Consider the following 72,089-nt stretch of genomic DNA (forward strand, 5'->3'; position numbering starts at 1 on the left):
TTGTCACGGTGGTGGCACAGGGCTACTCATTTCTCCTAAGTGGAAACTCCAAGTGGCCTGTCATGTGCCTTTTACTGAGGAGTGGCTTCTGTCTGGCCATTACCATAAATGCCTGATTGGTTGGGTGCTGCAGAGAAGGTTGTCCTTCTGGAAGGTTCTCCCATCTCCACAGAGGAGCTCTGTCAGAGTGACCATCAGGTTCTTGGTCACCTCCCTGACCAAGGCCGTTCTCCCCCGATTGCTCAGTTTGGCCCTGGCACCCAGCTCTAGGAAGAGTCTTGGTGGTTCCAAAATTCTTCCATTTAAAAATGGAGGCCACTGTGTTCTTTGAAAACTTCAATGCTGCAGAAATGTGTTGGTACCCTTCCCAAGATCTATGCCTCGACACAATCCTGTCTCGGAGCTCTACAGACAATTCCTTCGACCTCATGGCTTGGTTTTTGCTCTGACATGCACTGTCAACTGTGGGACCTTATATAGACAGGTGTGTGCCTTTCCAAATCATGTCCAATCAATTGAATTTACCACAGATGAACTCCAATCAAGTTGTAGAAACATCAAGGATTATCAATGGAAACAGGATGCACCTGAGCTCAATTTCAAGTCTCATAGCAAAGGGTCTGAATACTTGTGCAACCATTTCTAAAACTGTTTTTACTTAGTCATTATGGGGTATTGTGTGTATATTGATGAGGGATTTTGATGATTGATGAGGCTGTAACGTAACAAAATGTAGAAAAAGTCAAGGGGTCTGAATACTTTCTGAATGCACTGTAACCATGTAAATGTAATAAAACGATATACAATACAATCTATAGCAGGGGCTCACAAACGTTTTCACTCAGGCCCTGCCTTCCAGTATTGGGGAACATTCTGCGTGCACCACGTCCATTTCTATGGAGGGGGGGTCCAATGATCTATGGAATGGCTGCCAGTCCACCCATTATGTCATCATTGACTTGAATGGGGAGGCCACTTCTATGTATTTGCTCTGACTGCTGTGTTCTAAGGTTCTAGTTCTTTGCTCTGACTGCTGTGTTCTAAGGTTCTAGTTCTTTGCTCTGACTGCTGTGTTCTAAGGTTCTAGTTCTTTGCTCTGACTGCTGTGTTCTCTAAGGTTCTAAAGACAAATAAGGAAAACAGTCAGGTAGCATCATGGATTACTTTATTATATTTGCAGCTGGTGGTGGTGGCAAAATGCACTTTGATCAATTGGGTTTATTTGGACACCTGTGCTATGTTCAGAAAAATCAATGGATGGATAATATACGACTTATTTCATCCCTCGTGCCTCAGACTGCATTCACTGTGACCTTGTTGGCTTTAAGTGAGAGGTTAAGGAAGTTCTAAGATGGTAGAGGGGAAGAGAAGAGGGTAGAGAGGGGAAGAAAAGGGTAGAGAGGAAGAGAAGAGGGTAGAGAGGGGAAGAGAAGAGGGTAGAGAGGAGAAGAGAAGAGGGTAGAGAGGGGAATGAAGGGGGTAGAGAGGGAAAGGAAGAGTGCAGTAGTCCATAGCTTATTCCCATCACAGTAACAGTACTACTGGCATCTAGCATTCATCCTCAGAACAGAAGAAAGGCATCTAGCATTCACCCCTCAGGACAGAAGAAAGGTCTCCACTGTCTTTAAGCTCCTGTAAAAACACAGAAAACATGTCAATACAGGTCTGATCTTCATACCAGCTGATACATGAAGAAATAACAGCCTACTGGACCTGTCATGCAAGTCTTGTTCCAACAGGACCCAGAAACAAATATTCTATTGATGCACAATAACTATGAATAGATACACAGAGAGAACTGTCTCATGAAACTAACTATGAATAGATACCTAGAGAACTCCTGTCTAATGAAACTAACTATGAATAGATACACAGAGAACTGTCTCATGAAACTAACTATGAATAGATAAACAGAGAACTCCTGTCTAATGAAACTCAGTGACAACACAATGCAGTCCTTAAAAGAACAGTGATTGACAGGTGATCTATTAAAACTGAGCTCCAGCTGATATCAATCACTAGCCACTGCTGGGCAATACGCTGCTTTAAACCCACGCGGACTACAGGCCTAGTTTATGCAAAGCAAGGCTCTTGGTGAAATAAGTAGGTATATCTAACAGAGGATTACTGTTAGACACACCCTGGGGACTTTAACCTCCCTAGCATGGTTTAATGTAGTTCACTAAGAAACCTTGGTATTTACATCACACCAATCTTTTCCTCTGTGCTTTTTACTACCGACGATGACCCCCTCCATGCCGCCTGTCTGACTGTACATGGATGAGGACATTTAGCAGGCTAAGCTAACAGAACACGGTGCTTTAGTGACACCTGGTGTAGAGTCTGTGGTACTGCTGTTGGCTCTGTCCGTCTATGACACTGTGACATGCCAAGCTGATCCTATAAAGGGTCAGTTTCCACAGACACAGATTCAGCCTAGTTTAGGACTAAAAAGCTATTTTAAACAGAGAATCTCCATTGTGAATGGTTTATAGACATATTAAGACTAGTCCAGGACTAAGTGGAGGTAATAAGTGCAATTATGGTCTGAGGTGTAAAACAAAAATCACTTCTCACTTTCACAATGTCCAGCCCGCCAATGAGTTCCCCCTTGACGTATAGCTGAGGGTACGTTGGCCAGTTTGAGTATGTCTTCAGCCCCTGTCTAACCTGGAAATTGGAAGATAAATGAAGAAAACATTTGTTGACATGTAGAAAAACATCTTTAGGTTTCACCAACATAGTTTTTTTTTGGGGGGGGGGGAACAAAGCTTCAAGGGACTTTTGTCACAAGGATCAGACATCTAAAATTACAATATACAATCTGCTTTTCTGAAAATCACTGCTGATAAAAAATAAAAAATACTTCACTTAAAATAATCTAAAGCAAATGTCAGACAGATACAGCCTCTTTTACCTCCTCATCTTCCAGGATATCAAAGGTGCTATATTCCACTCTGCAAACAGAAAACACAGGCAGGATGTTAACCAACACATCATATTATAAACACAGTTAACCAACACATCATATTATAAACACAGTTAACCAACACATCATATTATAAACACAGTTAACCAACACATCATATTATAAACACAGGCAGGATATTAATCAACACATCATATTATAAACACAGTTAACCAACACATCATATTATAAACACAGGCAGGATATTAACCAACACATCATATTATAAACACAGGCAGGATATTAATCAACACATCATATTATAAACACAGGCAGGATATTAATCAACACATCATATTATAAACACAGTTAACCAACACATATTATAAACACAGGCAGGATATTAATCAACACATCATATTATAAACACAGTTAACCAACACATCATATTATAAACACAGGCAGGATATTAACCAACACATCATATTATAAACACAGGCAGGATGTTAACCAACACATATTATAAACACAGTTAACCAACACATCATATTATAAACACAGGCAGGATATTAACCAACACATCATATTATAAACACAGGCAGGATGTTAACCAACACATCATATTATAAACACAGGCAGGATGTTAACCAACACATCATATTATAAACACAGGCAGGATATTAACCAACACATCATATTATAAACACAGGCAGGATGTTAACCAACACATCATATTATAAACACAGTTAACCAACACATCATATTATAAACACAGGCAGGATATTAACCAACACATCATATTATAAACACAGGCAGGATATTAACCAACACATCATATTATAAACACAGGCAGGATATTAACCAACACATCATATTATAAACACAGGCAGGATGTTAACCAACACATCATATTATAAACACAGGCAGGATATTAACCAACACATCATATTATAAACACAGGCAGGATATTAACCAACACATCATATTATAAACACAGGCAGGATATTAACCAACACATCATATTATAAACACAGGCAGGATGTTAACCAACACATCATATTATAAACACAGTTAACCAACACATCATATTATAAACACAGGCAGGATATTAACCAACACATCATATTATAAACACAGGCAGGATATTAACCAACACATCATATTATAAACACAGGCAGGATATTAACCAACACATCATATTATAAACACAGGCAGGATGTTAACCAACACATCATATTATAAACACAGGCAGGATATTAACCAACACATCATATTATAAACACAGGCAGGATATTAACCAACACATCATATTATAAACACAGGCAGGATATTAACCAACACATCATATTATAAACACAGGCAGGATATTAACCAACACATCATATTATAAACACAGTTAACCAACACATCATATTATAAACAACCTTTTCTCTGTCTCCATGCATTCCCTTTAGATCTCTACTCCCCTGCATGCAGTGAACACTAAGGAATATCCCACTGGAGTTAACATGTGATTGAAATGTATCTGAATCGATATGAATAATTAACACTAAATATAACATGAAGTCATCTTTTCTAAATAACACCACTTTCATGTTGTTGTTGATTTATCTCACCCTGCGCTATTCATTATCATGATATAGTGGTGTTCTCTCACCCTGCGCTGTTCATTATCATGATATAGTGGTGTTCTCTCACCCTGCGCTGTTCATTATCATGATATAGTGGTGTTCTCTCACCCTGCGCTATTCATTATCATGATATAGTGGTGTTCTCTCACCCTGCGCTGTTCATTATCATGATATAGTGGTGTTCTCTCACCCTGCGCTGTTCATTATCATGATATAGTGGTGTTCTCTCACCCTGCGCTGTTCATTATCATGATATAGTGGTGTTCTCTCACCCTGCGCTGTTCATTATCATGATATAGTGGTGTTCTCTCACCCTGCGCTGTTCATTATCATGATATAGTGGTGTTCTCTCACCCTGCGCTGTTCATTTACATGATATAGTGGTGTTCTCTCACCCTGCGCTGTTCATTATCATGATATAGTGGTGTTCTCTCACCCTGCGCTGTTCATTATCATGATATAGTGGTGTTCTCTCACCCTGCGCTGTTCATTATCATGATATAGTGGTGTTCTCTCACCCTGCGCTGTTCATTATCATGATATAGTGGTGTTCTCTCACCCTGCGCTGTTCATTATCATGATATAGTGGTGTTCTCTCACCCTGCGCTGTTCATTATCATGATATAGTGGTGTTACCTTACCCTGCGCTGTTCATTATCATGATACAGTGGTGTTACCTTACCCTGAACTGTTCATTATCATGATATAGTGGTGTTACCTTACCCTGCGCTGTTCATTATCATGATATAGTGGTGTTACCTTACCCTGCGCTGTTCATTATCATGATACAGTGGTGTTACCTTACCCTGAGCTGTTCATTATCATGATACAGTGGTGTTACCTTACCCTGAGCTGTTCAGTATCATGATACAGTGGTGTTACCTTACCCTGAGCTGTTCAGTATCATGATACAGTGGTGTTCTCACCATGCGCTGTTCATTAGCTCCAGTATCATGATATAGTGGTGTTATCTTACCCCGCACTGTTCATTATCTCCAGTATCTGACGACTGAATCCACATTTGGCTTGCTACAGACACAGGAAGAAAAGCAGGCTTTAGATATAAAACAGATTACTTGAGATCCTGACATGGGTCTGATTAACAAAGAACATACACTTTATAATAAACAAATTAACTCATTTCAGATCCTTCAACAGGTAAGTCCACACAAACCATTTTATTGCAGGACAAAATCACAGGAAGCAATGATTCTGGTCTTCAATTTTTTATTTTTTTAAGACAAAGACCATTTCAAATAGCTAATATAAAAAACCCCGAGCTGACAAGGTAAAAATCTGTCGTTCTGCCCCTGAACAAGGCAGTTAACCCACTGTTCCTAGGCCGTCATAGTAAATAAGAACTTGTTCTTAACTGACTTGCCCTAGTTAAATAAAGAATACAAATTAAAATAAATAAAAAGTACTACTCTGAAGCAGGATGAGTTGGGACTTCTTCACTCCAGAATGAATAGCACCAAACTAAAGCTTTCATTGAGCAAGTTTCAACTCCTATTGGTTTCACAGGACCCACTTCTAAATTGTCTTTTAAGAAATGGAGGGAAAACTAATAAAGATCCATATCTAAAATAAAAAACCCAGTGAGTGAAAAGGGAGAGATGGGATTCACAGGGGACTAGGTTTAAACTACTCTGAAGATATCTGTTCATCTGTGAGCAGCAGCAATCAATAGGTGTATGAAGAAGTAGGAGGGTAGAAGAACCGTGTGTGTGTGTGTGTGTGTGTGTGTGTGTGTGTGTGTGTGTGTGTGTGTGTGTGTGTGTGTGTGTGTGTGTGCTGGGGGAGGGGGGGGGAAAATCGCACTGCTCTGTGAGAAGAACATTATTGATTTTAGATTAGCCTCAATTCTGTTGAAATGTATGCAATACCCATTGTCCTTATCTACTAGATTGGCAGAGTATATAGGCCAACTGTTACCTCTTGAAGTTATATAGGCCAAAAACAAGCCTCAGTTTATTGTCCATGTATGTTATGCATAGTATTTATTTACGATTAGCTGCAATTATATTCAAGTCCTTTTCTATTACATTTTTTTTTTTTTTGTAATCTTTATTTAACATGGCAAGTCAGTTAAGAACAAATTCTTATTTACAATGATGGCCTACCAGGGAACTGCCTCATTCAGGGGCAGAATGACAGATTTTTACCTTGTCAGCTCGGGGATTCGATCTTGCAACCTTTCGGTTACAAGTCCAACGCTCTAACCACTAGGCTACCTGCCGCCCCCATTCTATTCCATTAATTAAGTACACAGACCAAACAAACACACAGGTTTATTGCCCTGTTATGATCGAGTGACACCTACGTACCTCTTTATTGCCCTGTTATGATATAGTGACACCTACGTACGTCTTTATTGCCCTGTTATGATATAGTGACACCTACGTACCTCTTTATTGCCCTGTTATGATATAGTGACACCTACGTACCTCTTTATTGCCCTGTTATGATATAGTGACACCTACGTACCTCTTTATTGCCCTGTTATGATATAGTGACACCTACGTACCTCTTTATTGCCCTGTTATGATATAGTGACACCTACGTACCTCTTTATTGCCCTGTTATGATATAGTGACACCTACGTAACCTCTTTATTGCCCTGTTATGATATAGTGACATCTACGTACCTCTTTATTGCCCTGTTATGATTGAGTGACACCTACGTACCTCTTTATTGCCCTGTTATGATTGAGTGACACCTACGTACCTCTTTATTGCCCTGTTATGATTGAGTGACACCTACGTACCTCTTTATTGCCCTTCATGAATAGCATGACTGGACTCCTGTTGATGGTCGACTTCAACCTGGAGGTTATAAGGACAGTCCATAAGTCACACAATACAACCTGCCATCTTCCACGTGTGTGTGTGTGTGTGTGTGTGTGTGTGTGTGTGTGTGTGTGTGTGTGTGTGTGTGTGTGTGTGTATAAAGGTGAGTTTTACCTGTGCTCCAGTGTGACAGCCTTGGGACAGGTATTCTCCAGCTCTCCAGATTCAGCTAGTTCCTACAACAGGTATCAACACTGAGATGGGTCACTGGATCACTGCAGAGGCCCTTTGTTCTACTGTACCTACACACTAACACACACACCTACAGTCTGAATCACACTAACACACACACCTACAGTCTGAATCACACTAACACACACACCTACAGTCTCAATCACACTAACACACACCTACAGTCTCAATCACACTAACACACACACCGACAATCTCAATCACACTAACACACACACACACACACCTACAGTCTGAATCACACTAACACACATACACCTACAGTCTGAATCACACTAACACACATACACCTACAGTCTGAATCACACTAACACACACCTACAGTCTCAATCACACTAACACACACCTACAGTCTCAATCACACTAACACACACACCTACAGTCTCAATCACACTAACACACACACCTACAGTCTCAATCACACTAACACACACACCTACAGTCTCAATCACACTAACACACATACACCTACAGTCTCAATCACACAAAAACACACACACACCTACAGTCAATCACACAAAAACACACACACACCTACAGTCAATCACACAAAAACACACACACACCTACAGTCAATCACACAAAAACACACACACACCTACAGTCAGAATCACACAAAAACACACACCTACAGTCTCAATCACACTAAAACACATACCAACAGTCTGAATCACACTAACACACACACCTACAGTCTGAATCACACTAACACACATACCAACAGTCTCAATCACACTAACACACACACCTACAGTCTGAATCACACTAACACACACCTACAGTCTCAATCACACTAACACACACACCGACAATCTCAATCACACTAACACACACACACACACACCTACAGTCTGAATCACACTAACACACATACACCTACAGTCTCAATCACACTAACACACACACCTACAGTCTCAATCACACTAACACACATGCCAACAGTCTCAATCACACTAACACACATACCAACAGTCTCAATCACACTAACACACACACCTACAGTCTCAATCACACTAACACACATACTAACAGTCTCAATCACACTAACACACATACCAACAGTCTGAATCACACTAACACACATACCTACAGTCTCAATCACACTAACACACATACCTACAGTCTGAATCACACTAACACACATACACCTACAGTCTCAATCACACTAACACACATACCAACAGTCTCAATCACACTAACACACATACCTACAGTCTGAATCACACTAACACACATACACCTACAGTCTCAATCACACTAACACACATACCAACAGTCTCAATCACACTAACACACATACACTACCGTTCAAAAGTTTGTGGTCACTTAATAATGTCCTTGTTTTTTAAAGAAAAGCTCATTTTTTGTCCATTAAAATAACATCAAATTGATCAGAAATACAGTGTAGACATTGTTAATGTTGTAAATGACTATTGTAGCAGGAAACGGCAGATTTTTTTATGGAATATCTACATAGGCGTACAGAGGCCCATTATCAGCAACCATCACTCCTGTGTTCCAATGGCACATTGTGTTAGTTAATCCAAGTTTATCATCTTAAAAGGATAATTGATCATTAACCTGTTGGGGCTAGGGGGCAGTATTTTCACGGCTGGATAAAAAAACGTACCCGATTTAATCTGGTTACTAATCCTACCCAGTAACTAGAATATGCATATACTTATTATATATGGATAGAAAACACCCTAAAGTGTCTAAAACTGTTTGAATGGTGTCTGTGAGTATAACAGAACTCATTTGGCAGGCAAAACCCTGAGACATTTTCTGACAGGAAGTGGATACCTGATGTGTTGAATTACCTTTAAGCCTATGCCATTGAAACACACAGGGGTTGATTAATGTTTTGGCACTTCCTATTGCTTCCACTAGATGTCACCAGCCTTTACAAAGTGTTTTGAGTCTTTTACTGTGAGATCTGACCGAACAAGAGCCATGGAACGGTGATGGCCGATTAGACTCTGGCGCGAGTTCATGTTGGGTACCCTCGTTCCAATACGTTATAAAAGAGAATGCATTCGTCCACCTTGAATATTATTCATGTTCTGGTTAAAAAAGGCACTAATGATTTATGCTATACAACGTTTGACATGTTTGAACGAACGTAAATATATTTTTTCCCCTCGTTCATGACGAGAAGTCCGGCTGGCTTAGATCATGTGCTAACAACACGGATCTTTTTGGATATAAATGATGAGCTTTTTTGAACAAAACTACATTCGTTATGGACCTGGGATTCCGGGAAGTGACATCTGATGAAGAGAATCAAAGGTAATGGATTATTTACATAGTATTTTCGATTTTAGATCTCTCCAACATGGCCGTTTGTCTGTATAGCAAAGCATATTTTTCTGGGCGCAGTGCTCAGATTATTGCAAAGTGTGATTTCCCAGTAAGGTTCTTTTTAAATCTGGCAAGTTGATTGCGTTCAAGAGATGTAAATCTATAATTCTTTAAATGACAATATAATATTTTACCAATGTTTTCTAATTTTAATTATTTAATTTGTGGTGCTGACTTGACTGCCGGTTATTGGAGGGAAACGATTTCCTCAACATCAATGCCATAGTAAAACGCTGTTTTTGGATATAAATATGAACTTGATAGAACTAAAAATGCATGCATTGTCTAACATAATGTCCTAGGAGTGTCATCTGATGGAGATTGTAAAGGGTTAGTGCATCATTTTAGCTGGTTTTATGGTTTTGGTGACCCTGTCTTTGAATTGACAAAACATTCCACACAGCTATTGTCAATGTACTCTCCTAACATAATCTAACTTTATGCTTTCGCCGTAAAACCTTTTTGAAATCGGACAACGTGGTTAGATTAAGGAGATGTTTATCTTTCAAAGGGTGTAAGATAGTTGTATGTTTGAAAAATTTGAATTTTGACATTTATTTGGTTTCAAATTTGCCGCTCTTGAAATGCACCTGCTGTTGATAGGGTGCACCACGGGTGGCACGCTAGCGTCCCACATAGCCCCAAGAAGTTAAAAAACCCTTTTGCAATTATGTTAGCACAGCTGAAAACTTGTTCTGATTAAAGAAGCAATAAAACTGGCCTTCTTTAGACTAGTTGAGTATCTGGAGCATCAGCATTTGTGGGTTCGATTACAGGCTCATACATTTCTTCTGAAACTCGTCAGTCTATTCTTGTTCTGAGAAATGAAGGCTATTCAATGCGAGAAATTGCCAAGAAACTGAAGATCTCGTACAACGCTGTGTACTACTCCCTTCACAGAACAGCACAAACTGGCTCTAACCAGAATAGAAAGAGGAGTGGGAGGCCCCGGTGCACAACTGAGCAAGAGGACAAGTACATCAGAGTGTCTAGTTTGAGAAACAGACGCCTCACAAGTCCTCAAGCTTCATTAAATAGTACCCGCAAAACGCCAGTCTCAACGTCAACAGTGAAGAGGCGACTCCGGGATGCTGGCCTTCTAGGCAGAACGCCAGTCTCAACGTCAACAGTGAAGAGGCGACTCCGGGATGCTGGCCTAATGTCTATAGACTCGTTACAACTTCAACTCGCTACAAGTGGTTTTGTCCGTCTGTGACCACGAGAAAGTGGTCTTGTCAATTCTACGAAATAGTTTTGTAATTTTCCCTGTGGAGCACGTTAAATCCACCTGAGACCATCACAGTGAGATGAAAGTGTTATTGTTGCGTCCGCTGGAGTCTCCCCTTTCATATGCGCCATTACAAAGCACAGCTATGAGGTTCACAGACACAGGAAATCCTTCCTTTGTCTGGATAGGCCAGAAAATGTCACTTGTCGCTCCCCATGCAAATGGACGATTTCCTGTGTCTGTGAACCTCACAGCTGCGCTTGTAATAGTGCATATGAAAATCGGGACAACCAGCGCCTTTAGGGAGTGTAAAGCAATTGATGTTGCAGCGTTCACAGAGCCCACTGTACACAGAAATATCGGTCGGAACCAGTCCAGAACTGCTCAGTCCCGCCAATTTATTTTAATTTTTTTTACAAATCGAATGATTCCCTTCGCCATTGTAGTAGTTGGGATTCGGTTTGATTGTGGTGAATCAAATCCTGGGAATTAAAATAATATTTTGTGAGTAGCGAACAGTAATAGGAAAACATTTTAGTAGCTTCCCTTTTTGGATTATGTTGCTGTAAAACTTGTTTGGTAGATACTTCAGGTTGATCTGGGCACGTATTTAAATGGGACACTGCAATTTAATAGCTGCTAGTCAGCCTGCAGTGAACACATCTAAAAGGTAAGAAAAAATATGACTCAAGTACATTTCCTGAAGACAATGTGATTTGATTTGATTTGTACTTGCGTCAGCTGTCTAAATATATTTGCATGCTAGATTGTGTTAAATGTAGAATTCAAGCTGAATAGAAGCTGAAGCAGATCAACACAGTAAAGACAGTGCCTGATTACTTTAATAGAATGCTATACATAGAACATCCCATTATGAAGAGTGACAGATCAATGCCCTCTAACTTGGCTGGGACATGCTTTCAATAGTGCTATCTATCCAACTGCTGAAACCAATGTAGTTCATTAGGAGGGTATCCTGACCAGGACTCAAACCCTGGTCTCTGTCATTCCAAAACCATTACACCAAAAGGCTCAAATCTCTAGGTGAGGTCTCTAGGTGTTATACCAAGGTTATTTAGTATTTTTACAAGGGTTCCATTTTTCATTTTGTTGTTGTCCATGTTTGTTTTGTTTTCGCTCGCCTCAGTTCTCTGGAAAAGAGAAATGTGTAGGGCTAAATGTGTGTTTAACATTACTCACCTTGACAATGTCCAGTCCCCCAACGAGTTCTCCGTTAACGTAAACCTGAGGGTAGGTGGGCCAGTTGGAGAAGGTCTTCAGCCCCCCTCTCACTTCCTCGTCTGACAGGATGTCAAAACTGCTGAACTGGATAGCGTGGTCCTTGAAAAGCGCCACTATCTGACGGCTGAAACCTGGGTGATGGGGAGAACAGTGTGTTTGTAACCTGGTATAAGACAGGTACATGGCTGTTATACTGGATAGCATGGTACTTCAATAGAACTACAATCTGACGGCTGAAACCCTGAAGAGAAATCGACGGGTTGTTAGTTAAATGTTATTGTATGTTAACAGGAACAACAGTCAGGATATTAAATCAGGTTGTTAGTTAAATGTTATTGTATGTTAACAGGAACAACAGTCAGGATATTAAATCAGGTTGTTAGTTAAATGTTATTGTATGTTAACAGGAACAACAGTCAGGATATTAAATCAGGTTGTTAGTTAAATGTTATTGTATGTTAACAGGAACAACAGTCAGGATATTAAATCAGGTTGTTAGTTAAATGTTATTGTATGTTAACAGGAACAACAGTCAGGATATTAAATCAGGTTGTTAGTTAAATGTTATTGTATGTTAACAGGAACAACAGTCAGGATATTAAATCAGGTTGTTAGTTAAATGTTATTGTATGTTAACAGGAACAACAGTCAGGATATTAAATCAGGTTGTTAGTTAAATGTTATTGTATGTTAACAGGAACAACAGTCAGGATATTAAATCAGGTTGTTAGTTAAATGTTATTGTATGTTAACAGGAACAACAGTCAGGATATTAAATCAGGTTGTTAGTTAAATGTTATTGTATGTTAACAGGAACAACAGTCAGGATATTAAATCAGGTTGTTAGTTAAATGTTATTGTATGTTAACAGGAACAACAGTCAGGATATTAAATCAGGACATAATTGCAGATGAGTTTGGTCAGCAGCATGTTTGTTACCCTCATATTATAGGGGACATTTGGAAACAAATGAACAAGACATGAAGTTAAAAGGTAAAATAAAGATGGTCCCAAACCCTAGCCTGGTATCATCACATTCATTAAGTAATATGTGTAACACTGATAAGTGTATGTGTGTGTATAATATATATATATTCATTTTTATTTTATCAGTGTTACACATATTACTTCAAATGAATGTCATATATATACAGACACACTCACAGAGCATTGGGAAAGTATTCAGACCCCTTGTCTTTTTCCACGTTGTTATGTTACAGCCTTATTCTAAAATGGATGTGTTATACACAATACCCCATAATTACAAAGCGAAAACAAGTATTTGATTTTGAAAATGTATTAAAAAAAAGGTCAACTGACATTATTTACCTAAGTTTTCAGACCCTTTGCTATGAGACTCAAAATTGCGCTCAAATGCATCCTGTTTCTATTGATCATCCTTGAGATGTTTCTACAACTTGACTGGAATCCACCTGTGGTAAATTCATTTGATTGGACATGATTTGGAAAGGCACACACCTGTCTATATAAGGTCTCACAGTTGACAGTGCATGTCAGAGCAAAAACCAAGCCATGAGGTCGAAGGAATTGTCAGTAGAGCTCCAAGACACGATCGTGTCGAGGCAAAGATCTGGAGAAGGGTATCAACACATTTCTGCAGCATTGAAGATCCCAAAGAACACAGTGGCCTCCATCATTCTTAAATGGAAGAAGTTTGGAACCACCAAGACTCTTCCTAGAGCTGGGTGCCCGGGCCAAACTGAGCAATCAGGGGAGAAGGGCCTTGGTCAGGGAGGTGACCAAGAACCTGATGGTTACTCTGACAGCGCTCCAGAGTTCTTCTTTGGAGATGGGAGAACCTTCCAGAAGGACAACCATCTCTGCAGCACTCCACCAATCAGGCCTTTATAGGAGAGTGGCCAGACGGAAGCCACTCCTCAGTAAAAGGCACATGACAGCCTGCTTGGAGTTTGCAAAAAGGCACCTAAAGGACTCTCAGACCATGAGAAACCAGATTCTCTGGTCTGATGAAACCAAGATTTAACTATTTGGCCTGAAAGCCAAGCATCACGTCTGGAGGAAACCTGGCACCATCCCTACGGTGAAGCATGGTGGTGGCAGCATCATGCTGTGGGGATGTTTTTCAGCTGCAGGGAATGGGAGGCTAGTCAGGATCAAGGGAAAGATGAACATAGCAAAGTACAGGAAGATCCTTCATAAAAAAACTTTTCCAGAGCGCTCAGGACCTCAGACTGGGGCGAAGGTTCACTTTCCAACAGGACAATGACCCTAGGCACACAGCCAAGACAACACAGAAATAGCTTCGGGACAAGTCTCTAAATGTTCTTGAGTGACCCAGCCAGAGCACGGACTTGAACCCGATCGAACATCTCTGGAAAGACCTGAATGTAGCAGTGCAGCAACGCTCCCCATCCAACCTGAGAGAGCTTGAGGGGATCTGCAGAGAAGAATGGGAGTAACTCCCCAAATACAGGTGTGCCAAGCTTGTAGCATCATACCCAAGAAGACTTGAGGCTGTAATTGCTGCCAAAAGTTATTCAACAAAGTACTGAGAAAAGGGTCTGAATACTTATGTAAATGTGATATTTCAGTTTATTAAAAAATAATTGTAAACTGTTTTTGCTTTGTCATTATGGGGTATTGTGTGTAGATTGATGAGGAAATGAGAAGACATTTTTTTTGTCAATTTTAGAATAAGGCTGTACAAAATGTGGAAAAAGTCAAGGGGTCTGAATACTTTCCAAATGCAGTGTATCTATTGTAACAGCTCTTTTTCTATCTTACTACTGACATGGGTCCACATTGGCATGGACAGGATCACTGTTAAATATGAGGCAGGTTATGCATTATGTCCTTGATACTTGGGTGTGAGTCAGTGTTTGAGAAGAGACTGTGATAGAGGGGAATAGAGAGATGGAAACGAGAGAGGGGGAGGGAGAGAGCGAGCGAGAGAGAGAGAAAGAGAGGGGAGAGCGAGTGAACGACAGCAAGAGAGGAGAAAGAGGGAGAGAGGAAAACGAGGAAGAGAAGAGAAAGAGGGAGAGGGAGAGGAGCGCGAGAGATTAAGAAAGAAAGAGAGAGCGAGTGAAAGACAGCAAGAGAGAGGAGAAAGCGAGGGAGAGAGGGAGAGGAGAGCGAGCAAGAAAGCGAGAGGCAGAGAAAAAGAGAAGGAAACAGAAAGAGGGAACAGGAGTGGGAGGAGGGGAGCCGTGATATGTTGCCTGCATGTAGAGCCTGCAGTGAAACTCTCATTCTGATACTTCATTCATTCATGTGGGAATTCATTATAAAACAGCTAGAGGCCACTAACTAATGGTTATTCAGCTACATGCCACTATATTAACTTGTTTCTACTACACCAGGCCCAGCTGCTTTCTCTGGCTAGAGGCTCTCTATCCTAGACCCAGACACGCACGATTGATTGGCGAGGGGTTGTTCCCCCTCTCTCCTTTTCCTAAAGGGTCAGGGGGATCGCGCACCGCAGACAGACGATACAGCTCCAGGAAAAAGGAACATAAAAAGCTGATTTCTTATTTCAAGGAAAGTTAGGTTATTATGCACACACACACACACACAAACACACAGAAAGAGCGTGTAATGTGTTAGGAACATGTGTTTTACATGGTGTATGAGTGTGTAACCTTTAAATTCAGGTCTAGAGGGCTTCTTTAAACAACTAGCGAGGTCGTAGTCACAGCCTCACGCGGTTTGGTGGAGATTAGATTCAACTAGAGTTCACAAACACTACAACTTGGCTTCTTTAAAGATGAAAAATATTTAGAGATACATTTCAGGATGAGGTGAAAAGTAACACTTACAGGTTTAGATTTGAAAAACTAAAATGTAACGTTTGACGTTCGGCAAACTGCCTTGAACCTAATACTGATGCTTCTAATCAGCGGCGTGGTTGGGAGTGGAACCTCAACCCTGTACAGTGTAATGTCCTCCTCCACCAGCAGGCCTGCCTCTCCTCCTCCTCCACCACCACCACCACCACCACCAGACCTGCCCCTCCTTCTTCACCACCACCAGGCCTCCTCCTCCACCACCACCAGGCCTCCTCCTCCACCACCAGGCCTCCTCCTCCACCAGGCCTGCCTCTCCTCCTCCTCCACCACCACCACCCAGCCTGCCTCTCCTCCTCCTCCACCACCACCCAGCCTGCCTCTCCTCCTCCTCCACCAGGCCTGCCTCTCCTCCTCCACCACCACCAGGCCTGCCTCTCCTCCTCCACCACCACCACCACCAGGCCTGCCTCTCCTCCTCCACCACCACCACCACCAGGCCTGCCTCTCCTCCTCCACCACCACCACCAGGCCTGCCTCTCCTCCTCCACCACCACCACCAGGCCTGCCTCTCCTCCTCCTCCACCACCACCAGGCCTGCCTCTCCTCCTCCTCCACCCCCACAGGCCTGCCTCTCCTCCTCCACCACCACCACCACCACCAGGCCTGCCTCTCCTCCTCCACCACCACCACCACCACCAGGCCTGCCTCTCCTCCTCCACCACCACCACCACCAGGCCTGCCTCTCCTCCTCCACCACCACCACCACCAGGCCTGCCTCTCCTCCTCCACCACCACCACCACCAGGCCTGCCTCTCCTCCTCCACCACCACCACCACCAGGCCTGCCTCTCCTCCTCCACCACCACCACCACCAGGCCTGCCTCTCCTCCTCCACCACCACCACCAGGCCTGCCTCTCCTCCTCCACCACCACCACCAGGCCTGCCTCTCCTCCTCCACCACCACCACCAGGCCTGCCTCTCCTCCTCCACCACCACCACCAGGCCTGCCTCTCCTCCTCCACCACCACCACCAGGCCTGCCTCTCCTCCTCCACCACCACCACCAGGCCTGCCTCTCCTCCTCCACCACCACCACCAGGCCTGCCTCTCCTCCTCCACCACCACCACCAGGCCTGCCTCTCCTCCTCCACCACCACCACCACCAGGCCTGCCTCTCCTCCTCCACCACCACCACCACCAGGCCTGCCTCTCCTCCTCCACCACCACCACCACCAGGCCTGCCTCTCCTCCTCCACCACCACCACCACCAGGCCTGCCTCTCCTCCTCCACCACCACCACCACCAGGCCTGCCTCTCCTCCTCCACCACCACCACCACCACCAGGCCTGCCTCTCCTCCTCCACCACCACCACCACCACCAGGCCTGCCTCTCCTCCTCCACCACCACCACCACCAGGCCTGCCTCTCCTCCTCCACCACCACCAGGCCTGCCTCTCCTCCTCCACCACCACCAGGCCTGCCTCTCCTCCTCCACCACCACCACCACCAGGCCTGCCTCTCCTCCTCCACCACCACCACCACCAGGCCTGCCTCTCCTCCTCCACCACCAGGCCTGCCTCTCCTCCTCCTCCACCACCAGGCCTGCCTCTCCTCCTCCTCCTCCACCACCAGGCCTGCCTCTCCTCCTCCTCCTCCACCACCAGGCCTGCCTCTCCTCCTCCTCCCCACCACCACCACCAGGCCTGCCTCTCCTCCTCCACCACCACCACCACCAGGCCTGCCTCTCCTCCTCCACCACCACCACCACCACCAGGCCTGCCTCTCCTCCTCCACCACCACCACCACCAGGCCTGCCTCTCCTCCTCCACCACCACCACCACCACCACCACCAGGCCTGCCTCTCCTCCTCCACCACCACCACCACCAGGCCTGCCTCTCCTCCTCCACCACCACCACCACCAGGCCTGCCTCTCCTCCTCCACCACCACCACCACCAGGCCTGCCTCTCCTCCTCCACCACCACCACCACCAGGCCTGCCTCTCCTCCTCCACCACCACCACCACCACCACCACCAGGCCTGCCTCTCCTCCTCCACCACCACCACCACCAGGCCTGCCTCTCCTCCTCCACCACCACCACCACCAGGCCTGCCTCTCCTCCTCCACCACCACCACCACCAGGCCTGCCTCTCCTCCTCCACCACCACCACCACCAGGCCTGCCTCTCCTCCTCCACCACCACCACCAGGCCTGCCTCTCCTCCTCCACCACCACCACCAGGCCTGCCTCTCCTCCTCCACCACCACCAGGCCTGCCTCTCCTCCTCCACCACCACCACCACCAGGCCTGCCTCTCCTCCTCCACCACCACCAAGGCCTGCCTCTCCTCCTCCACCACCACCACCACCAGGCCTGCCTCTCCTCCTCCACCACCACCACCACCAGGCCTGCCTCTCCTCCTCCACCACCACCACCAGGCCTGCCTCTCCTCCTCCACCACCACCACCAGGCCTGCCTCTCCTCCTCCACCACCACCACCAGGCCTGCCTCTCCTCCTCCACCACCACCAGGCCTGCCTCTCCTCCTCCACCACCACCAGGCCTGCCTCTCCTCCTCCACCACCACCAGGCCTGCCTCTCCTCCTCCACCACCACCAGGCCTGCCTCTCCTCCTCCACCACCACCAGGCCTGCCTCTCCTCCTCCACCACCACCAGGCCTGCCTCTCCTCCTCCACCACCACCAGGCCTGCCTCTCCTCCACCAAGTCTCCTCTCTCACACCAACACACACAGGCAGACCCACAACCCCCCTCTGTCTCTCTCTAATTATCAGGCCTGGCCCCTGTGTGTTTTCCACAGCGGGAGCCTGTTCATGAAGACCACACACACACACACACACACACACACACACTTTACCACAGCGGGGTTCCTGGGGGGATCCCTTCATGAAGAGCATGCAGGGTGCTGCGTTGATCAGTCTCTTCAGACGCTCATTAAGGTCCTCTTTAGGGGGCTCCGCCCCTGGCCCGCCCAGCCCCCCCGAGCTGACCGACAGCCTCTGGACCTTATTGGTCAGCTCTGGGGCATGAGCGCCGTCCAGCCTGTCAATCTTCTGGCCACCCTGAGACCCACCAGAGGGTGGGGGAGAAAGAAAAATAACATTAATATTTTAACGCAATGGTTTTTCTTTTTGTTTGCATGTTTGTATTATTCTAGAGGAGGGTTGAGAGAGAGGCAGAGATCAAGAAAGAAAGCGTGAGAGGCCGAGAAAAAGAGAGAGGCAGAGAGAGAAAGAGAGAGAGAGGCAGAGAGAGAAAGACAGAGAAAGAGACAGAGGCAAAGAAAAAGAGAGAGAGAGAGAGAGAAAGAGAGAGAAAAAGAGAGAGAGAGAGAGAGAGAGAGAGAGGTTCAAGGACAGGAGTCCTCTCCCAGTTAAATGTTTGGCATGTTAAATCATCAGTGAAGGCCTGACAGAAGGCCTGATGATACTAACTGTGGAGAAGCTGTAAACTAGGTTATAGTTCCAAAGTTCCACAGACATGCGACTAACAGAAATTGAATAATGTGTCCCTGAACAAAGGGGGGGTCAAAATCAAAAGTAACAGTCAGTATCTGGTGTGGCCACCAGCTGCATTAAGTACTGCAGTGGATCTCCTCCTCATGGACTGCACCAGATTTTCCAGTTCTTGCTGTGAGATGTTACCCCACTCTTCCACCAAGGCACCTGCAAGCTCCCTGACATTTCTGGGGGGAATGGCCCTGGTCCTCACCCTCCGATCCAACAGGTCCCAGACGTGCTCAATGGGATTGAGATCCGGGCTCTTCGCTGGCCATGGCAGAACACTGACATTCCTGTCCTGCAGGAAATCATGCACAGAACGAGCAGTATGGCTGGTGGCATTGTCATGCTGGAGAGTCATGTCAGGATGAGCCTGCAGGAAGGGTACCACATGAGGGAGAAGGATGTCTTCCATGTAACGCACAGCATTGAGATTGCCTGCAATGACAACAAGCTCAGTCCGATGATGCTGTGACACACAGCCCCAGACCATGACGGACCTTCCATCTCCAAATCGATCCCACTCCAGAGTACAGGCCTCGGTGTAACTCTCATTCCTTCGATGATAAAGGCGAATCCGACCATCACCCCTGGTGAGACAAAACCGCAACTCATCAGTGAAGAGCACCTTTTGCCAGTCCTGTCTGGTCCAGCGACGGTGGGTTTGTGCACATAGACGACGTTGTTGCTGGTGACGTCTGGTGAGGACCTGCCTTACAACAGGCCTACAAGCCCTCAGTCCAGCCTCTCTCAGCCTATTGTGGACAGTCTGAGCACTGATGGAGGGATTGTGCGTTCCAGGTGTAACTCGAGCAGTTGTTGCCATTCTGTACCTCTCCCGCAGGTGTGATGTTCGGATGTACCGATCCTGTGCAGGTGTTGTTACACGTGGTCTGCCGATCAGCTGTCCATCCTGTCTCCCTGTAGCGCTGTCTTAGGCGTCTCACAGTACGGAAATTGCAATTTATTGCCCTGGCCACATCTACAGTCCTCATGCCTCCTTGCAGCATGCCTAAGGCACATTCACACAGATGAGCAGGGACCATGGGCATCTTTCTTTAGGTGTTTTTCAGAGTCAGTAGAAACTGCCTCTTTAGTGTCCTAAGTTTTCATAACTGTGACCTTAATTGTCTACTGTCTGTAAGCTATTAATGTCTTAACGACCGTTCCACAGGTGCATGTTCATTAATTGTTTATGGTTCATTGAACAAGCATGGGAAACAGTGTTTAAACCTTTTACAATTAAGATCTGGGAAGTTATTTGGATTTTTACGAATTATCTTTTAAAGACAGGGTCCTGAAAAAGGGAAGTTTCATTTTTAGTTGAGTTTATATATAAATACATACACAGTTGAAGTCGGAAGTTTACATACACCTAAGCCAAATACATTTAAACTCAGTTTTTCACATTTTCCTGACATTTAATCCAAGTAAAAATTCCCTGTTTTAGGTCAGTTAAGATCACCACTTTATTTTAAGAATGTGAAATGTCAGAATAATAGGAGAGAATTATTTATTTCAGCTTTTATTTCGTTCATCACATTCCCAGTGGGTCAGAAGTTTACATACACATCAATTAGTATTTGTTAGTATTTGGTAGCATTGCCTTTAATCTTCCCACAGTAAGTTGGGTGAATTCTGGCCCATTCCTCCTGACAGAGCTGGTGTAACCGAGTCAGGTTTGTAGGCCTCCTTGCTCCCACACACTTTTTCAGTTCTGCCCAAAAATGTTCTATAGGATAGAGGTCAGGGCTTTGTGGTGGTCACTCCAATACCTTGACTTTGTTGTCCTTAAGCCATTTTGCCACAACTTTGGAAGCATGCTTGGGGTCATTGTCCATTTGGAAGACCCATTTTGTGACCAAGCTTTAACTTCCTGACTGATGTCTTGAGATATTGCTTCAATATATCCACATAATTTTCCTGCCTCATGATGCCATCTATTTTGTGAAGTGCACCAGTCCCTCTTGCAGCAAAGCACCCCCACAACATGATGCTGCCACCCCCGTGTTTCACGGTTGGGATAGTGTTCTTCGGCTTGCAAGCGTCCCCCTTTTTCCTCCAAACATAACGATGGTCATTTTGGTCAAACAGTTCTATTTTTGTTTCATCAGACCAGAGGACATTTCTCCAAAAAGTACAATCTTTGTCCCCATGTGCAGTTGCACACCGTAGTCTGGCTTTTTTATGGCGGTTTTGGAGGAGTGGCTTCTTCCTTGCTGAGCAGCCTTTCAGGTTATATCGATATAGGACTCGTTTTACTGTGGATATAGATACTTTTGTACCAGTTTCCTCCAGCATCTTCACAAGGTCCTTTGCTGTTTTTCTGGGATTGATTTGCACTTTTAGCACCAAAGTACGTTCATCTCTAGGAGACAGAACGCGTCTCCTTCCTGAGCGGTATGACGGCTGCATGGTCCCATGGTGTTTATACTTGCGTACTATTGTTTGTACAGATGAACGTGGTACCTTCAGGTGTTTGGAAATTGCTCCCAAGGATGAACCAGACTGGTGGAGGTCTACAATTTGTTTTCTGAGGTCTTGGCTGATTTCTTTTGATTTTCCCATGATGTCAAGCAAAGAGGCACTGTGTTTGAAGGTATGCCTTGAAATACATCCACAGGTACACCTCCAATTGACTCAAATGATGTCAATTAGAATATCAGAAGCTTCTAAAGCCATGACATCATTTTCTGGAATTGTCCAAGCTGTTTAAAGGCACAGTCAACTTAGTGCATGTAAACTTCTGACCCACTGGAATTGTGATACAGTGAATTATAAGTGAAATAATGTCTGTAAACAATTGTTGGAAAAATGACTTGTGTCGTGCACAAAGTAGATGTCCTAACCGACTTGCCAAAACTATAATTTGTTAACAAGAAATTTCTGGAGTGGTTGAAAAACGAGTTTTAATGACTAACCTAAACTTCCGACTTCAACTGTATGCACACACACACAAAATACATGACCAAAGGTATGTTGACACCTGCTCGTCGAACATCTCATTCCTAAATCATGGCCATGATATAGAGTTGGTCCCCCCTTTGCTGCTATAACAGCCTCCACTCTTCTGGGAAGGCTTACCACTAGATGTTGGAACATTGCTGCCGGGACTTGCTTCTATTCAGCCACAAGAGCATTAGTGAGGTCGGGCACTGATGTTGGGGCGATTAGGCCTGGCTCGCAGTCGGTGTTCCAATTCATCCCAAAGGTGTTTGATGGGGTTGAGGTCAGGGCTCTGTGCAGGCCAGTCAAGTTCTTCCACACCGACCTCGACAAACCATTTCTGTATGGACCTCTCTTTGTGCACGGAGGCATTGTCATGCTGAAACAGGAAAGGGCCTTCCCCAAACTGTTGCCACAAAGTTGGAAGCACAGAATCGTCTAGAATGTCATTGTATGCTGTAGCGTTAAGATTTCCCTTCACTTGGACTAGCCCAAACTATGAAAAACAGCCCCAGACCATTATTCCTCCTCCACCAGACTTTACAGTTGGCACTATGCATTGGGACAGGTAGCATCCTCCTGGCATTCGCCAAACCTAGGTTTGTTCATTGGACTGCCAGATGGTGAAGCGCGATTCATCACTTCAGAGAACGCGTTTCCACTGCTCCAGAGTCCAATGGTGGCGAGCTTTACACCACTCCAGCCGACCATTGGCATTGCGCATGGTGATCTTAGGCTTGTGTGCGGCTGCTCGGCCACAGAAACCCATTTCATTAAGCTCCTGATGAACAGTTCTTGTGGTGACGTTGCTTCCAGAGGCAGTTTGGAACTAGGTCGTGAGTGTTGCTAATGAGGACAGACGATTTTTACGTGCTACAGCACTCGACAGTCCCGTTCTGTGAGATTGTGTGGCCTACCACTTCGCAGCTGAGCCGCTGTTGCTCCTAGACGTTTCCATTTCTCAATAACAGCACTTACAGTTAAACGGGGAATTTGACCAACTGACTTGTTGGAAAGGTGGCATCCTATGTCAGTGCCACGTTGAAAGTCACAGCTCTTCAGTACAGGCCATTCTACTGCCAATGTTTGTCTATGGAGATTGCATGGCTGTGTGCTCGATTTTATATACCGGTCAGCAACGGGTGTGGCTGAAATAGCCAAATCCAATAATAGATTTGGCCAAGTAGTGTAAATTAGTTTTTTACAATACTTGACTCACCTTAAAGAAGAGGAAGGTCGGGACTGAGGCAATAAGACTCACCTTAAAGAAGAGGAAGGTCGGGACTGAGGCAATACGATTCACCTTAAAGAAGAGGAAGGTAGGGACTGAGGCAATACGATTCACCTTAAAGAAGAGGAAGGTCGGGACTGAGGCAATAAGACTCACCTTAAAGAAGGGGAAGGTAGGGACTGAGGCAATCAGACTCACCTTAAAGAAGGGGAAGGTAGGGACTGAGGCAATCAGACTCACCTTAAAGAAGAGGAAGGTCGGGACTGAGGCAATACGATTCACCTTAAAGAAGAGGAAGGTCGGGACTGAGGCAATAAGACTCACCTTAAAGAAGGGGAAGGTCGGGACTGAGGCAATAAGACTCACCTTAAAAAAGGGGAAGGTAGGGACTGAGGCAATCAGACTCACCTTAAAGAAGAGGAAGGTCGGGACTGAGGCAATAAGACTCACTTTAAAGAAGAGGAAGGTCGGGACTGAGGCAATAAGACTCACCTTAAAGAAGAGGAAGGTCGGGACTGAGGCAATAAGACTCACCTTAAAGAAGATGAAAGTCGGGACTGAGGCAATAAGACTCACCTTAAAGAAGAGGAAGGTCGGGACTGAGGCAATAAGACTCACCTTAAAGAAGAGGAAGGTCGGGACTGAGGCGATCTCATATTTCTCTGATACCTCTGGCACTGCTTCTGCCTCCAGCTGTAAGACAGAGAGGAGGGAAGGAGGGAGGGAGGGAGGAAGGGATGGAGGGAGGGAGGGAGAGAGAGAAGGGAAGGGGGAGGAAGGGATGGAGGGAGAGAGAGAGAGAAGGGAAGGAGGGATGGAGGAAGAGAGAGAGAAGGGAAGGAGGGATGGATGGAGAGAGAAGGGAAGGAGGGAGGAAGGGATGGAGGGAGAGAGAGAAGGGAAGGAGGGAGGAAGGGATGAGGGAGAGAGAGAAGGGAAGGAGGGAGGAAGGGATGAGGGAGAGAGAGAAGGGAAGGAGGGAGGAAGGGATGAGGGAGAGAGAGAGAAGGGAAGGAGGGAGGAAGCGATGGAGGGAGAGAGAGAAGGGAAGGAGGGATGGAGGAAGAGAGAGAGAAGGGAAGGAGGGATGGAGGAAGAGAGAGAGAAGGGAAGGAGGGAGGAAGGGATGGCGGGAGAGAGAGAGGAGGGAGGAAGGGATGGAGGGAGAGAGAGAAGGGAAGGAGGAAGGAAGGGATGAGGGAGAGAGAGAAGGGAAGGAGGAAGGAAGGGATGAGGGAGAGAGAGAAGGAGGGAGGGAGGAAGGGATGAGGGAGAGAGAGAAGGGAAGGAGGGAGGAAGGGATGAGGGAGAGAGAGAAGGGAAGGAGGGAGGAAGGGATGAGGGAGAGAGAGAAGGGAAGGAGGGAGGAAGGGATGAGGGAGAGAGAGAAGGAGGGAGGAAGGGATGAGGGAGAGAGAGAGGAGGGAAGGAGGAAGGAAGGGATGAGGGAGAGAGAGAAGGAGGGAGGAAGGGATGAGGGAGAGAGAGAGGAGGGAGGAAGGGATGAGGGAGAGAGAGAGGAGGGAGGAAGGGATGGAGGGAGAGAGAGAAGGGAAGGAGGAAGGAAGGGATGAGGGAGAGAGAGAAGGGAAGGAGGGAGGAAGGGATGAGGGAGAGAGAGAAGGGAAGGAGGGAGGAAGGGATGAGGGAGAGAGAGAAGGGAAGGAGGGAGGAAGGGATGAGGGAGAGAGAGAAGGGAAGGAGGGAGGAAGGGATGAGGGAGAGAGAGAAGGGAAGGAGGGAGGAAGGGATGAGGGAGAGAGAGAAGGGAAGGAGGGAGGAAGGGATGAGGGAGAGAGAGAAGGGAAGGAGGGAGGAAGGGATGAGGGAGAGAGAGAAGGGAAGGAGGGAGGAAGGGATGAGGGAGAGAGAGAAGGGAAGGAGGGAGGAAGGGATGAGGGAGAGAGAGAAGGGAAGGAGGGAGGAAGGGATGGAGGGAGGGTGAGAAGGGAAGGAGGGAGAGAGAGAAGGGAAGGAGTGAGGAAGGGATGGAGGGAGGGAGAGAGAGAACAAAGCAAGGGAAGAGGAAGGGAGAAAGAGATGGAGTGAATGAGGGAGGAAGGGAATGAGGGAGAGAGAGAGAGAGAGGACAAAGCAAGGGAAGAGGAAGGGAGAAAGAGATGGAGTGAATGAGGGATCATCCACACAATGTTGATAACCCTTTGTTCCCTTTCCAAGCCATCAAACAATGTCTGCATCCACACATGAAGAACCCCACTGCACCCCACTGAATTTCCCCTCAACACTAGGTTTATTTAGCCAGGAGGCATCACCCTTCAGGGAGAAAATAAAGCACACATTCACCACTTTGATATGTCTAACAAGCAAGACAAATGAGAGAGCAGAGCAGTAGCATCTCCTGCTCTGCGCGGGGTGCTGTGATCTGTGATTGGTGATGGATAGTTGCTTTGTTCTTGATAGTGGTGGCAATCCACCAGGACCAAATTAAAGGAACTAGTGTGACCACACACCTCAAACTACCAGAGGAATAAAATAGTTCAAGTTTGCATTTACTTTAAAATTATATATATATATATCATGTTCAAGTCAATTCAATGTGTAAAAACAATAGGCTACATGTGAGGAAACACAATGATGTTTCTGATTTCAACAGGGGTCACTTTAAAAAAGGTCAAGTTAACTGCCGTCCAACACTGGACCATCACACAAACAGGGCTTTTGAAGGTTTCTATTTCACCATGAATCTCCAGAAACGCCCCCCCCAGGCAGAGGAAAGAAAACCAACATTGATGCACAAATTGACCCAGAGATTGTTTAATCATATTTAGCTAGCACATATTGAAATCCATAAATCACTGAGCCAGCTTGGCGCAGCCAGCCATTACAGACAGGCGATTACAGACATCACTTATTTCCTGCCTGGAGCAAACTCTGCTGTTTGTGTTCCTGATCCATGAGGCAGGGCATTATGGCTGACAGACACTTATAGGCTATATGAACACAACCTACATTAATGCTGGGAAATATAGCTATGAGGATGGTAACATATAGTCACTAAATATTTATAGTAAAATGCTTGTTTCCATTTGATATGGGTAATAACGGTGCTATTGATTGGTTAGAGACAACATAGGCTGGTACAGAAACAACAGACTCATATTGGAGTATGTAGGAATATTGTTCATAGTTGGAAAAAATAACTTGAAACACAAATTAAGAAAATAGCTGTTTTCCAGTGTACAATATGTAGGATCAAATATCAATCTACTGCTCTTGGATATATTCTTCATTCCATTCCTTTACTTTTGTGTGTATTGTTGTGAAATTGTTAAGATATTGTTAGATATTACTGCACTGTTGGAGCTAGAAACACAAGCATTTCGCTACACCCGCAATAACATCTCCTAAATATGTGTATGTGACCAATAACATCTGCTAAACATGTGTATGTGATCAATAACATCTGCTAAACATGTGTATGTGACCAATAACATTAGACAAATAACATGTGATTTAAAATGACACCATATTCTCTATATACCTAGTGTACTACATTGCACCTGTGGGATCTGGTCAAAAGCAGTGCACTATGAAAGTAATTCTACATCTCTTCAGAATACTCTAAAATCTCAGGATATAAAATAAATGTGGAAAAAACTGGAGAAATAAATAATAAAAATAATACTAACTTATGATCTACAGCAATCTTTTAAGTGGACCACAACATATCAAATATTTAGCGTGCTTAATGAGGGACAACAAATATATAAAGCTAAATAAATGTTAAACAAAAAAAATAAGTTAACTATAAATAAATGTTAAACAAAAAAAATAAGTTAACTAGGCACTCAACAATACGAAAGCTGATCCACTTAAATGGAATAATCTTCCCATAAATCTTACAGGTAGAATAAACCTCTTCAGAACGGCATGGATCCTAAAGTTTTTATATTTATTCTGGGTAATACCAATCACCCCACCGAAGACATAAAAAAATTATTTAAGTATGCTTGGCCATAATATACTTTATATGACCAAATAAAACTCTGAATTAAATGGAAGGTTTTACATCTTCCTAAGTCTGAGGGAGGTTTAAACCTCAGCCTGTCCAACTGACAACCTCTTACAAAAAAATATGAACAATTGGATCTTGGGGTTTTGCAATGAGCATATTACCGCCACACCAGCAGGCATGAGTCAAGTCAAATTCCAAAAAAATCCATGTGACCGTTGAGTCATGGTAATCTGCTTTAATACACTCTGGACATGCTTTGGTAGTACCCAACTTGCTAACTACCATCATGTCCTAATGGCCTGGTACTCAGGGCTCTATTGTCCCTCCATCAGGTCCTAATGACCTGGTACTCAGGGCTCTATTGCCCCTCCATCAGGTCCTAATGGTCTGGTACTCAGGGCTCTATTGTCCCTCCACCAGGTCCTAATGACCTGGTACTCAGGGCTCCATTGTCCCTCCATCAGGTCCTAATGGCCTGGTACTCAGGGCTCTATTGCCCCTCCATCAGGTCCTAATGGTCTGGTACTCAGGGCTCTATTGCCCCTCCATCAGGTCCTAATGGCCTGGTACTCAGGGCTCTATTGCCCCTCCATCAGGTCCTAATGGCCTGGTACTCAGGGCTCTATTGCCCCTCCATCAGGTCCTAATGGTCTGGTACTCAGGGCTCTATTGTCCCTCCATCAGGTCCTAATGGTCTGGTACTCAGGGCTCTATTGTCCCTCCACCAGGTCCTAATGACCTGGTACTCAGGGCTCTATTGCCCCTCCATCAGGTCCTAATGGCCTGGTACTCAGGGCTCTATTGCCCCTCCATCAGGTCCTAATGGTCTGGTACTCAGGGCTCTATTGCCCCTCCATCAGGTCCTAATGGCCTGGTACTCAGGGCTCTATTGCCCCTCCATCAGGTCCTAATGGCCTGGTACTCAGGGCTCTATTGCCCCTCCATCAGGTCCTAATGGTCTGGTACTCAGGGCTCTATTGTCCCTCTAACCACTCTGATATAAATGCAAATGCATTCTAAAATCACATCAAACACTTATCATTAAAACAGTTGGCCTATCTTACATTTAAAACTCACCTCACTGTGATGATCAATTTGAAGACAGAAGTTCAACAGCAGGTTGAAACAGAGTAAAACATGATTGTTGTGGATGTTGTTTAAAAGCCTAACACAACGAAATGGACAACGCTTTCTAAGGTGATAAATCATTCAAAAACACTCACGCATATTTTACCTTATGCCTATAGGCTTATGAGCCCAAGCCCCCCCACCCAAAAAACTGAATTAAATTGATGATTTTGCCGTTATACAATACATAGCCTACTGCATATTACCATGGCAGAAAAACATTTTTTTTTAAAACCTGATTTAAGATGTCTTTGGTACATAATTGGTCTAGTCTATACTCCAGATGAAATGAAGTAACCTTTTGCTACGCTGTAAAATGTCTATCCATGAGTCAGGGAGAGAACATATAGCCCTAAGCCATGCTGTTGGTTCATTGATTGTTCACGGCGGCTTACAGTTAACCTACACTTAGTGAATTAGTATTTGATGTAGAATAGTCTAGTAATAGGGAACATTTTATATTTTCAGAATTAATTGGGTGACATATTACCTTTAGCTATACAGAATATCTCACCGCCGTGTGTTTCCATCTCCTCCTCTCTCTCCTTTAATCCTTTCTGGAGTGCACAGTCACATATTACCTTTAGCTATACAGAATATCTCCTCCTCTCTCTCCTTTAATCCTTTCTGGAGTGCACAGACGGGCTGTCAACAGTTTAGTGAAATGTGTTTCCTTGCGAACAGATTTGACTTTGTTTCCTGAATTGAAGCACTAGGTAGCTGCAGGAACAAGGTTGGAGAGCCCATGGCATACAGAGTTTGAGTGGAATATCACCTGTCAGGCAGCGAGAACATGTAAACAGTGGTGGATACATGGAGTGAAATAAGGGTTCTTCTATTTATTTCTCAGCTGCTCATAATATGCTCCGCTATAAAACCCAAGTAGCCTACAAAACGGACCGGTGGGAAAGCTGGCCGTCGCTATTTACTATTAGAGTGCATACAGATGACAGGTATTTCCCCTCTGTCCCCTGTTCCTGCCCCCTGATCCCTGTTCCTGCCCCCTGACCCCTGTTCCTGATCCCTGATCCCTGTTCCTGCCCCCTGATCCCTGTTCCTGCCCCCTGTTCCGGCCCCCTGTTCCTGCCCCCTGATCCCTGTTCCTGATCCCTGTTCCTGCCCCCTGATCCTGCCCCCTGATCCTGTTCCCTGTTCCTGCCCCTTGATAATGGGCCATTCAAAATCGAAACTCAGTTTACATATTACCAAAGACAAGATTAAATTGAGAATAGTCTGGTGGGTGAAAATATGACCACTTGATGAGAGAACAGCTGTGCAGCCTGAGGCAAGGAACAAGAACACAAGCTTTTTCCTTCTACTTTCTCAAATCATCAATAGTCTTTTGTTCCACCATGCAGCCTATACAGGTTTTGATTTCTGAGAAATTCTAAAGGTTTGTATCATTCAAAACTAAAGCTGCGAAATAAATCTAAAACTAGTAAATATGACCTGTTTCAAATTGTCACTTTTACACTCAACATAGCCACTTCCTATGCTCACTCGCTCCATAACGGTATCCAATTTAACATCACTACATGTAACATCCATCACAAGGTATAGTATGTGTATCAGGCATCATGTAACATACATCACAAGGTATAGTATGTGTATCAGGCATCATGTAACATCCATCACAAGGTATAGTATGTGTATCAGGCATCATGTAACATCCATTACAAGGTATAGTATGTACCTTGACAAACATGGCGTGTTTGTTCTCCTTGGCCAGCTCTCCCATCACATCGTTCATCTGACTGCACTGAGGGGCCCATGCTGCCTGGAAGTGGACCACCGTAAGGAACCTGGTGGAACAGAGAAGTCACATTAGATTGGAATGGTGTAAGGCCGTAGGTGCACCGGTGAGGCTCATGGAAGAGACAGGTGTCAGATCTCAGCATAGCAATAGGTCTAAAACAGCACAACTTTATAGTGACACACAGATTCATATGCTAAAGATGTGGGACATGCATGCACTTGCCAGCTACTGTCTACCATCTATAGGCTGAGCTAATTGACACTGTTGACATCCATTAATTCTTACTTCCCATACACTGATGATCATGCACGAGATCACATGACTAGGACACTGGATCATAACAGGTCTTCTGGAATTCAACATTATTTTTTTATAGCCTACTTGTAATGATGGATTTCAAAAGCACAATAACTGAATGGACCTAGTTAGCTACCTAATTCTGAAATGGGCAGGCACCTGATGTTATGTAGGATAACACTAGTCATGTCTGATAAAGGGGGGTTAATCTCTCCCTTTCTTATAAGGGCTAGACCTAACGTTACATTATCAGGCATAGTATATAATGTCTGCCTAATAGAAAGGCTCACTAGGCTCTGCCATTTCGTGACAAGAATTCCACATGAGTTCAAGACACAAGAGCCTGACTGTTTATATCAGGTAAACACATCAGCGTGTACAATGATCAATTACATTCACACCATGTACAATAAACATGTATGTTATTAGCTAGCTAGATGTCCCAAGTTCGTTGTCGTCCCGACGACATGCTAAAGCAAATATCCGCTAAAATAGCTAAGCTAGTTAGTTGCACTTTAATTTGGAGCAGCTAGCTAGATAACGTTAGTTAGTTAACGTTCCCTAACATGGTGAAGCTACATGGTGAAGCTAGCTAGCTAGCTTTCGATATAACAGAAAAGTAGCTATCATAACAAGCTGAATATCACATGAGGCATATTTGAATGAAAACCATTCAATGGCTAATTACTTAAATGTCATGTTATTAAATTATGCACATACTTGCCAGCCTTTGATAGCAAGTCCTCAAACTGCTGCGAGGATGTTGCCTCCACAAAATTCGCCATGTTTTCAGACGTGTGTAATCGCTTACCGAGCGATTGGCAGAAGATACAAACCTTCCTGTTCTGCTTGTTAACACTGAGCTGAACGGGGGTCGGAACGCAGTCATGGTTATATTTAAACCCTGCGCTAGATATGGGTCTGAAAACGTACCTCCATGCAGGGATGGGATATACCACTGTACTCCAAAATGTGGACTACAGTGGCATATCACATCCATGAATGTAGGTACATTTTCCCGAACCATATCTCACCTTGCTCCGAAGTTAATGTAAACGATGACTTTGTTCCGACCCCAGTGCAGCTCAGTGTAAACAAGCTAATGGTACAGTCGGTATATTCTAGCAACTATATGGATGGAACAAGACATAACTACCTACACAGAGTCGGTCTATGACTGATCTATGAACTAAAAATGAATAAGCAACATGTAAAATACAAACATAGCTATATTATTGTTTAATTGCACAATATTGTTAATTCTAATGGAGAAAATGTATTGAGCATGCATTTGGTAGCGGGAAGAAGAGAAAAAAATGTCATTTGTCCTCATATTCCACAAACAAATAAATTCAATCAATCGTATTTAATAAAGCCCTTTATACATCAGTAACTGTGACAAAGTGCAATACAGACAGACCCCCTCTACTTGAAATTCAGGTTGGCTGTCTATCATTGGGAGTCTTTCAATGAGACACTTTCAAAAGTCAGAAGCAGAGAAATCAAGAGGTTGTTGTGTCCTTGCGGTAGAAAAGCGAACTGGAAGTAAAATAGCTAACCAGCTAACAAGGTAGCCAGAGATTTAATCGTTTTGTAGCCACTACTAGTTGTAATTTCATTGATTTATTTTTTATATTGCAGCCGGACGTTTCTGAAAAGACCTCGTTAGTATTAACTAACTAGCTAGCTAGCTAACTGGACGTGTAGCATTTGTTTGCCTGCCTGCCAGCTAGCTAACGTTACTGTTACCTTTGACATTTTTGTTATTAAATTCAGTCGATAGATTTAAATAATAATAATAGTAGGTATAATAATTTTCCACAACCATGGAATATATGACACCCCTCCAGAAGAAGAGACGCCACGAAGGAGACCTTCAACCCTGGAGAGATTGTCAGGCGGTATGAAGCTAACCTTCCTTAGACACTTTTATTTCCCTTGAAACCCGACGTTGAATTGCGTTGAATTCTAGTTAAGGCGGAAATTAGCGATAAAAATAAAAAAATGTATTCAACAATATTCTGGATTGTAGAGGCCGTGAGAGGAAACTTCCCTGATTTTTCAAGGGCTCGTTTCTGTCCGACGAAGAACTCAATGCAATTCAACGTCGTGTTTCCAGACAATAACGTTAATAGTAGCCTATTTGCTTTAGTGAAAACATTGTTGCTATTGGTGTATTTATAGTTTAGTTAACACCAGTCTATAGCTGTCCAGTTGGCTTGTTGCTATTTTTAGGCTAAATCATTTAATAGTGATTTATTGGTTATCACATGTGCAATGTGTATTTGTATTGCTACTAGTTTAGCTAACCTTGCATGCATATTTGGTTGTATGGGAGCTAGCTAGCTAAGTTTACAACATTTTAAAAGCCCGTGTAACTATGAATACGTGCTACACAGTCTCTCATGAAGAAACGTGCTCCTAGTACATTAACTAAGTGAATGAATGCATGCCTATAACAATTTAACTAACTAAATCGATCATTACCTGTCATGTTATACAACTATGCTGCATTGTTTTGAATCCTCAGAAACGACTGTGCAACAGAGTTGGAGTCTGCATCCAGGTTGAACATGGCGGGATGGTGACTGACAGTGCCATGGATACATGGGATGCCAGCATGCAACAGCAGAGTGTCCCAAACAGCAACAGCGGTGTCAGCATCAACCACCCAGCCTCTAACATGGTAGATATGCGTATTCAACTATTTTGGGATCTTTGTTGCTACAGTCAAGGCCAAAGGAGTTAGCCTCCCACATGCATTGCAGGAGTGTTTTTATGGTCCATGTTTTCCTCCTAAATGATGATGCTGTAGTAGTAATAAATGTTCATAGGTCAAGCAGTAAGAGATACTAGGCGTACCCATGACCCCATGCTTCCTCAACATCTTATCTCTAAGTTGTAGCCTTAGCTATCTTTATGACAGTTTCTCTCAATGTTGGTGATGTCAAGGAAGCAATAACTGTTTGGGAAATTGCATCTCATCCTCAAATGTTTTATTGCAGAACTACAATATGACAATCCATTAAATAATCAAGTGAAATTCTTGCCGTAATAACCCTCCAGGCTCGTGTTTTCTCTTGTACAGGTCTATGCAGTCCAAGGCAGCCAACGTTGTAATCGGTGCCTGGCAGGGGAGCCTGTAAGTAGTGTCCTGATTCTGATTTTTGCCTGAACATATCCCAGTAGTGTGGATGACTGATATCATATGTCAGTGTGTAGGCCAAACTCAGCATTTTGTAGAAGTCATCCAGAAACACCAAAACAATGGGATTTAACAGCTATAGCACATATTAACAAACATTCCTTATGTTAATATGGGATATTATGTCTCTTACTTTGGGGATAATTGTTGCACCTACAAAATCAACATAATAAAAGATGCCCGTTTTAGAAGGGTTGACTAAAGAACCTACCATATTGACCATGGAGCGCTTTGCTCTTCATGCTCACCTTGGGCCGAGTCAGCATTCTGGACTTTCTAATGTGAAAAGGGTTAATCAGTCCCTCCAGGTTTCTGCAATGACTTTTTGTTGTTGTTGCTAAATCAACAATTCCCTGCATATTATGCGAGGGCTTGTAAATTTGAGCAATCACTGCACTCTTTCCACGTGCAACGGTCAAATCATCGCAATATTGTCACATAAACCAGGCCCATCACCGCAGTACAAAAATAGGGCTTGCAATTTCAACCAATCTGAGTACATTTACTGCATAATATAGTTAAATGAAGCCACACATCAACAAATCCCCCCCCCAGCACAGTTTCACAACAAATTGGACTAAATCAGAGCATATTGCCATGCAAAATGTCAAGGTTGCCGCAGCAAAATCAAGCTGTTTGCCCTGCAAAAAATCCCATCAAAATGCTGGAGGGACTGGTTAATGAACATGACATGGGTTTCAGTCCCAAATGGCACCCTATTCCCTATATGGTGCACTACCCTATTCCCCACATAGTGCACTATATAGTGGAGAGGGTGCTATTTTGGGATGCTACCATCATGTAAAGGGTTTGTTCCATAAAGATTACCTGTGTCACATAATGAGTCTCTTCTCAGGGGCACATTAACCACATCATGGGGTATTGATTGGTTATCGTCATGATCAGAGATCGTTTGAAGAACTGAAGGGTCCTTGAGGATGAAGAGATTGATTGATTGATTGATTGCTTGATCAAGCCATTGTGTATGTGGCTGTGAACGTTTTATCAGTGTGCCTTGCCTTTTCTTGCTTTTAACCACAAGCACTGTATTGCTTCATGTATAGCCTCACATGTTTACACTACCTAACACTGGTATGGGGAAAATGGCTACTAACCAGACAGTAGACATGATCATTTCATACTGTCTTACTAACATTCTGTTTGAATGGAAAGATAACCACTACAGTGTAGTCTACATACAACCAAAAGGAATGAGCCATCAAGCCACCATTAATACTGTAACTTTATAATGTAATGTGGATACTCATTTAAAGTCAATGGATCTATTCAAAAAAATGACTTATTGTCCCAGTATCAAGACTGCTTCTAAAGCTGCCAGAAAATATACATGTAAATAATAATATTGAAAAGTAAAAACTTTTAAAAGTTATATCATTATTAACCTTTTTGAAATGGATAATCCTGTCTGCAAATATATTTTTGTGAAATACATATTTTATATATTTTTCTAAAATGTAATTGGCTGAATATAAAATAAGAAGTTTGTAACAATATTTGTGCTAATCGTTTAATTTTGGATAGTGTCCTGAATTTAGTGTTAATCTCATGGACATTTTCAGCCAGTTTTAAATAGTTTGATCTACACTTGAAATGTAGGGCTGTTTGACAATGATTTGTCTATTTCCCACTAGATTTGGTTTTGTGTTGTCTTACAATGATTTGAAGCCAGTTTCCACCTTGCCAAGCAGTGATTTTTATGCAAGGAATAGACAATAGTTGATGCTGTTAAATTTCAGGTTATGACTCAATGTAATAGTTTATTTTTAGTACAAGAAAAGCAACTTTCAATAAAGTATGATTTGATGAACAATGTGTGGACATTTAGATGTGTTTTTGTGACTACTGTTTCTTCGTTGTTATTCAATACCTTTTTTATATGAAGCTTATTTCCACATGTCATCTATTCATGGGCTTCTGCTGCCTGCTGTACATTGTGTGGATCTTTACCCTACGACAGTCTGGTATGTTTACTAGTGAATTATATGTGAACAGCATTTATTCTGTTACATTTGTCTCTCTTGTTTGAGGATATGTTTTGTTCCATATTACTGCTAGCTGTGTTTGGTTCACATGTCTCATGTCAGGAGGTAGCATATACTGTAGCTATCATCCCTATTCTTATCCATGGACTTTAACTAGATCACACATTTTCAGGCCACTTCTCTATTCCAGTATTTTTCAACTCCCCTGCCTTCTAGAACGTTAGCATGCGCCGTATCCTATCCTTCTAGAATGTTAGCATGCGCCGTATCCTATCCTTCTAGAATGTTAGCATGCGCCGTATCCTATCCTTCTAGAACGTTAGCGTAGTCCGTATCCTATCCTTTAGAACGTTAGCGTTGTCTGTATCCTATCCTTCTAGAACGTTAGCGTAGTTTGTATCCTATCCTTCTAGAATGTTAGCATGCTCCGTATCCTATCCTTCTAGAACGTTAGCATCCTCCGTATCCTATCCTTTAGAACGTTAGCGTTGTCTGTATCCTATCCCTCTAGAACGTTAGCGTAGTTTGTATCCTATCCTTCTAGAACATTAGCATAGTCTGTATCCTATCCTTCTAGAACGTTAGCATCCTCCGTATCCTATCCTTTAGAACGTTAGCATTCTCTTTTGGGTGTTGTATCTTACCCTTTATGATAGTTTCCAGTCCACCTCATATGATACGAAGTGATTGGCAGTTATAATGCCATGATGAATGATATATTCATAGATATCAGGGTATCAACATTATGGCTCAACAGATGCAATAGGGGAGGGCTAAAGTTTTGAGGAAAGTCAACCAGGATGGATTAATGAGTATTACCCTTACAATCTCCCCTGTCCTCCCCCAGTACAGCCCAGTGTACTAGCAAGAGAAATCCATGTGTTCTCACACAAAGCTAGACCTGAGGGAAATGGCTCTGAGGGCCTAGATTTTCAATAATGTAAGACAATAAAGCTTAAGCTTGAAACCTGCTGCAATATGCTACAAGTGTAAAGAGCTTAGCTGCTAATAAAATGGAAAAGAGAAATACCTCCAACTCATATTGGGAGATCAAGTATGCCCCAGAAGAGCCCTTCATGAAGACGTAATGAGCAGGGTGATGATATAGTCTGCGTCCAAAAATGGCACCCTACATAGTGCACTACTTTGGACCAGGTCCCATAGGGCTATGGTCCAAAGTAGTGTACTATGTAGGATATAGGGTGACATTTGGGATGGATGCAGGCTTCACGCAGACCAACCCTGACAAGTATCATTTTATGGATGTGGAATTATTTTGATTTCCTTAGGGATGTTTTGGACAATTGCACTTTTCATGTTCCCTTTCGGTCCCCTCTATTTTCTCCTGATCATCTGACTGGTCTGACTGCTACTGACACCCTGGTCTGACTGCTACTGACACCCTGGTCTGACTGCTACTGACACCCTGGTCTGACTACTACTGACACCCTGATCTGACTGCTACTGTCACCCTCGCCGTACTGCTACTGACACCCTGATCTGACTGGTCTGACTGCTACTGACACCCTGGTCTGACTGCTACTGACACCCTGGTCTGACTGGTCTGACTTCTACTGACACCCTGGTCTGACTACTACTGACACCCTGGTCTGACTGCTACTGACACCCTGGTCTGACTACTACTGACACCCTGGTCTGACTTCTACTGACACCCTGATCTGACTGCTACTGACACCCTGGTCTGACTGGTCTGACTGCTACTGACACCCTCGTCTGGCTGAGTTGCCATGCTTCTCCACAGGGAACCAGACAGATGTAATGGTTTCTCTGCGGAACAGCACTAGGTCAGACTCCTGGAATCTGACCTGCTTCTCCACAGGGAACCAGACAGATGTAATGGTTTCTCTGCTGAACAGCACTAGGTCAGACTCCTAGAATCTGACCTGCTTCTCCACGGGGAACCAGACAGATATAATGGTTTCTCTGCTGAACTGCACTAGGTCAGACTCCTGGAATCTGACCTGCTTCTCCACGGGGAACCAGACAGATGTAATGGTTTCTCTGCTGAACAGCACTAGGTCAGACTCCTGGAATCTGACCTGCTTCTCCACGGGGAACCAGACATATGTAATGGTTTCTCTGCTGAACAGCACTAGGTCAGACTCCTGGAATCTGACCTGCTTCTCCACAGGGAACCAGACAGATGTAATGGTTTCTCTGCTGAACAGCACTAGGTCAGACTCCTGGAATCTGACCTGCTTCTCCACGGGGAACCAGACAGATGTAATGGGTTCTCTGCTGAACAGCACTAGGTCAGACTCCTGGAATCTGACCTGCTTCTCCACGGGGAACCAGACAGATGTAATGGTTTCTCTGCTGAACAGCACTAGGTCAGACTCCTGGAATCTCATCAGCTGATGTACAAATCATCATGGACTAACTTTGTAGTACATTAACATTTTATTGCTTATTTTATTGCCTTATGCAATATGTAGCATTTGAGTATTATTTTTCTATATTTTTTAACTGTGTTTTAGATTCAGTGAATCATTAAGGAATAAGAGATGCTAAGAAAGGTGACAGTTTCTCTTTCTGCTCTTTATTCAACTCTGACCTTTTCCCTTTATGAATGTGTGATTCACTGGATCCCATCTTACAGCATGTCCTCCTACTTTGGTTCAGGCTTTGATCCACAATATTGCATTTAAAGTTCCACCCATGTAGTGCAAGGTGACCCCGCTCTCCATTGTTCCCTATGGGAACTCTATACTCGTGGAGCTCTTTCTTGTCCCTCCCTCAAAAAGTAGTCCCGTTCAGTAACAGAGTTCTACAGAGATGCAGAACAAAAGGTCATGCACAAAGACAGCCTTTTCTACAGTCTTGGTGGGATGGTGCTCTGTTGAACTGTTACAAAACGCTGATCAGTGTTTTGAAGCAAGACGAGGAGAACCAATAACTCTAACTGGTCTATTAATAATTCATAGTGCTGAGCGAGTAGTGATTTTTGAGGCCTGTTTAACTTTGATAATTAAAATATAATCCGTTTTCAATTTTGGTTTCGGAAAAATGTTTTTTTTTTACGTTAAATGCACTGCCATTACTGCTTATCACCCATTAAACATTATTTATTCACATTCATTTAATAAAATATTTCAGTTTTTGTGTATATTAAATGTGTTTTATTTAAAGACTATTTAATTCTAAGTCATCTCATCTCTGTAGCGCTGCTGCCCATGCTTTCTGACAAAATCACTATTTGAGTAGTTCTTCAAAGTAATTAAGCCATACTTTTATGACTGCTGAGTACCAACTATCAATCACTTAGATCATGTATTTTCAGGTAGAGATACCTCCCGAAGAAACTGCCCTCCATCCCCCTATCATGCATTCTCTTTTTTTACAGGCGGACAAGTAGGCGCACAATGTATTATGGTCATTGTAGTTAATTACCACGATTTCTGCGTTAAACTATGTAGAATATTGGCCTGTTGGAAACTACAACTCCCTACTACATCACACAGTTCGGGCTGGATCTGATTTATCTCTACAGAAACTGCAATGTGCACATTGAGCTCACAGAAAACCCCAGAAGGAAATGGAATTCTAATAATTGAACTGACGTTGGTCAATTATAGTAATAAAAAAAAGAAAAATACCCCAGAAGTAGGTTAATCGCTCAACACTAGTAATTAAAAACCATACAATAGCTAACAGTGCATGGTGAATTATATGGTTCCGTCCGACAACAAATTGAACAAAGTAAATATTCCCAATGCGAAGTGTAAAATGACTTCAATTACTGAGCCAATTTGTTCTAATTCACTGTTGTATACAAACACTTAAAACCCTGTCATGGTCATATTTATATAATGAGTGTTCAAAGTACACCTTGAATTCCCCTCCTATTTGACGTGAACCCATAACCAAGGGGGAAACAATTTATAGCGAATTCCAAGGTCATAAACTGTTAAATGGCCAGCAAAAAGACAACACATTGAAGCAAAATCCTTAGTTGCTACATCCATTTTTGGACATACATTTATGATATATACTCATTGATGCTTGAAGAATATAACTTATAAATGCCTCATGAGTGTAGTTCAACTGTCGTACTCCATCACAGGCCAAAATATATGCTCTTTTTACTCCAATGTCTGTAAACAACATAAATGTAAAGATATATATATACAGTTGAAGTCGGAAGTTTACATACACTTAAGTTGGAGTCATTAAAACTCGTTTTTCAACCACTCCACAAATTTCTTGATAAAAAGCTATAGTTTTGGCAAGTCAGTTAGGACATCTTGTCATCCTTGTGCATGACAAGTCATTTTTCCAACAATTGTTTACAGACATTAATTCACTTATAATTCACTGTATCACAATTCCAGTGGGTCAGAAGTTTACATACACTAAGTTGACTGTGCCTTTAAGCAGCTTGGAAAATTCCAGAAAATGATATCATGGCTTTGAAGCTTCTGATAGGTGAATTAACATAATTTGAGTCAATTGGAGGTGTACGTGTGGATGTATTTCAAGGCTTACCTTCAAACTCAGTGCCTCTTTACTTGACATCATGGGAAAATCAAAAGAAATCAGCCAAGACCTCAGAAAAAAATTGTTGACCTCCACAAGTCTGGTTCATCCTTGGGAGCAATTTCCAAATGCCTGAAGGTACCTCGTTCATCTGTACAAACAATAGTACGCAAGTATAAACACCATGAGACCACGCAGCCGTCATACCGCTCAGGAAGGAGACGCGTTCTGTCTCCTAGAGATAAACGTACTTTGGTGCGAAAAGTGCAAATAAATCCCAGATCAACAGCAAAGGACCATGTGAAGATGCTGGAGGAAACAGGTACAAAAGTATCTATATCCACAGTAAAACGAGTCCTATATCGATGTATCCTGAAAGGCCGCTCAGCAAGGAAGAAGCCACTGCTCCAAAACCACCATAAAAAAGCCAGACTACGGTTTGCAACTGCACATGGGGACAAAGATCGTACTTTTTGGAGAAATGTCCTCTGGTCTGATGAAACAAAAATAGCACTGTTTGGTCATAATGATCATCATTATGTTTGGAGGAAAAAGGGGGAGGCTTGCAAGCCGAAGAACACCATCCCAACCGTGAATCACAGGGGTGGCAGCATCATGTTGTGGGGGTGCTTTGTCGCAGGAGGGGCTGGTGCACTTCACAAAATAGATGGCATCATGAGGAAAGAAAATTATGTGGATATATTGAAGCAACATCTCAAGACATCAGTCAGGAAGTTAAAGCTTGGTTGCAAATGGGTCTTCTAAATGGACAATGACCCCAAGCATACTTCCAAAGTTGTGGCAAAATGGCAACAAAGTCAAGGTATTGGAGTGGCCATCACAAAGCCCTGCCCTCAATCCTATAGAAAATTTGTGGGCAGAACTGAAAAGGCCTGTGTGAGCAAGTAGGCCAACAAACCTGACTCAGTTACACTAGCTCTGTCAGGAGGAATGGACCAAAATTCCCCCAACTGATTGTGGGAAGCTTGTGGAAGGCTACCCGAAACATTTGACCCAAGTTAAACAATTTAAAGGCAATGCTACCAAATACTAATTGAGTGTATGTAAACTTCTGACCCACTGGGAATGTGATGAAAGAAATAAAAGCTGAAATAAATCATTCTCTCTACTATTATTCTGACATTTCACATTCTTAAAATAAAGTGGTGATCCTAACTGATCTAAGACAGGGAATTTTTACTAGGATTAAATGTCAGGAATTATGAAAAACTGAATTTTAATGTATTTGGCTAAGGTGTATGTATACTTCCGACTTCAACTGTATATATATATATATATATATATATATATATATATATATATATATATATATATATGGTCTCGAGCCTTGATAAAACTATAATTCTGATATCATGGATGGTTAGTCCTTGCATCCACAGTGCTGTCTATGAATTAGAGAATGGTTACATTTCTCTAGGTCCATCCCTCAGCTTTTTACCAAAACAAAGGTGGGGTGTCCGCTTTGTTATTGTTTTCAACTGCAGATTCTAGCTTTAAAGCAATATTTTTATTGTGTTTTATGAATCAAAGGGTGACATTTTCATTTGTGTACTACTGCAACTTCCCTGTTTTTGATTATTCTTCAGAACCACCCCCATCCCTCCAGGAAATAAAACCATACAAACATGGGTACTGTTTTATGTTAAGGTTATGTACTTAACTGAAATCACCTTTGTCTCTTGCTGTGCTCTTGACAGTAGCTCCCATTTCTCCTTGTGCCCAAAGGAATCCCTCAAGACTTCCTGCAACATACACGGTACCATGAAACTATTTAAGTGGCGTGCCTGTGCAGACCTGTCAGTCACCACCAGTCACATACGACTAACGGCGGTGCTGCTGGAAGGGTTACCAAACACATGAAAGAACAGGACTCCTCTCAGAGAGATATCTTAATGTCAGGCTGAGTGTCAGGACAGGAACAGGTACTGTAGTTTGAACAAAGCTTCAGAGAGGTAAGGCCAAACAGTGGAGGAGAGGAGAGTAGAGACAGAGACTGTTAATGCATAATGTTTTATCTGATCCCAAGGCCCCCATGACGAATAATAAATATATTATGAATTAACAATGGCTTGTGGTGTTCACCTCTGCTCTGCATGCGTTCGGTGGCTTGTTTGCCTTTGAGCATAACCTCTGCTTGTACATTTGTTTGGAGGTGTTTGCAGAGGATTGGCGGCGGTGCACCTTGCTGTTGTTTAAATGTTAAATCAGATCTGTGTCAACGAGGGGAGAAGCTGCGTGCACGGTGGGGTCCCTGGGGAAGGGTGAGAAGTTAAAGGGCGTTAAGATACTGCTCTCTGAGGGAGAGATGTTTTATCACACCACCTGTCATTCCACACGTGTCTAACTAACCTCATTCACCATCTCATCTGCTGTTGCTTCATTTACTTCCTTTATTTACCTGCTTCAGTGGCGATTTTAGCATGTGGCGGAAAATATGCAGCCCGAAGTCAAACGAGAGCGGATACGAATGTAAGTCCAAAAAGTAAATGTTCATTGCTTTAACTAATTATGACAAATGTTGGGAACATGTTGAGCAATGTAATACAAAACAAATTATTTTTTAAATAAGTTACGTTACACTGGCTGACAATTTGTTAGCTTCGCTACTAGCCATAAGAACAGCATAGCATATCATTACAGCAGTTGCTTGTATGCAGTGGTGATTTTAGCATGTAAATCTTGGTGGGTCAAACTCCCCCCACATTTTTTTTAGATGCATGCCAGCATAGACACAACACAACAATAAACAATACATTCATTGCACTATAATGGTGACAAATGGTGCCCACAAACTGTTAGGGCTTACATGATCACTACAGACCCTGGTTCGATTCCAGGCTGTATCACAACCGGCCCTGATTGAAAGTCCCATAGGGCGGCGCACAATTGGCCCAGCGTCGTCCAGGTTTGGCCGGGGTAGGCCGTCATTGTAAATAAAATACAAAATTCTTAACTGACTTGCGTAATTAAATAAAGGTAAAATAAAAATAAATAAAAAATAAAATATTTGCGTAGTTAAAAAACTTCTTTGGGATTGGTGTCCCTTCCACGAGACGGTTGAACTAATGTAGGCCAATGCGATTAGCATGAGGTTGTAAGTAACAAGAACATTTCCCAGGACATTGACATACCTGTGTAAACAAACCTTCAAATGAGCTTCAACGGCATACAACACTCCTTCCGTGGCATCCAACTGCTCTTAAATGCTAGTAAAACGAAATGCATGCTCTTCAACCAATCGCAGCCCGCACCCACCCGCCTGACTAGCATCACTACTCTGGACGGTTCTGACTTAGAATATGTGGACAACTATAAATACCTAGGTGTCTGGCTAGACTGTAAACTCTCCTTCCAGACTCACATTAAGCATCTCCAATCCAAAGTTAAATCTAGAATCAGTTTCCTATTTCGCAACAAAGCCTCCTTCACTCATGCTACCAAACATACCCTCGTAAAACTGACTATCCTACCGATTCTTGACTTCGGCAATGTCATGTCAAAATAGCCTCTACTCAGCAAATTGGATGCAGTCTATCACAGTGCCATCCGTTTTGTCACCAAAGCCCCATATTCTACCCACCACTGCGACCTGTATGCTCTCGTTGGCTGGTCCTCGCTACATATTCGTTGCCAAACCCACTGGCTCCAGGTCATCTATAAGTCTTTGCTAGGTAAAGCTCCGCCTTTTCTCAGCTCACTGGTCACCATAGCAACACCCACCTGTAGCACGCACTCCAGCAGGTATATCCTGTGTGGAAGGGTTACCAAACACATGAAAGAACAGGACTCCTCTCAGAGAGATATTTTAATGTCAGACTGAGTGCCAGGACAAGAACAGGTACTGTAGTTTGAACAAAGCTTCAGAGAGGTAAGGCCAAACAGTGGAGGAGAGGAGAGTAGAGACAGAGACTGTTAATGCATAATGGTCCTGTGTGGCTCAGTTGGTAGAGCATGGTGTTTGCAATGCTATTGTTGTGGGTTTGATTCCCACGGGGGACCAGTACGGGAGGGGGAAAAAAAATGTATGCACTCACTAAATGTTTTTCTGCTCCTGATAAGAGCATCTGCTAAATGACTAAAATGTAAATGTAAAATCTCACTGGTCATCCCCAAAGCCAACACCTCCTTTGGCCGCCTTTCCTTCCAGTTCTCAGCTGCCAATGACTGGAACGGATTGCAAAAATCACTGAAGTTGGAGACTTATATCTCCGTCACTAACTTTAAGCGTCAGCTGTCAGAGCAGCTTACCATCGCTGCAGCTGTACACAGCCCATCTGTAAATAGCCCATCCAACCAACTACCTCCCCCATCCCCATATTTGTTTTTGTTTTTCTGCTCTCTTGCACACCAGTATTTCTACTTGCACATCCTCATCTGCATGTATATCACTCCTTTCTCTTGCATTTCAAAGATGATGGTACAAAAAAATACAAAAGAACATTTTTTTGTATTATCTTTTACCAGATATATTGTGTTATATTCTACTACAATCCCTTCACATTGTGGCCAATGACCACAGATAAAAGCCTTCTTGGATGGGCAGTTCTAATGTAACTCTATGGTAGCACCCAAGGAGCTTGAATTGTTGAGCTCTACCCATAGATTTAGTGGTGACATAGTGTCCCCATGAGTGAGAGAACACTGAGCCAATCACGGCGCAACTAGAGAACATTACCAATCCTTACGCTCCGTATTTCCCGCTGGCTGCCCACAGAAAGCACTGAGCTAGGCTGAAACACTTTGAAACATTTTGGTGCTGCATTACTCTAGAAAGCATAAAAGAGACCATGTTTGTATGCAGCTTTATTAACTCAAATGTATTTTTTTTCATTGTTTGCAAACTGATATGTGACATGTATTATAATGCCGAAATAACATGCAAAACAGGTAACAACAACAACAAAAATAAAGCATTTTTTTTAATGAAAGGTTTTAGCTAAACAGGTGGGGCTCAAAAAAGAGGCCCATCTGCCCTGAATGACTGGTCGCCACTGACCTGCTTTACTTCCCAGAGATGACAGTTCTGACTGACTGACTGACACTGCTGCTGCTGGTCAAATATTCATTAGTGCACACAGACACACACACACACACACACACACACACACACACACACACACACACACACACACACACACACACACACACACACACACACACACACACACACACACACACACACACACACATACATACATACATACATACATACTGTTACCCCTTTTTAATAGAAGAACACAGTCCGTTTTCTCTGGGAGGGACAGAATGGTCAACAAACAAGAACTGGCTGTGATGTTCTGCATGTCTCTTATGTAATTAGATAACAAACTCTTCAGCTAAACTCGACTATGTGTTTAAATCTGTAGGAATATCTTGCTTAAACAACAGAGATTTTGTTTCTGTCCCAAATGGCACCCTATTCCCTATTTAGTGCACTACTATGGCACCCTATTCCCTATTTAGTGCACTACTTTTGACCAGGGTCTATAGGGTGCCATTTGGGACATAGCCGGGGATTTTCTGATCAAAGCTTTGGTTTCTTAATCTGCCCAATTAATCTATTTATTGCCATGGTTCTAATGAAGATGCAGTCCATATGCCAGTGTCTTTCTCTCTGTCTCTCTGCCATGCTTCTCTTCCACCCCCCAATATGGCTGCAGAAAGTAGGACAAGTCACCACAAGGGGGTTTTGTTTACAGTAATTATGTCTCTGTTTGTTTTTGAGAGATTTCAACGTGCAGAGATATTTAATGTACAACCGCACACATTATTAGACTATAACCAGGTTTCCATTCAACGTTTTTATGCGAGTAAAGTAAATGTCGGATTAAAAAAAATAAGAAGAACAGGCTTAATGGAAACAGCAAATTTTGTCGGTAAACTTTCCAAATGTCGACAAAACAAAATATGGTAGACATGGTGGGATCTTTATGTATCTGGAATATTATTTAGGCTATGTGAGAAATGGCGGTGGAAACGCTTTCGTTGTGCAAATATTGATATAATAACCTTCGTATGGAAGTAAACTTGGAGTCACGCGGTGACATACTGTGTGGTCCTCCCACTATGACTCCTAAAAGCATGCAGTTTATTAAGCTACATATTAAATACCTTCTGATTACCTTCACAGGGTGGTGATGAGCTTGATGCTCTGTTCCAGTAAATGTTGAGGGTCTTATTCTGATCAACGCTTGTCTGCCATTTGACTAAAATATTATCTCAGTCTTTTGTTCATATTTATTCATGTAGACCCGCACTGTATCTGCCAGCTGTTGGCTAGAGCAGGTATCAATACCAGTGGCCACTTTCGCTATATAACACACATTTGTTTGGTAACAAAACCATCAGTAGAGTTGAAAATGGGATGGTAACCCATTTACCTTGTATTTTTTATTTGGTACATAAGAATTTAACTGCAAACGTTGTTTTGATGTGCCCTATGTCATCACACACAGCCTTTTATCCGCAAACTTGTGTCCAAAATACCTCTCACTCTCTTTTCTCCTTCTTTCTCCATCTTGATATCTTGATCACTCCCTCTCCCTCCGTCTCCCTCCCTCCCTCCGTCTGTCTGTCTATCTCTCTCCATCTCCCTGCATATCTCTCTCTCTCCATGTTTCCATCTCCCTCCCTGTCTCTCTCCCTCCCTGTCTCTCTCCCTCCATGTCTCTCTCCCTCCCTATCTCTTTGTCTGTCTCTATCTTCTCTCGCTGCATCTCTCTCTCTCCCTCCCTGTCTCTTTGTCTCTCTCCATGTCTGTCTGTCTGTCTGTCTGTCTGTCTGTCTGTCTGTCTGTCTGTCTGTCTGTCTGTCTGTCTGTCTGTCTGTCTGTCTGTCTGTCTGTCTGTCTGTCTGTCTGTCTGTCTGTCTGTCTGTCTGTCTGTCTGTCCGTCCGTCCGTCCGTCCGTCCGTCCGTCCGTCCGTCTGTCTGTATCTTCTCTCCCTCCCTGTCTGTCTCTCTCCCTGTCTTTGTCTGTCTTTCTCTTTCCCTCTCTCTATCTTCCCAACCTCCTTGTCTCTCTCTCTCTCTCCCTGTCTGTCTGTCTGTCTGTCTGTCTGTCTGTCTGTCTGTCTGTCTGTCTGTCTGTCTGTCTGTCTGTCTGTCTGTCTGTCTGTCTGTCTGTCTGTCTGTCTGTCTGTCAATTCAATTCAATTCAAGGGGCTTTATTGGCATGGGAAACATGTGTTAACATTGCCAAAGCAAGTGAAGTAGATAATATACAAAAGTGAAATAAACAATAAAAATGAACAGTAAACATTACACTCACACAAGTTCAAAAAGAATAAAGACATTTAAAATGTCATATTATGTATATATACAGTGTTGTAACGATGTACAAATGGTTAAAGTACAAAAGGGAAAATAAATAAGCATAAATATGGGTTGTATTTACAATGGTATTTGTTCTTCACTGGTTAACCTTTTCTTGTGGCAACAGGTCACAAATCTTGCTGCTGTGATGGCACACTGTGGTATTTCACCCAGTAGATATGGGAGTTTATCAAAATCGGGTTTGTTTTCGAATTCTTTGTGGATCTGTGTAATCTGAGGGAAATATGTGTCTCTAATATGGTCATACATTGGACAGGAGGTTAGGAAGTGCAGCTCAGTTTCCACCTCATTTTGTGGGCAGTGTGCACATAGCCTGTCTTTTCTTGAGAGCCAGGTCTGCCTTTCTCAATAGCAAGGTTATGCTCACTGAGTCCGTACATAGTCAAAGCTTTCCTTAAGTTTGGGTCAGTCACAGTGGTCAGGTATTCTGGTCCTGTGAACAGAGCCCCAGGACCAGCTTGCTTAGGGGACTCTTCCCCAGGTTCATCTCTCTGTAGGTGATGGATTTGTTATGGAAGGTTTGGGAATCGCTTGCTTTTAGGTGGTTGTAGAATTTAACGTCTCTTTTCTGGATTTTGATAATTAGCGGGTATCGGCTTAATTCTGCTCTGCGTGCATTATTTGGTGTTTTACAGAGGATATTTTTGCCGAATTCTGTATGCGGAGTCTCAATTTGGTGTTTGTCTGATTTTGTGAATTCTTGTTTGGTGAGCGGACCCCAGACCTCACAACCATAAAGGGCAATGGGTTCTATAACTGATTCAAGTATTTTTAGCCAGATCCTAATTGGTATGTTGAATTTTATGTTCCTTTTGATGGCATAGGAGGCCTTGCCTTGTCTCTCAGCTCGTTTACAGCTTTGTGGAAGTGACCTGTGGTGCTGATGTTTAGGCCGAGGAATGTATAGTTTTTGTGAGCTCTGGGTCAACAGTGTCTTGATGGAATTTGTATTTGTGGTCCTGGCGACTGGACCTTTTTTGGAACACCATTATTTTGGTCTTACTGAGATTTACTGTCAGGGCCCAGGTCTGGCAGAATCTGTGCAGAAGATCTAGGTGCTGCTGTAGGCCCTCATTGGTTGGTGACAGAAGCACCAGATCATCAGCAAACAGTAGACATTTGACTTCAGATTCTAGTAGGGTGAGGTCGGGTGCTGCAGACTTTTCTAGTGCCCTCGCCAGTTCGTTGATATATATGTTGAAGAGGGTGGGGCTTAAGCTGCGTCCCTGTCTCACCCCACGGCCCTGTGGGAAGTAATGTGTTTGTATTTTGCCTATTTTAACCGCACACGTTTCCCCCCCAACACCAGTTTCCATCAATTTGTATAGCAGACCCTCATGCCAAATTGAGTCAAAGGCTTTTTTGAAATCAACAAAGCATGAGAAGGCTTTGCCTTTGTTTTGGTTTGTTTGTTTGTCAATTAGGGTGTGCAGGGTGAATATGTGGCCTGTCGTATGATAATATGGTAAAAAAGCTAATTTGACGTTTGCTCAGTACATTGTTTTCACTGAGGAATTGTAGGAGTCTGCTGTTAATGATAATGCAGAGGATTTTCACCAAGGTTGCTGTTGACGCATATCCCACGGTAGTTACTGGGGTCAAATTTGTCTCCACTTTTGTGGATTGGGGTGATCAGTCCTTGGTTCCAAATATTGGGGAAGATGCCAGAGCTGAGGATGATGTTAAAGAGTTTAGCCAATTGGAATTTGTTGTCTGTATATTTGATCATTTCATTGAGGATAACATCTCTCTCCCTCTCTCTTTCTTCCCTGTCTGTCTGTCTGTCTGTCTGTCTGTCTGTCTGTCTGTCTGTCTGTCTGTCTGTCTGTCTGTCTGTCTGTCTGTCTGTCTGTCTGTCTGTCTGTCTGTCTGTCTGTCTGTCTGTCTGTCTGTCTGTCTGTCTGTCTGTCTGTCTGTCTGTCTCACCCTAATTCTAAAATAGCCTTTGCCCTCATGGGGAAGTGGGCAAATGTTCCCACAAGGGAGAATTTTCCTTGTTTTTACTATCCTTGTGGGGACATTTGGGAATTACATGTCCCCATGAGGATACAGTGAGGGAAAAAAGTATTTGATCCCCTGCTGATTTTGTACGTTTGCCCACTGAGAAAGAAATTATCCATCTATAATTTTAATGGTAGGTTTATTTGAATAGTGAGAGACAGAATAACAACAAAAAATCCTGAAAAACACATGTCAAAAATGTTATAAATTGATTTGCATTTTAATGAGGGAAATAAGTATTTGACCCCTCTGCAAAACATGACTACTTGGTACTTGGTGGCAATACCCTTGTTAGCAATCACAGAGGTCAGACGTTTCTTCTTGTGGTCCCACTGTAGCTCAGTTGGTAGAGCATGGCACTTGCAACGCCAGGGTTGTGGGTTTGATTCCCATGGGGGGCCAGTATTAAAAATGTATGCACTCAACTGTAAGTCGCTCTGGATAAGAGCGTCTGCTAAATGACTAAAATCTAAATGTTGTAGTTGGCCACCAGGTTTGCACACATCTCAGGAGGGATTTTGTCCCACTCCTCTTTGCAGATCTTCTCCAAGTCATTAAGGTTTCGAGGCTGACGTTTGGCAACTCGAACCTTCAGCTCCCTCCACAGATTTTCTATGGGATTAAGGTCTGGAGACTGGCTAGGTCACTCCAGGACCTTAATGTGCTTCTTCTTGAGCCACTCCTTTGTTGCCTTGGCCGTGTGTTTAAGGTCATTGTCACGCTGGAATACCCATCCACGACCCACTTTCAATGCCCTGGCTGAGGGAAGGAGGTTCTCACCCAAGATTTGACGGTACATGGCCCCGTCCATCGTCGCTTTGATGCGGTGAAGTTGTCCTGTCCCCTTAGCAGAAAAACACCCCCAAAGCATAATGTTTCCACCTCCATGTTTGACGGTGGGGATAGTGTTCTTGGGGTCATAGGCAGCATTCCTCCTCCTCCAAACACGGCGAGTTGAGTTGATGTCAAAGAGCTCCATTTTGGTCTCATCTGACCACAACACTTTCACCCAGTTGTCCTCTGAATCATTCAGATGTTCATTGGCAAACTTCAGACGGGCATGTATATGTGCTTTCTTGAGCAGGGGGACCTTGCAGGCGCTGCAGGATTTCAGTCCTTCACGGCGTAGTGTGTTACCAATTGTTTTCTTGGTGACTATGGTCCCAGCTGCCTTGAGATCATTGACAAGATCCTCCTGTGTAGTTCTGGGCTGATTCCTCACCATTCTCATGATCATTGCAACTCCACGAGGTGAGATCTTTCATGGAGCCCCAGGTCGAGGGAGATTGACAGTTCTTTTGTGTTTCTTCCATTTGCGAATAATCGCACCAACTGTTGTCACCTTCTCACCAGGCTGCTTGGCGATGGTCTTGTAGCCCATTCCAGCCTTGTGTAGGTCTACAATCTTGTCCCTGACATCCTTGGAGAGCCCTTTGGTCTTGGCCATGGTGGAGAGTTTGGAATCTGATTGATTGATTGCTTCTGTGGACAGGTGTCTTTTGTACAGGTAACAAACTGAGATTAGGAGCACTACCTTTAAGACTGTGCTCCTAATCTCAGCTCGTTACCTGTATAAAAGACACCTGGGAGCCAGAAATCTTTCTGATTGAGAGGGGGTCAAATACTTATTTCCCTCATTAAAATGCAAATCAATTTATAACATTTTTGACATGCGTTTTTCTGGATTTTTTGGTTGTTATTCTGTCTCTCACTGTTCAAATAAACCTACCATTAAAATTATAGACTGATCATTTCTTTGTCAGTGGGCAAATGTACAAAATCAGCAGGGGATCAAATACTTTTTTCCCTCACTGCAGATGACCACACAAACACAGATACAGACACAGACACAGACACAGACAAAGGGAAATGAAATATGTTGCAAGTGAGGATTGAGGCTGTTGAACTCTGATACTTAGCCACCTATAAAGGTCCCTCCCCCTCCTCTTTGTCATTAAGGGAAAGGGAAGGGGGGATACCTCGTCAGTTGTACAACTGAATGCATTCAACTGAAATGTGTCTTTTACATTTAACCCAACCCCTCTGAATCAGAGAGGTGCGGGAGGGCTGCCATAATCGACATCCACGTCTTCGGCGCCCAGGGAACAGTAGGTTAACTGCCTTGCTCAGGGGCAGAACGACAGATTTTTACCTTGTCAGCTCGGGGATTCGATCCAGTAACCTTTCGGGTTACTGGCCCAGCGCTCCTACTAGTTATGGGGTATTGTTTGTAATTTAATAATTTTTACAATAGGGTTGTAACGTAACAAAATGTGGAAGGTGATCAGAATACATTCTGTATGCGGTGAATTTTCGAAACTTTTAGTACAAAACTCTAAACTGGTAACATTTATGGTGCAGCATGTTTTCTATTAAAAACCTTTTCTTGTGTTTTGTTTGGAGATATCTTGCACCACACAACCAATCCAAAAATATGTTTACTGTGAAAAACCATGAGAACATTGATTTAATCACCAAATCATAACACAATTACATCTTTAAATGTAGTTATTTTAACAATTAGTTTAACCAATAACCATCAAAATGTACTTAAAATCTAATTTCCTTAATTTCTATCCCATGTGTGATCATTGAAGACATCTTTCACAATCATTGATGTAAGAAAATATATTGTTCATCAATAATAACACTATAGGGTCAAATTAAATCAAATGAAACACATTAAATAAATGAAAGAAACATAACATGTAGCAGGTGCTAGTTAACATCAAGCCTGTCTGGAGCGTTTGACCATAGGTCTCTGTCACGACTTCCTCCGAGGGTGGTTCCTCTCCCTGTTTGGGCGGTGCTTGGCGGTCGGCGTCGCCAGCCTACTAGCCGTCACCGATCCATTTTTCTTTTTCCATTTGTTTTGTCTTTGGTTTTTTTCACACCTGGTTTCATTTGCTTTCATTTCTGTGTGTATATTTTACCCCTGTTGCCTGCTTAGGTTTGTGCTGGATTATTTGTCTCAGGTTGCTCTTTGAGGTTGTGCCTCAGTTTATTTCACGTATATACCGATTGTGTATAAGTTTGAGGAGGTTTGTTTTTTTCCTCCTTCCGGGAGTAACTGTATTCTCTTTTTGTCATGGGTGTTGTCATTGGTATTGTACCGTTTTTTGTTGTTGTTGTGGACTTGCCTATTAAAAGACGCTCCTTGGACATCTCTGCTCTCCTGCGCTTGACTCCTTCACCTACCTCATAATCAAAACCTAACAGTCTCATCCATATCATAGTAAATGTCGTCGTTGTTCATACACCTGGGGAAAAACTTCTGCCGTGGTTAATCCAAGCCTGACTTACAGTACCAGTCAAAAGTTTGGACACACCAACTCATTCAACCAAGCTGGTTGAGAGAATGCCAAGAGTGTGCAAAGATGTCATCAAGGAAAAGGGTGGCTACTTTGAAGAATCTCAAATAAAAAATGTATTTTGATCTGTTTAACACTTTTCTGGATACTACATGATTCCATATGTGTTATTTCATAGTTTTGATGTCTTCACTATTATTCTACAATGTAGAAAATAGTTTAAAAAATAAAGAAAAACCCTTGAATGAGTAGGTGTGTCCAAACTTTTGACTGGTAGTGTAGGTCTGGGTTGATGTCATAGCATGTCTCCTCCATGGCCTGAAGGAAGGTGGTACGCTCACAGGCATGGCAATCATGCACCGTCCACGTGTATTGTAATAATGTATAGTACCTCTCTATTGAAGTGGTCCTTTGTGGCTCAGTTAGTAAGCACATGGCACGAGCAACATTTGAGTTGTGGGGTGGGTTCCTGCTGGGGTCACTTACGAAAATGTGTAGACTCACTGTTGTCACTTTGGATAAAAACACCAGCTACGTAAATGGCATATATTACAGTACTCTATTGGCATATATTACAGTATTACAGTACTCTATTGGCATATATTACAGTATTACAGTACTCTATTGGCATATATTACAGTATTACAATACTTTATTGACATATATTACAGTGTTACAGTACTCTATTGGCATATATTACTGTATTACAGTACTTTATTGGCATATATTACAGTATTACAGTACTCTATTGGAATATATTACACTATTACAATACTCTATGGGCATATATTACAGTATTACTGTACTCTATTGGCATATATTACAGTAGCACAGTACTCTATTGGCATATATTACAGTATTACAGTACTCTGTTGGCATATATTACAGTATTACAGTTTTATTTTGTATTTTATTTAACCTTTATTTAACTATGTAATATCATTTATGTAATTTAACGAAGCAAGTCAGTTAAAAACAAATTCTTATTTACAATGATGGCCTACCAAAAGGCAAAAGGCCTCCTGCGGAGACAGGGGGCTGGGATTAAAAAGAAATTAAAAAATGAAATATAAATATAAATATAGGACAAAACACACATCACGACGAAAGAGAGACCTAAGACAACAACATAGCAAGGCAGCAACACATGACAACACAACATGGTAGAAACACAAAATGACAACAACATGGTAGCAACACAACATGGTAGCAGCCCAAACATGATACAAACATTATTGGGCAACATTACAGTACTCTATTGGCCAACATGATCTTGCCAATATCACATTTTTTTTCAAAGTTACTGTGAATAAAATCATAAGTAATTATCGTAATAGTACGTTACACTATCAAACGTTATGTTTCTACGTTACACTATCAAACGTTATGTTTCTACTTTACACTATCAAACATTATGTTTATACTTTACACTATCAAACATTATGTTTATACTTTACACTATCAAACATGATGTTTCTACTTTACACAATCAAACATTATGTTTCTACTTTACACTATCAAACATGATGTTTCTACTTTACACTATCAAACATTATGTTTCTACTTTACACTATCAAACATCATGTTTCTACTTTACACTATCAAACATTATGTTTCTACTATACACTATCAAACGTTATGTTTCTACGTTACACTATCAAACGTTATGTTTCTACTTTACACTATCAAACATTATGTTTATACTTTACACTATCAAACATTATGTTTATACTTTACACTATCAAACATGATGTTTCTACTTTACACAATCAAACATTATGTTTCTACTTTACACTATCAAACATGATGTTTCTACTTTACACTATCAAACATTATGTTTCTACTTTACACTATCAAACATCATGTTTCTACTTTACACTATCAAACATTATGTTTCTACTATACACTATCAAACGTTATGTTTCTACGTTACACTATCAAACGTTATGTTTCTACTTTACACTATCAAACATTATGTTTCTACTTTACACTATCAAACATGATGTTTCTACTTTACACTATCAAACATTATGTTTCTACTTTACACTATCAAACATGATGTTTCTACTTTACACTATCAAACATTATGTTTCTACTTTACACTATCAAACATCATGTTTCTACTTTACACTATCAAACGTTATGTTTCTACTATACACTATCAAACGTTATGTTTCTACGTTACACTATCAAACGTTATGTTTCTACTTTACACTATCAAACATGATGTTTCTACTTTACACTATCAAACATTATGTTTCTACTTTACACTATCAAACGTTATGTTTCTACTTTACACTATCAAACATTATGTTTCTACTTTACACTATCAAACATTATGTTTCTACTTTACACTATCAAACATTATGTTTCTACTTTACACTATCAAACATTATGTTTCTACTTTACACTATCAAACATTATGTTTCTATTTTACACTATCAAACGTTATGTTTCTACTTTACACTATCAAATATTATGTTTCTACTTTACACTATCAAACATTATGTTTCTACTTTACACTATCAAACGTTATGTTTCTACTTTACACTATCAAACATTATGTTTCTACTTTACACTATCAAACATTATGTTTCTACTTTACACTATCAAACATTATGTTTCTATTTTACACTATCAAACGTTATGTTTCTACTTTACACTATCAAACATTATGTTTCTACTTTACACTATCAAACATTGTTTCTACTTTACACTATCAAACGTTATGTTTCTACTTTACACTATCAAACGTTATGTTTCTACTTTACAAACATACATTTTTATTATGTAATTATCAAACATTATGTTTCTATTTTACAAACATACATTTTTATTATGTAATTATCAAACGTTATGTTTCTACTTTACAAACATACATTTGTATTATGTAATTATCCAACTCTGCAGTAGACAAAACAGTTTGAAAACTAAGAACAGTCGGATTAAAGTAATAGTCAAATGTATTTGAACAAATTAAAAGACAATCATATCAAGCATTGCATTGTGAAAAGCAATTTACTTTATATGAAAATGTATTTCAATGTAAAACATGTATTTCTAAATGAAACACTGATTAAGTTTGGTGAAAAAAGTGACTGCATGATTTTGTGTGTGTTGTACTTAGTCAATTGAAAATGTGCTTAGAGTTTTGAAACAACTGTCTTTTGAATGATGTGTTTTGTGTTAAATTTACCCCACAGCTGTGAAAACTGCTCCAATAATCACACAATAATGATTATGTCACCATTTTGACCTAGGCTGTATTGACCGTGTGCATAATTATTAGGTTACTCGCATGAGACCTATTAAAAGTGTAAACTGAGTGGAATGATTTAGCTATTTATGCCTGTAGGTGGGGCACTGTCACCGTGGAATGGCGTTTTGAGACGGGTAAATACTGGCTGCCGCTGTCAAACTGAGGTCGCTATCGCCTATGGCCTGGCCTGTGGTTCTACGTTTAAGTTCTCAAACGCTACGTGATTTGAATTGCCCCCCCAACCAATTATTGCCAATTTGAGCAATTTACGAGAGACACAATTAATCAAATGGTATGGATTAATCTGATAGAGAAAGACAGGACAGCATCCTAAATACATGGTTGCACAATGTAAGTCCATTTTATGAAGAACAAGTAGTCTACATTATATCTGATCTATATGTGATTATATCAGAGATGATAACTTGTGAAGGTGGCAGGTGCACATCTGCAAATCTTTAATTATGGAAGTCAACTGTTTTATTCAATAGGATCCAAACGAATATATTTCTTATTCTGAAATGGGAGCGGTTGACCCAACCACTCTCGGTTCACTCTCGATTTCCACTGGATATTTTACATGTTAATTGCCTAGAATAGGTCTCGGTTTCTTTATTCATTTTTTTCCCCCTCCTTCTTTATATGACTATCGCCCCGGGCTGTGCCGCGGGCAAGCCGCACAGCATCTCTCGCTTCATTTTAGCACCAGAGTGAAAATGCTAATTATACAGCAACTCGGGTAGGCCGCTTGACATAACTCAACCATCTCACATGTTCTTCTGCACTGTTCATCAAGACATTGTTTTAAATCATTTAAATCAGTAGTATTGTATTACAGCCTAATATACTGCCATTAGTAGACTAGTACTGACCTGTTATAGTGGAATACCCTTGTTTAATATCTATAATACTGATAGCATAATTTAGGCGTTATCATTATCATCTGTATCATTATTTGACACTAATCACTGTCACATCGCGATGATTAGGGGGACAAACGTTGAATGAAAGGATTAGGCACTGTCAACAGTAAGACCACATTGTTCTACTGTTAATCTTTAATAAACTGTTAATCTTAAATAAACCGTGCAGTTGAAACTGGATTGTAGGCTATAATCATCAGTCAAGCTGATAAGGAGTGAGGTAACTAGGCTAGGAGCAGCAGTTTATAATGGTTGGTAGACTAGGAGCAGCGGTTTGTAACGGTTGGTAGGCTAGGAGCAGCAGTTTATAATGGTTGGTAGGCTAGGAGCAGCGGTTTGTAACGGTTGGTAGGCTAGGAGCAGCGGTTTATAACGGTTGGTAGGCTAGGAGCAGCGGTTTATAACGGTTGGTAGGCTAGGAGCAGCGGTTTATAACGGTTGGTAGGCTAGGAGCAGCGGTTTATAATGGTTGGTAGGCTAGGAGCAGCGGTTTGTAACGGTTGGTAGACTAGGAGCAGCGGTTTGTAACGTTGGTAGGCTAGGAGCAGCGGTTTATAACAGTTGGTAGGCTAGGAGCAGCGGTTTGTAACGGTTGGTAGGCTAGGAGCAGCGGTTTATAACGGTTGGTAGGCTAGGAGCAGCGGTTTGTAACGGTTGGTAGACTAGGAGCAGCGGTTTATAATGGTTGGTAGGCTAGGAGCAGCGGTTTGTAACGGTTGGTAGACTAGGAGCAGCGGTTTGTAACGGTTGGTAGACTAGGAGCAGCGGTTTATAACGGTTGGTAGGCTAGGAGCAGCGGTTTATAACGGTTGGTAGGCTAGGAGCAGTGGTTTATAACGGTTGGTAGACTAGGAGCAGTGGTTTATAACGGTTGGTAGACTAGGAGCAGCGGTTTATAACGGTTGGTAGACTAGGAGCAGCGGTTTGTAACGGTTGGTAGACTAGGAGCAGCGGTTTATAATGGTTGGTAGACTAGGAGCAGCGGTTTATAATGGTTGGTAGGCTAGGAGCAGCGGTTTGTAACGGTTGGTAGACTAGGAGCAGCGGTTTGTAACGGTTGGTAGACTAGGAGCAGCGGTTTATAACGGTTGGTAGGCTAGGAGCAGCGGTTTATAATGGTTGGTAGGCTAGGAGCAGTGGTTTATAACGGTTGGTAGACTAGGAGCAGCGGTTTATAATGGTTGGTAGGCTAGGAGCAGCGGTTTGTAACGGTTGGTAGACTAGGAGCAGCGGTTTGTAACGGTTGGTAGACTAGGAGCAGCGGTTTGTAACGGTTGGTAGACTAGGAGCAGCGGTTTGTAACGGTTGGTAGACTAGGAGCAGCGGTTTATAACGGTTGGTAGACTAGGAGCAGCGGTTTATAATGGTTGGTAGACTAGGAGCAGCAGTTTATAATGGTTGGTAGACTAGGAGCAGCGGTTTATAACGGTTGGTAGACTAGGAGCAGCGGTTTATAACGGTTGGTAGACTAGGAGCAGCGGTTTGTAACGGTTGGTAGACTAGGTGCAGTGGTTTATAACGGTTGGTAGGCTAGGAGCAGTGGTTTATAACGGTTGGTAGGCTAGGAGCAGCGGTTTATAACGGTTGGTAGGCTAGGAGCAGCGGTTTATAACGGTTGGTAGATTAGGAGCAGTCACTCTCCAATCCGCCCTATTACCAAGTTCTTCCCCTTTCGCATTTTCATCATTTATAAAGGCTATGCTCGTTTATTAGATTAAAATAGTTTAAAGTAAAATACACATTTAAAGTTTGCTTTTAAATAAAACTGTTCAACTTTTAATTGAAGGCTGATCTGTATTAGAACATCTGGACAGTATGAAAGCTGACACTGACTCAACGTCCCAGCGGTTGCACATATTTCAGAGTTAATTATCCCGATACATGTTTCATTAAAGCCAATTACAATATCTGGAGTTACCTAATCGAACCCTGTTTCCGTAATGAAGGTGCCCCCCTTGACATTAGAACCTTTGAAACAGATATATTTCTAATGTTCAGAATGCATATTAAAATTAGCCGATAGTTTATCAGGGTCTATCGCTATGCTTCTTGCTGTGCTTTCTATGCATTGAAATTGCGATGCCTACAGTACGCTGTTAATTGATGCCTTGTTTATTGTAAGGAAACAACCGCATTTCTAACTGGCAAACAACCCCGATTGTAAAAGCACTTGAATTGGGTTCTGTTTCGTAATCAAGTCCATTTTAAATTAATTTCTAATTTCCGGCAACTAATCAGAACTGTAAATCTTTCCTTGACTGATTTTTTATGACCATGACTATTAGATAGCATTTGTATTTATTATGAGATATTTCCCTTCAAGCGACAACAAAGCAAGCCTAAATAAGACATGAATGTTCTAAAAATCACATATACATTAATAACAACATAGGTTGTTAGATGTTTACTCTATACACTAATTAGATCACGTGTTACATTCTAAAGGGTCAACAATCTATTGACAAATGTAACGGTTCTGTGACGCGCTGAAGTTTGCCAGGAAATCTCAATAGGGGTGGTGGTCTTTAAAATTACCAAAAGGAGGCGCTCTTCATCAAATTTAGAGCCCAACGAGCAACGAGCAACGCTTTACATTAAGGTTACAGATGCTGGATTGCCTTTGACAATTAATAAATGTTGCCTTCCTTTTTACTGTATATTCAGCAAAACCGGACTATTGTGTTGACTTGTGAACTTCTGTATTGAGATATAAGCCTACACATGCGAAACAATATGTCGACATTATGAAATATTATTTCGCATGTGTATTTATTTCTATGTACAGTGCCTTCAAAAAGTTTTCACACCACTGGAATTTTACACATTTTGTTGTGTTACAGTCTGAATTTAAAATTGATTACATTTCGATTGTGTGTCACTGGCCTACACACAATACCCCATAATGGTAAAGTGGACTTATATTTTTAGAAATTGTTCCAAATGTATTAAAAGAAAAAAGCTGAAATGTCTTGAGTATTCAACCCCTTTGTCATGGCAAGCCTAAATAAATGTAGGCGTAAAGATTTGCTTTACAAGTCACATGATAAGTTGCATGGACAAACTCTGTGTACAATAATAGTGTTTAACATGATTTATGAATGACTACCTCATCTCTGTACCCCACGCATACAATTATCTGTAAGGTCCCTCCGTTGAGCAGTGAATTTCAAACACAAATTCGACCACAAAGACCAGAGTGCTTTTCCAATGCCTTCACAAAGAAGGGCACCTATTGGTAAATGGGTACAAATAAACAGATATTGAATAGCCCTTTGAGCACGGTGAAGTTATTAATTACACTTTGGATGGTGTATCAATACACCCAGTCACTATGAAGATACAGGCCTCCTTAACCCTAACTCAGTTGCTGGAGAGGAAAGAAACTGCTCAGGGATTTCACCATGATGCCAATGGTGACTTTCATACAGTTACAGAGTTTAATGGCTGTGGTAGGAGAAAACTAAAAACATTGTGGTTACTCCAAAATACTAACCTAAATGACAGAGTGAACAGAAGGAAGCCTGTACAGAATAAAAATGTTCCAAAACCTTCATCCTGTTTGCAATCAGGCACTAAAGTTAAACTGCAAATAATTTGTCAAAGAAATGAACTTCATGTCCTGAATACACCACAAAGCGTTATGTTTGTGGCAAATCCAACACAACACATCACATCACTGAGTACCACTCTTCATATTCCAAGCATGGTTGGTGGCTGCATCATGTTATGGGCATGCTTGTCATCGGCAAGGACTAGGGAGTTTTTTTAGGGATAAAAATGAACGGAAATAGAGCTAAGAACAGGCAAAATCCTAGAGGAAAACCTAGTACAGTCTGGTTTCCACCAGACACTGGGAGATGAATTCACCTTTCAGAAGGACAATAACCTAAAACACAAGGCCAAATCTACACTGGAGTTACTTACCAAGACGATGTTGAATGTTCCTGAGTGGCCTAGTTACAGTTTTGACTTAAATCGGCTTCAAAATCTATGCCAAGACTTGAAAATCATTGTCTAGCATTGATCAACATCCAACTTGATAGAGTTTAAATCATTTAAAAAATAATAATGAGCAAATATTGTACAATTTAGGTGTGCAAAGCTCTTAGAGACTTAGCCAGAAAGACTCACAGCTGCAATTGCTGTCAAATGTGATTCTAACATGCATTGATTCAGGGGGTTGAATACTTATGTAAATTAGATATTTCTGTATTTCATTTTCAATAAATTTGCAAAAAATTCTAAAAACATGTTTTCACTTTGTCATTATTATTGTATGTAGATGGGTGAGAAAAAAAATATTTAATCCATTTTGAATTCAGGCTGTAACACAACAAAATGTGGAATAAGTCAAGGGGTATGAATACTTTCTGAAGGCACATTAAGTGTTCGTAATTTTGCCAATACTAATGTTTGATTTGCTGTAATTATTAACAACATTGAATATGAAACAAGCCACGGGGAAAGGACGCAGTGCTTATAAAACAGTGGCGACCCTTTGTTTAAGTGTTGAGTTATGAGCTGCATATTTATGGTTATTGAAACAAATTAAAAGCATGTTGTTTTGCCATAAATATTAAGAACATTTTACGAGTAAGAAATAAGATTTTCTTTTAAAATAAGATCCCGTCTGACATGCACGTTGTTAGTGACTTACTTGCCTATATATTTTAACTTCATGTGCTATCTAACAGTTAATTATGTCATTTATTATGTGATGATTAGGGCGTGGAATAATAATCTATGCAACTGAGAAACTGTCATAGATGCAGTTGATGCGCAGTCACTCAGCTCTGACATTTGGTTGATGATGGTGCAGTAGGCCTACTACAAACACACACGCAAACACACACACAAACACACTGGAGAGAGGAGGCTGTAAAAGTGAAATATAGGAAAGTGCTGAATTTCGATATTTGTCTGAAGTGAAGGAGGACTCTTTCAACTATATCTGAAAATATTTTATATAGATGATTCAACTGCATCTAAAAGAAGTTTGCTTTATGTTAAACCACGTTTCTAACAGCCACACAAAGCTTTCAAGTTCATTTGTGCTCTAACGTGAAAGCAAGACCCCTATATTGCCCAACCTGCCACTAATCACAAGCTGACTTGCATATTTAGGCTGCAGAGAAATTGACATTTATGTGATAAAAGACTACCCTAACTAATGTCTCAGTTTGAGAGAGTCCTGTGTTCAATATTTTAGCATTGTCAATTAGTCTCTTATTTTATTTCATGTCCATGTCATGCCAATAAAACTCTCTGTCGCTACTTATTGTGAGCTTTCGCATCCAGGCTGGCTTTAATAAATATGTGGACTATCTAGCAATGTAATGAAACCATGTCCCGGTGAAAACAATAATATAATCGCGTATTGTTGGATATTTTTTATTCTAGCTATGTTTCCTCACTCAGTGAAGTCTGTTCATTTTTCTGCTGCCACAGCATCGGGTTATATAGCCTACTGTACAGTCAGTAACACGACACGCTGCTTTAGCGATCGGAGATGAAAACAGCAAAACCTTGGTATATTTAGTCTTTCTCTCTCTGTGCTTTGGGATGATGTTGCGACTGGAGGAGAGGAGAGGACAGCTGGGCTATGGCCATCTCACCGACTTTGCCTTGACATCTGGGAAACCCACTGGTGTGTGGCACGCGAATCGGTTGATGTCGCTATTTAAATGCAAATTTGTGGGGGATCATTGAAGCCTCACCCCGTAAATTCACACAAAAGGAACACTTCACACACAATAAGGAGGAGGGTCGTTTTCTTCCGGAGGTCTTGGCAACACCAAGCAAATCTTATTCAAACCAACACACCTCCTGCATGACTAACATTGTGGGTTTTGTTTTTTGGTCTAGCTTTCACCATTAGCACACTTCTCCAAATGAGATATAACATTAGCGATCTTTTACAACTAAATCCACACACACGGTCCTTATGATGAGAGCAGTACGTGCTACACACACAGTTCATGTTGAATGCAAAATATACACCAGCTTTTTAGTGACTTGATATTAGAATATAATAGACGCATTATTATTAATATTATTATTATTGTTTATCTTGACTTATTATACTATTGTTTTGTTATGAGTTTTTGTGGCTAAGTAATAATCTATCCGTGCATCAACATCATGACTTGTTGAGATGTCGCTGCGTGTGTTGCTGATGTCTAAACACGCCACAGAATAAGCACGTGCGAGAAGCACTCATATGTCAAATTGAGACATGATCATAAATTAAAATATGCACTTATATGTCCATCAAAGTCCCGTTTTTTTTTTCGTGTGTTTAAAAAAAATAAAAAAATCGTCCTAAGCACCTTGATTAATTTCCGTCTGTCTGACGGAAGCAGTTAGAGAGGAAGTCAAAGTTAAAACTTGGTGGAAATGAAAGAGCGCATTTAGCACGCGACCAGATGATCCTAGAAAATGAGCTGAAATAGATTCAGGCTCAGCGCCTGTTGTGGCAGCAGCTGATTCCCCATTCCTGTCCAGATGGCTCCCAACACAGATTTGCATTCATTTTCGCCTAATATCGTCCAAAATAGAGGAGCAGCTGCATTTGTTGTCAAATAAGGTTTAAAACTCCTTTTTTTATGACGGGGGTCGTTACCTACGTGATGGGGTTGTCGAACTGTCCTAGAACCTCTTTCTCTCCAGTCAACAGTATCAGTTTGAACAGGACCTGTCCTAAAAACCCTACTTTGGCCATCAGATTTAAGGCCCTTTGGTGTATAATCGGCATTAAACATACAGTAGTCTATCATTGGGCTGCTTGGTTCAATATGCAGTTTCCAAGACAGAATTATGCTGAGATTAAAATAAAAAAATAATAATGTTGGCAAGTAACTTAATTTATGACCAATTGAAATAACATATTTAGAGAAAAAAAAAAAAAAAAGTCAAGTGCACTCTATTTCAACGTTATAACATTTTACTTGCAACGCTGCAAACACGGCATTGGTGACATTGTTCTACGGTACATCAATTTATCGAGCAAATAATAATTTATAAGTAATTTGCATATGAACCCATTAAAATGAACACTTAGTACAATATTACCGGGTTGACACAATAAATTGTAAATCAATAAATTGTAAATTGTCTAGAAATAGAATAGCCTAACGATATTATCCTAAAATAGTAATAAAATGCGGTTTTATTATACTTACGTATTTAATTAGGACGTGCAGGGCCGGGAAAGGAATGGATTTAGAGACGACGCAAGAACAACAGAAGCTTTGATAATTCACTTATCTTTGGCAATAGTCATTAACCCCCAACCCCAGCAAAATGCTGTCTAAAACACATCTCTCTTCCTTTCCACGTACACCCATCCCACCCCTTTAGTGCACGGGGCTGTGGGGTCCCCTGATAACCCAAATCGGACTTCACTTTTTTTTGCCGATTAATTAAAATGTAAAAAATATAGCTTAAAAAAAGGTCTGCCACTTGGCAACTAGAAAGCATTGCCCTGAAGGAGAAATACCTATTACCGTCATATTATTGTAGGCTATTTAAGAGTGTTTCTTTATTATGATAAAATACAGGTCTGTTCTTCAGAAGAGAGAGGTTGGACACCGTGCATCCCCTGAGTCCGTTCACTGAATAGAATGATGTACACCCACATTAAACTAAATCAACTATCGTATTGAACATTAATGTATAGCACACATATAACCTGTGCATTGCATTAGGATAACACATTGTAATGATGACCTGGTGTTTCTAAACTTCATGACAGACATGAAGTACTGCACGTTGAATCGATACGAGTCCTTAGTCTGGGATACAGCCATCTGACGCATTTCCCTTTATAAAGATACTAATACCTGGGCTACTGTCTGCAGCACAGTTATTTTAGTTTGCCATGAGAGACGCGTTATATTCCATCCCTTGTAACATGGCTGCATTAAAATAGCATTGATTCACTTTGACTATATATGCACTGGCGAACACCTCTATAAAACATGCCAATTTAAATTTGGAAAAGCCTTAACAAATATTAATAGTGAAATATATCCTATTGACATTGTATCTAGTTTTGACCAAATGGATTGGAAAGTCCTTCCTTTATGCTCCTATAGAGATGATATGCGCTTCCCTCAGACTTTTAGTCGATATTTACTCATTAATTGCTGAGAACATGACATAACAGCCTACCTGGGTAAAGTATTTAGTGACAATTCCGCTCCCTTCCCTACAATATGTTGTATCGGCTGGACTCTGTCCTTTAGGATTTCATGTACAGTGAATATTAACGTCACAGGATGTGCATTTGAGTGGGAAATCTCTACATTTAATAATGGAGGAAAAAAGTAGAGCTTGTCTTGTTTGGAGCTCTCGGGTTTCAGCCAGGCAGCTATTGCATGTAGGACTCTCCAGAATGAAGCTCGTTCAGGGACAGGACGTGTCACTGCTCCATATATGGCCGAAGCCCCGCCCCACCAACGCGTCATATCGTGACAGCGCGCATCCCGTGGGTTTAGAGTTTTGGCTCCCGGGAAAGGTTCCACTCCTCCGGGATAGAGGGGTTGAGTTTTGTATGCTTCCATCCATTCTGCAAGACGCTAAAGGCCTCTCATCAACCTCTCCTGTGTCCAGGAACACCTCCGTAGTAATCATTTGGTTTATTTGTCTTTTGGAGCTGGAACGCATTGCCAGAAGTGGTCGATTCAACTGAACCTTTTTTTTTTTTTTTAAATGCATGTTGTATGATGACTCCAGCTTGAGGAGACATCACCAAAAACAAAAAGTTTTCTTCAAACGCATTTCGAATAAAAAACTTGAATAAAACAGAAGCAACTACAACCATATCCTGCTATTTGAACGACTTCTTCAACGACTAGGATCACGTTCCCACCAGCTACAGAGATAGACTTCAGTAACCCATTCTGTAAATTGTTCATGTCGTGCCAACACAGGACGGGCTCAAGGAGACAGGACTTGTGAACTCAACTGGGACTTTTATTTCGTTTCTACACGTTTAACTACAACAAACTTATTTTACTGTTATTTGTCAACCACCAAGAAGGGAAAATTGCTCTTCAACAACTACCTTCCTATTACTCTCATTTGGCTGGAGCGGGTTTGTACGAAACTGTTTTAATGTTTGGAATTCAGGAAAATATAGGCTTACCTAGAGGAGGGACGACTATGAAAGAGGAACCGCTGGGCAGCGGGATGAATTCGGTCCGCTCGTGGATGCACACATCTGGGGTAGTGGATGCGAACACAGCCGCCCAAAGGTACGTTTGCCAAACATCCAATTTTTAATGCATTTCTCAGATTGCCCCTAAATCCCCACATTGCCATGTATCAATTACAATCTCCCTATGCGCCTCTTCTCTTCGGCACTTTCTCCAACGCTCATTACATCATATTACTGTTAAAGTGACAAATCAAAAAATCTCTTGTCTCTAAAAACGTGCCTTTCACCATCTCCCAATGTTTTCATCTGATGCTAACTCCATCTCCAGTGTATCTCTCCATCTAACCGAGGTGCTCCTCTATCTTCTCCCCGCAGCGGTGTGGGTTTGGCTCGGGCACACTACGAGAAGCAACCACCGTCCAACCTCAGAAAATCCAACTTTTTCCACTTCGTTCTTGCGCTGTATGACAGGCAAGGGCAGCCCGTGGAGATCGAACGGACAGCTTATGTGGACTTTGTGGAGAAGGACAAAGTAAGCGCCATTTCTTTTGGAATATCTTCCCATTTTATTCAAGTATTTTTTTTATTTTCACCTAAACAGTTCATCATTTGGTGGTAAAGGCAGGAACACGTCATAGGCGGTGGAGGAGACACGTGCAGTTTTGTGGATTTTCTAAATGACTTCGAATGTCACAAAATTATTTTATACATTTAGTTGTTATTTTTACTCTACATAGATAGATACCCCCTCCCCATACACACACACACACACACACACACATTCCCCGCCACTTGACCCCTTCATAATAGTCTATTTTTGTGACCTCATAATTACCACATCAAGACAAATATCAACATAACACAGTAAATGTATGTGACACTGATTCAATGCTCATTATTTTCAGGAACCAAACAGTGAAAAAACTAACAATGGGATACACTACAAACTACAGTTATTGTACAGCAACGGTAAGTGGTATAGCTACTGATGTCTGATTATTATAAAGTGAATAAATACAAATCAGGGCTGCATGCTTGGACATTGATTCCGTCAGATAACGTTGTATGGTGGTTGTTAGTCTGATATTGGGTTACATGTTTTAAAGTGGTAAATTGCCTACAGTGTCGGTGTCAGCTAGCGTTGTCCATGGTTAATCCACGCTCAGTTAGCGATGCGTGGGAATCAGATGTTAATCCACGTTTTAACCTGACGGTAACCAGATGGTGATCATGAAAATGTATTATGAAAACAAAACGTGTTTTATTATATTCATTTTATGTCAGTAAAAATTGTAAGACTTGGCGCATATATTTTCTAAAATATAATGCGTAAAAAAAATCACAGTGTAAATGACAAGATACTTAAAATATATATATACTTTATTCACAGGTGTCAGAACAGAACAGGATCTTTTCGTACGATTAATCGATTCCATGACAAAACAGGTAAGATGTTTTATATATAATTATCTGCATTGCCAAATTGTATGCTTATGCTGCTTGAAATATAACGTGTGTTGTGGAAACGTGCGTGGTTTTAGAATTGACCCTATTACAGGAGATATATGCTTCAATTATCAGCCTGTAAGTTATTAGGTGCCTGTGTGGGTGCGTTTTTTTATCGTTTATATTTCACTATAAATCAGCTCGCTCTCGGTTTGGAGCGATTGTATTGTTGTTATTATTTTTTATTTTATACAACTTTGTGAATCAGCTATATAGACATGGACAGTTGTAGATATCCGATATATAGTTAATTAAAATAATAACCTTTAGTGGCCTCTCTTTAATTCGGGTTGTAAGCTCCAGGGGTCTCCCGTATACCCGTGCAAGATCCCTCTAATGTTTATTTAATTTGCAGCCATATGCAAAAGTGTTTAATAGGGTTTATTTAATTTCCCTTTTTTTAATCGTGATTATACTTGACATGAGATATTATATATATTTTTTTGGAGAATGCTATAAAATATTTTGGTGATATTACGTTTACTGAAATTAATCGGTTTGTAGGTCTTCCGTGCTTTGCGTATTGGCTCCTTAGCGCATGTTAGTAAATGAACCCCTAATTTCGCTTATGTTCTAATAGATGGGATGACGTAGCCTTCAACAAACATAGGTTTTATCTGCTACGTAGTAATTGTGCGTTGACAGTCCATCAGTTCAGAAATGTTCAAATAATAATTTATTGTGACAAACAGACGAGCCTATTATTGCTAAAAGGAAGTCTCGGTTTAATAACAAGAGCCTCTATTTACTATGAGAGGCCACTTGAGTGGACAATGTGGCGCGTTTCCTCAACCTGAATGTTTTCGGAAGTCACTCTCGGCTAGTATGGGCTTATTGTTAAGTGCACTCCTCCAAGTTCACTGAATAGCTTCTAGCTTCAGTGTCTAGGGTTAAATAGCATTATTAATACCGGTTTGTTTATTCATATTTTGTCACCTCTTATTATTATATAGGAAATATAGGCTACATGTTAGATTCGTAGCCACTCCTCGTTGACTGTACTTTCTGTAGCCTATAGGTCTGTCTATGATCAGAGAGTCAATGACGCTGAACCGTCAGTTTATGGATTTCTGTTTCTTCAGCCGAGACACGGGAAATAAATCACATGATGATAACTGCAATACTCCCCAAATCCCTCATATATAGATGTAGTAGCCTATGTGGTACCCCTCTCACCTCCAATGGAACAGAGCTGTTCGATGAGTTTTCAACTATTACCAGAAGCCCTAAAAACGATTTAAAATCCCTATCTCATTTTGCTGTGAAATATTTGATGTAGTGTTTTTTTAATTTATTTATTCACCCGCTTGTCCCCTCTTGCTATAGCAGCGTTGTTACTCATTGTAAATACAATTGTGATAGGCCCTACAGTGTGTCACGCGTTTTACTTAATTGCTAATTATAAAGAGTTTATCTTTGATTAAAAGCACCGCTTCTTTGGTTTTACATTCATCCAAGATGTAACGGCGATGCGAGCGGGATAGGCAGGCTGCTGTTGTCGAGCTGTAGCGGTGCATCACAGACCCGGGGCAGAACGAGGGGAGGGAGAGAGACAGACAGAGAGCAAAAACAACTGAGGCCGAGCGCACCTACAGCTCCACGCCATCTGTTAAAGCCAATGCTCAAGAATTACTCTACCGAACCCCCGACACCGATTTTTTTTTTTATCCGAGAAAAATCATTGTTAGCGGCTCAAAATAAACAACAGCTTGCCCATTAGCTCTTTCCCCCCCCAAAAATATCTGTAGATTAGAATGGCGCTGATGTATACGGAAATTAGTATTATTTACATCGCCCATCTGCAGTTGAGAACCCACGTGTGGTTGGTATTATCCTGGGATAATGAATCAAAAATATACAAACAACATAATACACATATTAACCTATTTGACATTTTTTGTTGTTGTTGTGGTCTAGCAAATCAATTAGGCTATTTATTTACATTACAATATATATAAATATACATTTTTAAAGAAAGTAATTGTTTGGGAATTATCTACGAGAAATGAATTTATATTTTCAACTTACAATATAACCTATAAATCATAAACTATACAATTTCTGTATGTAGACCTATGTGTCAATATTAGTAGGTCTATATACTTTATGAATTAATAATCAATAAAATAATGAATTGACTAATTTATGAATTGAATGTTATTGTGGTGTCGGTTGAGGCTTATATCCTATAACCCACAGAGAACGGCAAATGTGCAACGTGTTATCCAGTTCGATATTTTAAACGTCTGCATCTGATGTCTTTCTCGCTTTGATTCCAAGGCTATAATCTATGAAGGTCAAGACAAAAACCCAGAGATGTGCCGAGTGCTTCTCACACACGAAATCATGTGCAGGTAAGAGCTTTATCACGGCGATTAGCTACATTTCAACGTCCTTTTAATATATGCTTGTTTTTTTATTTATTTTTTAAATATTTCTTTGCTTTGTTATTAAAATGCTGAGTTGAGGGTTTTGAGGATGCTCCTTACTAGATGTATTAACCCATAAACCTCAATCTCTTGTTGCAATGAAAACACGTCGATTCATATCGGCAGACTCATAGCCAATGTTACACAGGCTGCCTATTCTCAGACATAACACTATGCGAAATGGAATATTATAACTGGGGAGGTTGCATTCAATGACCATTAGGAATTACAGGCCAGAATCCCTGCATCCGTTTTAAACTACTATAGTTGGGTTTGATTGGTCAACTGACAACAGACACAGAACAGAGGAACAGGTCGCTGATGACGCCACATTCCTGTGTTCTGTCAACGGGCAGAATAATAACACAGAAACGGAGCTTTGATAATCTTGTTGAATCCCTGTTTATCATGAGCTGACCCACACAGTAGCCCACACAGCAGGCGTCATCCTGCTCCAAGTGGGCAGAACTACACCTCATCACCACGCCATAATGTACAACAAAAGCTATGTTTTCTCTTTAGATGATGGTTTGCATATCAATGAATGTTTCAGAGGTGTGTGTGTGTGTGTGTGTGTGTGTACACACACTGCTTGTAGTAAAGACCGTTTCCATTGAAAACACAGATGTGGTTTGGAGATCTAGAAGTGGAGGACTGTTAGACTTTTTTAAATCACTTTAACTCTCAGCAGCTAGCTTTAAAGAGCTTCACACACTCCCCACACCATATGGTGTTCACTTAGCTCATCTGGACATGGAGCCATCATACAACTAGGCTTTAAAAAAAAAAAAAAAATGAAAAAGTGAGAATGAAGCATAACATTTTGGTATAATTTCAACATGAATAAAACTATACCAGACAGTATTGGGTCCGGTCCTTTCCCCATCGGTAGCTCTGGCTAGACCCCAGCACCAGAACCAGCACCAGAACCAGCACCAGAACCAGCACCACCGGCTAAACCCAGACAATGCTACTTCAGTAAAAGATTGATGCAGGAGCTACATGGCTTCTGAGTGCTCTATTGAATATCTGGCCTATCACAGGAAGGCTGGTTTGAAGATGGCCGTCTGCATCCTCTCCAGAATTAACAGCTTGACAATTAGAGGGAAACAAAAAGCTGAAGCTGTGGAAAGACGAGTCCCCAGCCTCCTGGCATCTTCTGTTCTCAGTTCAGTGCTAGAGACAACACCACAAACATGTTGTCTCCCTGAGACTAGCAAACGTGCAGCAGCAGTGCTCGGCAATGCTAGGGGTACGTCCCAAATGGCACCCTATTCCCTACATAGTGCACTACATTTGACCAGAGGACGATGGGAATAGGGTTCCATTTGGGACACAGCGAGGAGATGTTTACCCGTTTACCCGGCGTGGCGAGACTGACTAGGTTCCATACCAATCAACAGACAGA

At 41.9% G+C, this 72,089-nt stretch overlaps 3 protein-coding genes across 26 annotated transcripts in view; 2 read left to right on the plus strand and 1 right to left on the minus strand.

Moving 5' to 3' along the window:
* Positions 1 to 1,148: 1,148 nt before the first annotated feature.
* LOC106592187 (glutaredoxin 3) lies at positions 1,149 to 33,663 on the minus strand. Of its 3 annotated transcripts, none has more exons than XM_045701117.1 (11): positions 33,521 to 33,663; positions 30,674 to 30,782; positions 24,495 to 24,569; positions 19,057 to 19,261; positions 12,371 to 12,543; positions 7,504 to 7,565; positions 7,308 to 7,365; positions 5,516 to 5,568; positions 2,918 to 2,957; positions 2,578 to 2,670; positions 1,149 to 1,632 (listed from the first exon to the last, which is right to left on the minus strand). In XM_045701117.1, exons 2-11 carry the CDS (start codon positions 30,728 to 30,730, stop codon positions 1,582 to 1,584), a joined length of 867 nt encoding a protein of 288 aa, XP_045557073.1. In that variant the 5' UTR covers positions 30,731 to 30,782; positions 33,521 to 33,663; the 3' UTR covers positions 1,149 to 1,581. The 3 variants fall into 3 exon arrangements, with proteins under 3 accessions (XP_045557073.1, XP_045557072.1, XP_045557074.1); XM_045701116.1 differs by lacking the exon at positions 33,521 to 33,663 and adding an exon at positions 31,754 to 31,904; XM_045701118.1 differs by lacking the exons at positions 24,495 to 24,569; positions 30,674 to 30,782; positions 33,521 to 33,663 and adding an exon at positions 23,865 to 23,951.
* LOC106577356 (uncharacterized) lies at positions 32,476 to 36,066 on the plus strand. 2 transcript variants are annotated; one of them, XM_014155318.2, is made up of 4 exons: positions 32,476 to 32,934; positions 33,564 to 33,719; positions 34,122 to 34,175; positions 35,095 to 36,066. In XM_014155318.2, exons 1-4 carry the CDS (start codon positions 32,860 to 32,862, stop codon positions 35,122 to 35,124), a joined length of 315 nt encoding a protein of 104 aa, XP_014010793.1. In that variant the 5' UTR covers positions 32,476 to 32,859; the 3' UTR covers positions 35,125 to 36,066. The 2 variants fall into 2 exon arrangements, with proteins under 2 accessions (XP_014010793.1, XP_045557075.1); XM_045701119.1 differs by lacking the exon at positions 32,476 to 32,934 and adding an exon at positions 33,030 to 33,160.
* A 30,020-nt stretch (positions 36,067 to 66,086) lies between these two features.
* LOC106577377 (transcription factor COE3) overlaps positions 66,087 to 72,089 on the plus strand; it is a 245,469-nt gene continuing 239,466 nt past the window's right edge. For 7 of the 21 annotated variants that reach the window (XM_045701134.1, XM_045701123.1, XM_045701135.1 and 4 more), the window contains exons 1-5: positions 66,087 to 66,843; positions 67,122 to 67,278; positions 67,652 to 67,715; positions 68,137 to 68,192; positions 70,533 to 70,606. In XM_045701134.1, coding sequence (XP_045557090.1) covers positions 66,704 to 66,843; positions 67,122 to 67,278; positions 67,652 to 67,715; positions 68,137 to 68,192; positions 70,533 to 70,606 — 491 coding nt within the window. In that variant the 5' untranslated portion in view covers positions 66,087 to 66,703. The remainder of the gene's footprint in view (positions 66,844 to 67,121; positions 67,279 to 67,651; positions 67,716 to 68,136; positions 68,193 to 70,532; positions 70,607 to 72,089) is intronic. The other 14 variants (XM_045701139.1, XM_045701131.1, XM_045701132.1 and 11 more) reach the window with 4 other exon arrangements.

Source organism: Salmo salar, chromosome ssa18 (genome assembly GCF_905237065.1).
Source record: "Salmo salar chromosome ssa18, Ssal_v3.1, whole genome shotgun sequence".
Classification (NCBI taxonomy): Eukaryota; Metazoa; Chordata; class Actinopteri; order Salmoniformes; family Salmonidae; genus Salmo; species Salmo salar.

What these genes read in the sequence shown, in the direction of transcription:
- LOC106592187 (XM_045701116.1), bottom strand. Translation starts at nt 31,818, where the DNA reads ATGGCGAATTTTGTGGAGGCAACATCCTCGCAGCAGTTTGAGGACTTG. An exon ending in AACACGCCATGTTTGTCAAG is followed by an intron (nt 24,570 to 30,673) that starts GTACATACTATA and finishes TCTGTCTTACAG; the next exon opens with CTGGAGGCAGAAGCAGTGCC. An exon ending in GAGATAATGAACAGTGCGGG is followed by an intron (nt 2,958 to 5,515) that starts GTAAGATAACAC and finishes TTCTGTTTGCAG; the next exon opens with AGTGGAATATAGCACCTTTG.
- LOC106577356 (XM_045701119.1), top strand. Translation starts at nt 33,038, where the DNA reads ATGTATTCAACAATATTCTGGATTGTAGAGGCCGTGAGAGGAAACTTC. An exon ending in TCGTGTTTCCAGACAATAAC is followed by an intron (nt 33,161 to 33,563) that starts GTTAATAGTAGC and finishes TTGAATCCTCAG; the next exon opens with AAACGACTGTGCAACAGAGT. An exon ending in GGTGCCTGGCAGGGGAGCCT is followed by an intron (nt 34,176 to 35,094) that starts GTAAGTAGTGTC and finishes GTCTCTTCTCAG; the next exon opens with GGGCACATTAACCACATCAT.